The sequence below is a fragment of the Meriones unguiculatus genome, chromosome X, assembly GCF_030254825.1.
Source record: "Meriones unguiculatus strain TT.TT164.6M chromosome X, Bangor_MerUng_6.1, whole genome shotgun sequence".
In the NCBI taxonomy this organism is placed as follows: Eukaryota; Metazoa; Chordata; class Mammalia; order Rodentia; family Muridae; genus Meriones; species Meriones unguiculatus.
In genome coordinates, this window is record NC_083369.1 from 119,528,119 (window position 1) to 119,599,708 (window position 71,590).

The 71,590-nt window shown below is 41.4% G+C and overlaps 3 protein-coding genes and 1 pseudogene across 3 annotated transcripts; 3 read left to right on the forward strand and 1 right to left on the reverse strand.

Annotated features, from left to right (window-relative positions):
- The first annotated feature begins 7,067 nt into the window (after positions 1-7,067).
- On the forward strand, positions 7,068-8,696 carry LOC110543909 (mRNA decay activator protein ZFP36L3). Its single transcript, XM_021630090.1, has one exon. The coding sequence runs from the start codon at positions 7,122-7,124 to the stop codon at positions 8,694-8,696; it is 1,575 nt and encodes a 524-aa protein (XP_021485765.1). The 5' UTR covers positions 7,068-7,121.
- A 22,980-nt stretch (positions 8,697-31,676) lies between these two features.
- On the forward strand, positions 31,677-42,206 carry LOC110543105 (synaptonemal complex protein 3-like). The gene is made up of 8 exons (XM_060374724.1): positions 31,677-31,734; positions 34,978-35,041; positions 35,847-35,881; positions 38,306-38,423; positions 39,192-39,291; positions 39,734-39,832; positions 41,946-42,050; positions 42,171-42,206. The coding sequence occupies exons 1-8, from the start codon at positions 31,677-31,679 to the stop codon at positions 42,204-42,206; spliced, it is 615 nt and encodes a 204-aa protein (XP_060230707.1).
- Positions 42,207-46,663: 4,457 nt separating this feature from the next.
- LOC110543106 (cancer/testis antigen 55-like) lies at positions 46,664-58,236 on the reverse strand. Its single transcript, XM_060375037.1, has 5 exons — positions 58,146-58,236; positions 56,538-56,716; positions 50,820-50,961; positions 47,573-47,685; positions 46,664-46,855 (listed from the first exon to the last, which is right to left on the reverse strand). The coding sequence occupies exons 1-5, from the start codon at positions 58,234-58,236 to the stop codon at positions 46,664-46,666; spliced, it is 717 nt and encodes a 238-aa protein (XP_060231020.1).
- Positions 47,941-48,765, forward strand: LOC110544340 (large ribosomal subunit protein P1-like; annotated as a pseudogene).
- Positions 58,237-71,590: the final 13,354 nt, after the last annotated feature.

The window sequence follows — 71,590 nt, forward strand, 5'->3', positions numbered from 1 at the left end:
AAGGCTAGCCTGTGCAACATGGCAAATATTTTATCACTAAAAAAATGTCCTACCATATGGCTGATAAGATAATTGCATTGCATGTCACTGTAGAAATATAAATTAAGTAAATTTTATCAGAATACTTGCTAAAAATGTTAAATTAGTTGAAAACTATTCTTTTTTTTTAAAGTTTTATATGGAATTATTTTTTGCTCACTTAAAAATTTTAGGATTGGAGCTAGATTAAGGGATTGATTGCTGGCCTAGCATTCATGGTGCACAACAATAACAACAAAATTTAAAGTGAATTTTTATAGTGTGCTTTCCTTTTATATTTGTAGAATAATTTTCAAGCATAATAAAAAGCTTTTAAAAGCTCTGAAACTGGTCAGAACCAGGCACTGGAAGCAATTAGACAATTACATGAAAAGTTCATAAAGGTATGTTGCACCTGGTACATAATATGTTCTTATAAAACTATGTATGTTTTAAGAATCATAAAGGTTTAACTACTTACCACTTTGAATTATTTCTCACTGAAGTGACTGACATATCTGCAGACTCCTAACGGTTTTGTAAGAATTATTCAAGACATTAAATAATAAATTGGGAATTTAGTCTCAAAAGTACTTCATAGTTTATTCACTCTTTAGTTATTCTGTTTAACTAAACATAGCAAGTTTATACATCATTTCTGTAGAATCTTTCATCTTTATATCCTTGGGATTTGTTTAGTAAGAAGGGTTTTTCTGTTTTAGAGTTTGATGAACTTGAAGAACAACTATGGTGCGCTCACTAATATAGAAGTTGAAATGAGAAAAAAAAGCATCTGCATTTAAAAGAAAACTCATATACTCTTCAACTTACAAAACTTCAGGCTAATGAAAACCTGTCTATATTTCACTTGCTGATACATGTGCTAACTTTTTTCTCTCCTTCCATGAGATAGCAGCAGGGAGTGATTGCAAATGTTTGAAAGGCTCTTGATATTCTAATGAGTCTGAGAAGCAACTGGAACCTGAGTAATGTGATGTAATTACAATGTTAGCTAGGAAGTTACATCTTGAGAATAGAAATAGTTTAAATTTTAACATCTTTAACCATTTTCTTGTTTAAGTGCAAGACCCTCTTCATATTAACTTTCAAATAAAACCTAAATAACTATGTGAGTAGTAAATACTCCTTTGCTCCGAACCTCCCCATACTATCATAGTAATTTTTTTTCTTTCTAACACTTTTAATTATTTTTATCAATAAAAATGACTTAAATTTATACTTTGGCATCAGTGTTTTATGATTTCCCAAGGATGTGAGATACAAGTATAGAAAGTTACATTGGTTTGATTTCATTTGATTTTGAGATAGGCACTTACTATGTTGTGTGTTGTCCAGGCGGGTCTACAATGTCTATGCTCAAAGTTTTCTCAGAAGTTCATGTAGGTACTATTATAAACATACCTGTTTTACATTGCTCTTAAGAAAAAAGTCCCACAAAAATCTGTCGTATAAATACTGTATCACTTAACACAGCCTGCTCTGAGAAATGAAAGTATTTCCTGTTAATTTTAGACAAAGATCAGATGCAAGGAGAGAAGGACCTCCCCTATCAGTGGACTGGGGGAGGGGCATGGCTAGAGAAGAGGGAGGGAGGGCAGAATTGGGAGGGGCAGAGGGAGGGGCTACAAGTGGGCTACAAAGTGAATAAACTAATTAATAAGAAATAAATTTAAAAAATCATTAAAAGAAAGTATGTTTGTATCTTAGAACAAATTAAACTAACATTTTTCCCCCTGTGGATTTATAAAACTCATTAAAAGAAAGTATGTTTGTATCTTGAAACAAATTGAACACATTTGGTGCAACTGAAAAATTTTATAAATATTAGTTTTGAGACACAGATTTTGTATACTTTTAAAAAGGCATCAAAATGTCATTTTATTGAGCTTGGCCTTTAGGTAAATGGCAGCTACCCTTACTTAATGATTAAGAAACCTTCACATATGTCTTCAAACATAAATGACTAAAAGTGTCTTTTATTTTGATGTTGAGCAAATACATAGAAATTTGATTTTTTAGGTTTGTTTCTAAGCTGTTATTTTTATCCTTCATTATTTAAATATTCATAATTATACATAGAAAGGAATTAAATATTTGTTTTACCAAATATTGAGTATTTAGATATTTTTGGAAATGAATCACATTTACTGTTTTTCTAAAATTAACTGGAGTGAATTAGTAATTCAGAGTAAGACATCAAGGGTCTTCCTTTAACTGCTGCCTATCTTATTATTTTTAGATAGCGTTTCTCACTGAACTTGGAGCTAGCCATTTCAGCCAACACTGGCATGTGTCCATCCCCACCCATCCAAGGCTAGGGTTATAGACAAGTGCTAGCATACATAGCATTTACTATGAGTGATATGTATCTTAGGTCCTCCTGCTTTTGCAGCAAGCACTTTACCGAGTGAGCCCCCATCCAATTATTTTTCATGAACTTTAAAAATCTTGTCAATTCTTATAAAAAGAATATACTACTTTATGCCACGAACCACAAACTTACTTTTCTTCTTGCAATAATGTATGTCTTTCATTGCCCTTTGACACACATACATCCACAACCTTGCTTTTATGGCTATATCATTGTTCATTTAATGTATTTGCCAGAATTTCTTTGGATAAACCCTCAGCTGATACAAATTTAAGTTTTATAAACTTGACTCTTAATTATACCACGCAGGTCAAAGTTCTAGGATGGTCAGTACGGGATTGAGAAAATGTCAAATCAGACTAACAAGAAATAACTTTTAGAGAAAGAATGTGGACATAGACTTGGAATTTTCTTGAACAAAGAAAAAGCAAATCATAACTATGTACAGAACAAAATAAATATATATAGTAAATGTATAACAATAATAAAGAAGTTAATAAGTATCTCTGATTGTTTCTGTTATTCTAGAAAACTGGCGAATATAAGAGGGAAATGGCACCCTTTTGTTGTTACGTAGCTATTTCCTCAGAGCTGAACATTACTTCCTATAGGGAAGATGGGGGAGCCTACAACTCAGAACTAAATCAAACAAGTTTTAGGAAGCTCTGAAAGCTGTAAGGTTTGCTGGGGCCCTCCCAAAGGTTGGAAAAGATGTAAACACTTGCCGGGGTGAAGAGGTTATCTGTTAGGGGGTGCTGCCTGCACATTGAGAAGGGAGCACCTGGGGACACAGCTTTTGTGAGTTTGTGAGTCACCACTCCTGCTGGGGTGGGATTCTCTGTGTTGCACCTGCATTTTGAGCCACCCATGTTCCTGGAAAGGACCCCAAGAAACTCATTGGTTCACAGGGGTAGACTTGGGTAGAAGTATTTCTGTCACTGGTGCCCTATCTGGAGTAAACAGGCAGCTATAAAGTTAGGGATACTGAAATTAACAAGGTTCCCTTAGTTACTGTCCTTACTGAGGGTACATCTCATAACCACCTGGCAAAAAAGTACAAAAGGAGGCTGCTGCATCACAGTGTCAACAAGGTAACTGTTAATATTGTTAATGTCAGTATTCCTAACTTAAGATACCCCTGACTGAAAACTGGCTGGCAGATTCGAACAGGGCACAAACACAGGGACTGTGTTATTCAATAGAGTTTCTGTCATGCATAAAGCCACACCCAGGCCTCCCATTCTTTTTATGAAGAAATAAAATATCCCACTCCCCATCCCTACCATAACAAAAAATCTTCTTTTGGTCCTGATATCCTAGAGTCTAAGAAAATTCTCTTTTGGCCATGTATATGAATAAACTAACATGGGAGATCAGTGGCCTTGAGAGACTAAAGAACTGGATTTCCACAAGCCTTATTATGAGACAGGGTACTCTAGTCCTGATTCTGAGGTTTGACTCCTTAAAATTTCAATTATTGGAGGTAACAGCACTCCAATAATTAATCCCAGCCCTCAGGAGGCAGAGGCTTCTATGAGTTTAAAGCCAAAAACTGGTCTACACAGTGAGTTCCAGGCCAGCCAGAGCTACGTAATGAGACCCTGTCTCCAAATAAATAAATAAACATAATAAAACTTCAGTTATTGGGAAAATTTGTCTTACCTAGTAGGAGTGTGATTTAATTTAATAGTTATGTTGGAAGCCTGGCCTGCCTGAGCCAAAGATTCTATAATGCAGTTGGCTAGAAAATCCAGTGGTGGGATCCCCAGGCTAACTTTGAACCAAATGTTCACCCCTTGTCATATTTCTCTTATCTCTGACAGGCTTGAAACAATGCCAGTATAGATATCAAATGGCAGGCCTTTGGTGTACTGTACTGGGTATGTGGGGGGACAGATTAGATATTGATTAAGATTGTGTGTACAGCTTTCTTCCTACTCCTATTTACCAGAAGGGGCCACTTGGAAATCTAAGTAGTGGTATTTTCTAAAGGGTGTGCCCTACAAACTGACAACTGGAAAGATAAAGAATGCCTCTCTGAGTGTAAAATCCATTATTATGGTCCAGCTACCTGGGCAGAGAATGGATCCCAAGGGTACCATACTCCCATGTATATGTTAAACTGTATTATCAAGGTACAGGCTGTTGTTGAATTTATTACTAATGAAACTGCAAAAGTCCTTAGTATACTGTTTTGTAACACTTTCCTCAGAGGATTGAAACTTTCCACCTTGCAGGAAGCTCCTTAAGCAGGAAGGTAAACAACTCAAAAGAGGTTCAGGAAGCTCCTTAAGCAGGAAGGCAAACAACACAAAAGAGGTTCATGAAGTTCCCCAAACTGACCACATTCACTTAGGCTCCTCCCTGCCAGAGTAAAGAATAAAAGCTGAGAGTCCCTTTCAGATGAAAGGAAGCTGAGCTGCAAAGACCCTCAGAGGAGACCAAACCAGCTGCCTGCAAGAAGCAGAAAACTGGAGCTGGAGCAGCTTTTTGCCTGGATGACCAACTGAGGCGCCTGGAAAGGACACTCTCCAACCTGCTGAGCTGCCTGCAGGCTGTGCAGTGTGCTCCAGGTTCCCAGCTTTGTGAGCTGTCACCCATGCTGGGGTGGACTTTGGTGATGCAGCTGTCTTTGAGTCATTTCTGCTCCTGTAAGTAACCCCTCACCCATATTCCTGTAAGTAATCTTAATAAAACTCATTGGATCACCCAGTTGGACTTTGGTGGCATCTGTACTGTAGTCTGTCTTGGGTTCTCTATCTGGGGTGAGTAGAGATGTGTTTTGGACTTTGGTGGTATCTCCACTTTGGTATGTCTTAGGCTCCCTGTGTGGGGTTTGTATATATGTGTCTGTTTTGTCTCCCCCAGGGAAAAGTTTTGTCAGAAAACACAAAACGACACTATTTCAGTACTCAGTTTGCCCCAGGATTTTTTTTTTCTGGGAACAAATACATATGCTCTGTTTAAAAACTCAAACAACAGAGTCGGTTCTCTCCTACACCAAGTAATCAGTTTGGTGGCAAGTACTCAGTGAATCATTTAGTCAGCCCTAATTCTACCATGGTGAATGCATGTAGCTAAAAGTTGAGCTTCATTACTACAAACATCTTATTTCTATTCATTGGTTTACTGTGTGTGTGTCAGAAAACAACTTTGTGAAATTCTTCTTTTCTCCCGTGTGAGTTCAGGGCTTGAGCTCCAGTTATCAGTCAGAGAAACAAAGAGATTTTACTTGTTGAGCCTTCTTGCCCACCCTAATTTGACCATTTTTAATGCATGCAACAGAAAACAGGCTAAAAATTCAAATTACACGTATTTATTTATTTACTGTTTGTGGGTATTCTCATGCCATAGTGCATGTGTCTGGAGATCAGAGAACAACTTGCAGAAATTGATTTTCTCCTTCTACCGTTTACATGCTGGGGATCAAACCTAAGTCTTTAGGCTCGACAGCGAGTACCTATACATGCTGAGCCATCTTGGTAGCCCTCATTCTACCAATTTGAATGCATGCAACGGAAAATGGCTTTAAATTTATTTATTTGTTTGTTTTACTTACTTACTGGGCCGGGGGGGGGGGGGGGGTTGGCGGTCGGCACATGCGCTGCTTGCCACTGAACTGGCCTGGCAATCAAATGAGAATTTATGAGATTTGGTTCTGTCCTACCACATGGGGTTAGGGGCTCCAGCTCAGGCCATTAGGTGGCAAGTGCCATTTATCCACTCTGACATCTCACTAGCCCTAATTCCACCAGTTGAAAAATCTAACCCCCAAATGGTTTAATTAATTTATTTATTCTGTGTGTGTTTGTATGTGACCACAAGGGCACATTGATGTCACTGTGGAGGTCAGAAGACAACTTGGAGAAATCAGTTCTCAATTTCCACTGTGGAGTTCTGGACTCAAATTTAGGTTGTCAAGTTTACTGGTAACTAACCCCCTTTACCCACTGAAACATGTTGATGACTATAATTCCACCTTGAATCCACACGACGAAAATGTCTTTAAATTTTTTTAATTACATTTGTGTGTTAGGCTGTGTGGAGTTGGATTATGTACATATGCCATGGCACACACATGAAAGTCAAAACAACTGAAGGAGATCGGTTCTCTTTTCACCGAGTGGGTTCCAGGCTACAATTTGGTGGCAAGTCTGTACCGGCTGAACTGTTGGGGGATAGAGATGAGGAGGGGAGGGGGAATGGGAGGACCAGCAAGGCAGACACAGAATGACTCTTTACTACAAGATGGGAATTGTGGGGTTATATGGAGTCTAGTTAATTCTCTTTCACTGTGTTGCTCAAATATTAGAAGAATAAATCCAAAATCTTTAGGCTGAGAAATTAGAACAGAGCAATCCCACAGCAGGAGGTCCTGGAAAAAGGTTTTTGCTGACTTTTCCATTCCAGCAGTTCACATGCCCGCAAGTGACCGTGTATCATTGAACACAGGGTGCAAACCAGGCACAAAGGATCTTTTGCTACTCCTCTTCACTGTCCACTTGGTGGTGTGCTTGCACATCTTAGGTCTGCTTCACCTTGCTTCCTTCTCTCCCCTCCCCCCCCCTGCCGGGACTAGAACAAACTTTTGGCCCCTCCCTGCTCCTCCTACTTGCTCTTTTCACCTCGTGTTTCTAGCTCACTGGTTCTGCCTCGAGGGTTTCTCCAGTCTTCCTTGCTTGTAGGACTGAATGTTACAGGACCCAGAAATATGTTCACACTTTTATGGACCTTCTACAATAGAGGCCTCCTATATAAGACGGAGACCTCTCTGGCCAACCACAACTTGAGCGTACAGCTCGACACTAACAGGACATCTCCGTCCAACTTCGCGTCTGGCTTTGTCCCATCACCGGTATCCAGCAACCTCCAAATGGGTGACTACCAGGATCCTAGCGCCTCCAGGTCCACCGAGGGCGGCTGGTCCAGTTTCGCGAGAGAAGCGAACAGCTGCAGTAATGGCCAGTTGGGAGAGACCAGCGCGGCCTCCGATGGAGCTTCCCGGGACCCCTCAGGGGCCAAGGCGGTGCAGCAGTTCCAACCGGAGAGTGGCGAGCTTAGCCTGCAGCAGCGGCCTCAGCAGCCTCAGCAACAAACTCAGCAACAGAAAGCGAGTAGCTCCAGCTCCCAGAGCAATTCTGATCGCTACAAGACGGAGTTGTGTCGGCCCTTTGAGGAAAGCGGCATTTGCAGGTACGGCCACAAGTGTCAGTTCGCTCATGGCTCCAGCGAGCTGCGTACCCTGTCGAGGCACCCGAAATACAAGACGGAGCCTTGCCGCACCTTCCATAGTGTTGGCTTATGTCCGTATGGCACTCGCTGCCACTTCATCCACAACCAGCCTGAGCAGCAACCTGTGCCTTCAGAGAATACCTCTGGTGAGCCGAGCTCCTTCAATAGCTCCAATGAGCCGCACTTGGGCTTTAACCCGGAGCCGCAGCCCAGGATGCAGAGCACCAGCAATTCGGGCGTCCCGTTGGGCCACAGCCATGCTCCGCAGACGCCTCTGCTGCTCACACACCAAGTGTTGAGCTCAGGCAGGATGCTGCCCGCATCGTACCCTGTGGCCCCGCCAGCCCAGGTGGTCCCAGCAGGTCCGGCAGCCCCGGCAGCCCCGGCAGCCCCGGCAGTCCCGGCAGCCCCGGGCCCGATATATTGCCCATCTGTTAACCCTATTCTCTACAACACCGGTAGAGTCCCGTCTGTTACCTGCCACAACAATGCCGTCACTTTCGGGCAAGAGATGGGTGGCTTCTTCGCTCCTGTGGCAATGCAGAACCACAACTTCGCCAATGCCACCGCCTACTATAACAGCCAGCAGCTGGGCCTGGCGGCTTCTGGGCAATTTCCAATGCCCCTTGCCACGCCTCAGCCTGCAGCCACCATCTTAGCCCAGGCTGGTGTTGGCCCCGCGGCTGCCGCCGCCTTTGTTCCAGGGACTGTCGCTGCCGCCCTAATGGGTTCTGGCACTGCAGCCTCCGCTACAGCTGGCCCTGCAGCAACCACTGCTGTCGGCAACTCCTTGGCCAACATCATCCGCACCACTGCAGAGGGTCCTGCCACTGCTGCGCAGAGTCCCGAACCAAACTTCAGCCTCCAACTGCCAGGAGCCCAGTCTGAGTCGCCAGAGTTCGATGTAGTCACCAGCACCCTGGATTCCCTGTTTGGCACCGACAACTTTGACGACTTTGTGAGCCGCTCCTCAAGCTCCAGCAGCCTCAATAACTCTGGAACTCCCAGCCGTCGTCTGCCCATCTTCAGCCGTCTTTCTGACTCCGACAAATGAGGCAAAAAAGTAATAATGGTGAGGGAGGCAGTGCTGGGGTGTTGGGGGGAAATCCCTTTCTGTCTCTCCCCTTTTGAGAGCACTGGGGTGGGAGAGTGACAAAGACACAGGCAAAGGGCCTGTCTGAAAGCTTGGCCAGAACTCTATGTTGGGAGAGACCCCATCCCTCTTTTGGCTTTCTTGTTTGGGTTATTATTTTCATTTTTATACTGGGGAGTTTAATTCTCGTTGAAAACAAAAGGCAGGGAACTTTTTTGTGTGTGAAGCAATGTGTGTGTGGTTGTGAAGATAAACCAAACAAAAACCTTACACTGTTTTGTTTTGTTTTTTAGGTCTCAGAAAAGCCCTATGAAACATGATGAAGAAAATGAGCCTAGTAGCATTTTTTTCTTGAAAACCTTAGTGACATCTCAGATGTGGAAGTGAATAACATTTGTCTGAGATCAGGGTCAGCAAAGTATCTGGCCACCTCCTGGTTATATTGTTAGAATTCAATATTTTGCCAAGAATATGCCTTTATAGTAACCCTCAGCTCCTCCATACTGTGCTTATTTCTGTATATTTTTGAAAAGAGTAATATTAGGGGTGAGAGAAGCTTGCCTTCCAAAGTTTGATACTGATTTCATTGCTAGCACTTATAACCATTTCATCAGCTTTCTGGAAAACTTGGGAAGAGATTAGCTTAAACTGTTGGAGAATAACTGCTTGAGTTTTAAGTTCTGAGTTTATTTGCACAGCTGTGCCACAAGTCAATATAAAGAAAACCATTTGTTTATGATCTTATGAAGAGTATATGCTGAGAGTTCTGTTCGTGCTGTGACCATTTAGCTGATGAAAAGCAATACATGCATTCATATGTCATATTATGATTGCCATTATTAACTGGCAAAATGTGAAGATTATGCTCTTTTCATAGTTTTGTATATCTTTGTAGCTTTGCTTGGGAATTTTACTGTAGAGGAACAAAAAAAAAGGTTTATTAAATAGTCTTCTTTCATGATTTCATATATGTGTGTAATGGCTCTGGTTATTCTCACCCTATCCTCCCTTATCTTCCTCTCAATATGGGCAATACTAAAAGGAGGGTGTCCCCATTGGAGTTAGTGCAGACACCAAATTCCTCCATTACAAGTACCCCTACACACAGGTCCCCTTCCCATGTTTATGTCTTTTGTTTTGTTTTGTGATACAGTGAATTTAACCAGGGCTAGCTCCGTGGATACACATTTGATGATACTGACTCTCTTTCCTTTAGACTCTTTTTACTAGATAATAGTACAACTCAAATGAGTAGGACCTTACGTATCCACCTCCCATCCATTAACTTAAGATATTGTACCTTTTCATTAATTTCCTTCGATGTTTATATAAATTCCAAAGCAACACAATTTTTTTTGAAAATTTTTTATTTGTGGGGTGAGACCACAAAGACTATTTGTGGGAATAAGTTCTTTTCTTCTACATCTTGGGGCTTGGACACTGAACTCTGGTCATCAAGCTTGCCAGCAAGTACCCACTGTTAAATGAAGACAAATAACCATTTCTGCTCCATAAGGTTCTGTGACTACTGAATGGGACATTTGTGTCATCTCTTTCTTTGTAGAGCAGGCTGGCCTTGAACTCACAGAGATCTGCCTGCCTCTTCCTCCTTGAGTGCTGGGATTACAGGTGTGCACCACCACTGTCATCTGCTTCTTACAGCTGGACTTTTGATAATTTGTGGGTTCTTCTTTTTCCCCACCCTTTCTCTACTCTCCACCCCCGGTTTCACCCTTACCATTAGGTAGGAGAGAAATAAGAATAGAGGGGAGAGAGAGAGAGAGAGAGAGAGAGAGAGAGAGAGAGAACGAACTCTGAATCTAATTTCTTCTTTGACTACTAACAAGTAACAACCAACTCTCCGCCTCCACCCCAATACCAACAACTGCCTACGCCTTATGTGTGCTTTAGCATTTATGTACCTTCTGAAAATTCCTAGAATTCCAAATGTCATAAATCTCAGAAACTGCAGCTGGCAAAACCATGCCTCTTCTATAGCACAAGGCAAATCATAGTCACTTCCTGCAGGCAGATCGAAGCAGTCCCACGTCTCCACATCTGGGATTAAAAGGAAAACATTGTTATAATATTTCTGTGTTCTTAAACCAAAATTCTTCAATTCTAACTACAGTTTCAGCTGTGGGTGACTTGTCCAAATAAGAATTCAAAGGTTAAACCCTATCTTGATAAAAACCAAAGATAATAATAATAATAATAATAATAATAATAATGCTGCAAAATTTGTGAGCTGAAGAGATTGCTCAGCAGTTAAGAATACTGGCTGCTTTCCCCTAGGACCCTAATTAGATCTCAGGACTCACACAGTGGCTCCCAGAGACCTGTAAATCAAGAAGATTAGATGCCCTCTCCTGCCCTTTCCTAGCACCAGGCACATATGAGATATACATGTAGACATACATGCAGACAAAACAACCATACATATTAAATAATTTTAAGTGCTAATGTTATGGTCATTACTGCTCAGGAATCATCATTGTCATCATAATTACTGTTATTATTAGTGTGGAGGGGACAGTGTCTCACTTTATAATTTTGACTGACTTGAAACTTACTATGTGAACCAGGCTGGCCTCAAACTCACAAATACCATCTCTTATTTTATATTTTGGGTTTTTTGTTGTTTTGTTGTTGTTTGTTTGAGACAGGGCCTCACTCTGTAGCTGTAACTGCTCTGGGACTCACTAAACAAATAGATCAGGCTGTCCTTGAACTCACAAAGAGCTGCCTGCCTCTGCCTCTAGAATGTTGGGATAAAGGGATGTACCACAGCACCTGGCCTGTCTGCTTACTGGCATTTGCTACCCCCAACTCCACCCCATCCAGTTCAGTCAATACATCTGTTTAACAACCCCCCTCCCCCAACACACAATACTTACACCAGTGTTTCTCAACCTGTGGGTCTCATATCAAATATCCTGAAATACTTATATTTGGTTTTCTGAGAAAGGGTTTCTCTGTGTAGCCTTGGCTGTCCTGGACTCACTTTGTAGACCAGACTGGCCTCGAACTCACAGTGATCCACCTGCCTCTGCCTCCCTGAATGCTGGGACTGTAGGAAAGTGCATATCAGATATTTACAATAAGATTCATAACAATAGCAAAACTACAGTTACAAAGTAGCAGCCAAATAATTTTGTGGATGGAGGTGACCACAACATGAGGAACTCTATTAAGTGTTCACAGCATTAGGAAGGTTAAGAATCACTGCTATATACCTTCCTTATTGTGCACAGCAAATGCATAGCCATGGCTCTAGATTCATCAGCATCCCATCAGATAGCACTAAAAGTTATATGGAAAATAAAAATTTCCTTTATTCTGTATAAACACAATGGCTGGTAAGAGCCTTTATGTGAACTCTCCTTGAGTGGAGGACAAGGAGAATGGCTTCCAAAGGAGTAGTTTGCAACTGTATTTCATTAGAGTCTGTCCTCCACCAAAAGGAAGGAAACAGTTGAAGCAGAAGGCTCAGTGTGATGTTGGCACCACAGGCACTGGCACTGTTGATTATTATGAGGTCTCTTTTTGCAGACTCTCAGTTTCTATTTTATCCATCATTCAGTTACTATTCATTGTATTCCTTGGCTCCCATAGCCTTGTAGCCATATCATAATGCAAAATCCAACTTCAAAAGTCCACATAGTTTATTACAGTCTCAATACTGTTTAAAAGTTCAAATTCTCTTCTGAGACTCTTCTGAGATAGGTAGAGATGGGAATCTCTAACTGTAACCCCCTGTAAAATCAAAATAAAAAAAATTCACACACTTCCAATGGCACAGAATACACATTACCATTCTAGAAAGGAAGAAAGGGAGCATACTGAGTAAATACTGGACCAAAGTAAGTCCTAAAAACCAGCTGGGCAAATGCCAAACTCTGGATCTCCATATCTGATGTCAAAGCACTGTTCCGATCTCTAACTGTAAGCTTTGTTAAGTGTAACACACTTCTCTGTCTTGGGCTGTTTCCACTTCCTGTTAGCAGCTTTCTTCAGCAGGTATCCCATGGCTCTGGCATCTTCAACATCCTGGGGGTCTCCAAGGCAATCCCGGTTTCACCTTCACCTTATCTGCAAAGGCCTCTCTGGGCCTCCATCCACAGACACCCTTAACACATGCCTGGTCTCACTGTCTTTCTTTACCCCGAGGGAGATTCCACAACCCCTTTCTTCTGTCCTTGACTGTAAAACCAGAACTACAGGCTGCCAAACTCTGCTGATTGCTGTGGCTGGAACATGGCCCCCTTGTTCAACTGTGTTTGCATCAGCTTTCTGCTGTTGGTGTTTTCTTTCACTGTTGAAGCTTTTCTTTAATTCCTTTTCAGGTTACCACTCCCTTTATTCCATTTGGATCAGGCTTTTCTTTCTATTTTTTATCTCCTTGAATACTGCACCTTTTGTCTTCCATGATACATTTCCTTTTCTTCTCAAACTGTATATTGTTTTTTCATTTTTCTTTGCTAGGGTTGCTCCTTTTCGTTATAGATCTTCATAAGAGTGAACATTAACAATCATATGACAGAGTCAATACTAGAATTTCTTAAAATCTTCTCTGCCATTGCCATTAATTAAAAACTCTTAAATTCAGTCTCAGGCACATTTTTAAGACAAAGGCAGAAAGCAGCCACATTCTTTGCAAAAATATCACAAGAATGGTCTCTAGGCTGCTTACCAATATAATACTTTTCCTCTTTGAAACTTCTTGAGCTAGGCCCTTATAGCTCAAATCAGCCTCAGAACTGTTTTCTATGCCCCTAAAAGGATGGTCCATTAAGTTGTTTAAAGTGTCAAATCATTTTTTCTAGTCCAAAGTCCCAAAGTCTTCCATATTCCTTTATATTCAAGTCTATCGCAACAATACTCTGCCACCTGGTACCAACTTTTGTTTTTGTTACTGTTCTGTTGCTGTGAAGAGACACCATGGCCAAGGCAACTCTTATCAAAGGAAGCATTTAATTTGGGCTGGCTTACAGTTTCAGAGATTTAGTCCATTGTCATCACAATGGGCACATGGCAGTACTCAGGCAGCCATGCTGCTAGAGAAGTAGCTGAGAGTTGTACATCCTGATCCACAAACAACATGGAGAGAGAACTGGTTCTGGCAAGGGCTTCTGAAACCCTAAAGCCCATCCCCAGTGACACACCTCCTCCACCAAGCCTATACCTACTCTAACAAGGCGACATCTTCTAATTCTCAAATAATGTCACTCCATGAAGACTAAGCATTCAAATATATGAGCCTATAGGGGCCATTCGTTCTCAAACCAACACAGCTTCTAGAGCATTCTTTTAGGCTCTAGGAATACAATGATGAAAAAAATGAATTCATTGATCATATATGCAGAACTAGAATTGGGGAGTAGGGAGTGAAATATTCTTACATGGCAATCAACTTTTCTCAAAGTGTGACTTTGTAGCCAGCAGAAGCAACAATACCTGAGACAGCTTAGAAAACGATGTGGAATTTGCCAGAAAATGAAAATCACTTGTTGATTTCCAGGCCCAGTTCAGTGCTGTTCCCTAGTCTCAATAGTGTCATATTCAGTTAAATAAATAAATTCTTTCATTAATTTCAAAATTTTGAAAACAAAAACTTTATTTATTTATTTATTTATTCTGTGCATGTGTGTATATAAGCATGCCATGGCATCAATGTGGAAGCCAGAAGACAACTTGTGGGAATCAGTTCTTCCCTTCCATTATGCAGGCCCCATGGATCACTCAGATGGTCATTGTTGGCCGCCAACAACTTTACCTCTTGAATCATTTCATTAGTCCCCATTTTTCTATCTACCTACCTATCTATCTATCTATCTATCTATCTAAATATTTATCTATTTTGGTTTTTCGAGACAGGGTTTCTCTGTGTAGCATTGGCTGTCCTGGGCCCGTTTTGTAGACCAGGCTGGCCTTGAACTTACAGATATCTGCCTGTCTCTGCCTCCCTGAGTGCTGGGATTACAGACGTGTGCCACTGAGCCTGGCTTCATTTTTCTCTTTGATGCCAGAATCAAAGATAATTTGGGAGTTAGAACAACTCAATAGTAAGACAGGAGAGAGGGCCTCTGGGTCAGAAACCATAGATTCCATAATATGCCAGGGACACATAGACTTGTAGAGATCAGGGCACAGCTGTTCATGCCCTTACCCTCTCCTATTGAATGACTACTACACTGAAATCTGCCCCAATTCTTTCTACTGAGACCTGCAAGATCCCTACTTACAGTATGACTTCACATCTTTTACCAGGAAGACCAGAGACAACAGAGTGCTCACCCCCAAGCTGCTAAAAATTCATCAGAGCCTAGTTGCTGGCTGGTTATATGCACTGCCTTTAGCATATCATTCCCCTGGGACTAAGCAACCAATTATCTATAAAAGCTGCTTTTATAGGCTTTCAGTGTTCATCACTGGCTACAAATATCTGTGTCATTCCTCTCCATGGTGATACTCTTCACCAGCCCGATAATTGCGAGCCACTAAGGTGGAGGTAGGTATAGAGGACCCTAAAGAGACAGGCCTCTGCTTGTGCATGCCAACATTCTTATACTAGTCTCATTCACAGTCTCTCGGGTCAACTATTAGCTCAAGTATCTGTCTAAGGGACTTAGCCTTGGGCTCCACAGGAAGTAGGAAGTAGGAGGTATGGTCAGTAGTGGCATTTGGTAGCATGAGGAGAAAACATCTTTGGGGAAGTTCTCTAGGCTCCCTGCCTGTACCACCTGTCCTGCTTGGCCCAAGATCATGTGGCATCTGACTCAGCACCCTCCAGGTTCTTCTTTCTGTCCGGGGATGCTTGTCATGCACATCCAGCTGGCCAAATGACCATCACAGAAACTGGGTCTGCCTATCGTCATCTCTTTTCTATTGGGTTAGGGAAGAAAATTGAGGAGAAAAGAATGTGGCTGGGGTGTGTCTTTTGCCAAGACTTTTCAACATTATCCTCCCCCCGCCACCATCCCTACTTCAAACATAGCCATTTTGGCTATTCTGGCTAGTGAGCTTGCTCTGTGGATCTCTGTCTCGCCTCCAGAGTCCTGAAATTACAGATGGGGCCACCAAGCCCACATGACTTTTACATGGGGACTTAGGATTGGAACTCTAGTCTTTACATTTACTCATCAATTGCTGTGTTGTCTTCCCAGATGTTAGAATGGGGAAAAAAAGTAATCTTCAATAATTTTAAATGCCTATGCTAGTGCCACAAAATGAAATTAGCTGATAATTCATTCTGCCATTGGTTACAAAGTGCCTTATATATTTTTTTTCATTAAAATAATGTTAAGAATGCTGAAGAAAGCAAAGAGCATTCTGAGGCATGACACAAGGCACATTCATTTAATCCCTCTGGAGATGGAGAGCAACAATGTGTTTATCTGTTCTATGGGTGGTTTTCTTGACTGCTAATGTTAAGAGAAACATTAATACAAATAACAGAAAAATACCAGGTGCTGAAGCTTTTGGATACTGGTGGGGTAAAAAGAGAGACCCTGAAAATGAAGTAGAAAGAAGAAATAACTAATTGGAACAGGATACAGAATACATAGTACCATGTTAGTGGAAGATATGTATATGTGTGGGCAAAAACAGTGCAATATGCTAAGAATCCTTTCAAGTACAGAGCACTATAAAAGCTACATGCTATGCTTAAAAGAAACAAGAATGAAAAGATCTTCTAGACACAGGGAAACAAACCTTCAGATTCTTACCATATTGTGGAGAAGGCAGACAGCAAGACTATACAAAACACAGGTATAGAGTGTAAGAAGCATAACTATTCTTCTGGTGATGGGAAACACTGGAGAACAAATAAATACTCAGTAACCACATTTGTCTGATTAAATGGTAATGTTAGCCTTCATTTTCCAATTAAAGCTGCTGGTACTCTGGTTTTCATTGACATTCAGTCTTTTCTGCTAGCTTCCTTTATCTCTATACTGGGAAGAATGGCCTCTAGTTTAAGGAACAAGCCAGATATGGACATGTTTCATGGACTATGACTACCTTTTTCTGACTCATTCTTCCTTAGCTACGCAACTGGCTTGTTTCCACACTTTACTCACATCTCTGCTAAAAATCCCACCCCGTCAGTCAGTAAAGCCATCTCCAAATGTCTTTCTGATTTCCCTGTGTGAAACTTTGACAGCTGGGCCAGGCTTCGCCAGCTTTGTAAGTGACTTGACGGGCTGACAAAGTTTGCAAAAGAGGGTCTGCAAATTGATCTGTCATCTCCACTTTTTCTTTCTTTCTTTCTTTTTTTTTTTTTTTTTTTTTTGGTTTTGCGAGGCAGTGTTTCTCTGCATAGCCTTGGCCATACTATACTAGACTCGCTTTGTAGACCAAGCTGGTCTTGAACTCCCTCTGCCTCCATGACTGTTGGAATGACAAGCCTGTAACACGAAGCCCAGCTTCATCTCTACTTCTTTAAATATATGTGTGTGTCTTCTCACATGCCTAAGTCGGTAAAGCACTCAAAGTTTAACATTAGCTCTGCCATGTAATGGAACCTTTTCACAGAGAGTAGATGGGATAACAAAGCAAGTTCCAGGGTCGCCATCCCATAACAATGAGTGGGGCTTTGAAGACCACCTAAGAGGAATACGCAGAAGCTCATTCAAAGTGGATGGAAATTGGTTTGGTAAATTAGAAGGTAATGGAATACTGAAAGAAAAAAAGAAAAAGATAGAAAGGTTCAACACAGGATGGAAATTTCCCATCATTTTTATAAGCTATTTTGTCAAAAAAAAAAAAAAGTGATATTGGGTAGAGCAGTATGAATAGGCCAAAGTACCTTAGTTAGCTCTATATGACTCCTTTTACAGTTCTCATTCTCAACAGCAATCCTCCAAAGGTGGTATTAATTCACTCCCAGTACATTCTTTTGCAGTGGAGAACTGTGCACACTGTACACTTGGAGGTGACTGCCCACTCCTAAACCAAACCTAGCCCTTTCCACATGCACTACTCTACGCCTGTATTCAACTTCTGCTCATTTCTTCCAGTGATTTTAGGGTTACCATGCATTAAAGTTCACTTGGTCCCAGTATTCGCAAAACCCCAGGTGTTTCTTCACATTAGCAAAGCACCAAAATATTGCCAATTCATTGTGCCACTGGTTGCTACATATGACTACCTTCACTTTTTCCCATCTCAGGATATTTCTTCAGTCTTTAATAGGGGGATGCAGTGAGGACCACATATATATCACTGTCATGCATTCATTCTTTTACCCCTTTGTTGAGCTGCCACTGGGTGCCTCAAAGGCTTCCAACCCTCCCAAGCACATTTGGTTTTTCATCAATATTCCCCTAGGAATTCTAGCTCAATATAAATCTTGCCACATTTTCTTTTCAGTAACCTGTACAATAGGTCCTGTCTTCTACTTTTCTTTTTTGTTTACCTCTACCTGTATGCTTCATCATGTTATGAAACCAATTCAAATGCCAATCTGTCGTTCAGATCCACAATGGCCTCTTATACGTTGTAAAGATCATGTTTAATCATCAATATCACACATTCACACCCTATCTTAGTTAGTTTGTATTGCTGAGATGAAACACCATGACCAAAGGCAACTTGAGGAGAAAAGGATTTATTTTGCTTTATTTACTTATACTTTCACATCTTAGCTTATCATTAAAAGCAGTAAGGGCAGGAACTCACATAGAACAGGAACCTGGAGGCAGGATCTGATGCACAGGCCCGGGAAGGGTCCTGTTTACTGGTTTGTTCCCCATGGCTTGCTCACCCTGCTTTCTTTTTTATTCTTTACTTACATTATATCCCAACTGCACTTTCTCCTACCTTCACTCCTCCCAGTCGCCTCCCTCCTCCCCTCTCCCCTAGATACATTCCTTCTCTGTTTCTCAGAGAGAGAGAGACAGACAGACAGAGCAGATTTACCAGGCAAAACAAATTGCAGTAAGACTTAGCACTAACCCTCATATTGTCAGCCTGATTTTTTATAGAACCCAGGACCACCAGCCCAGGAATAGTACCACACACAATGGGCTGGGCCCTCCCCAATCAATCACTAAGTAAGAAAATGGCCTACAGGCTTGCCAGCAGCCAGATTTTCTCAATCCAGGTTCCCTCTTCTCAGATGACTTTAGCTTCTGTCAAATTGACATAAAACTGTCCAGTACACCCCCTCTGCCTAAGGCTCAGGGATAATCATGGAAGAGATGGTAAAGAGATTGTGGGGCCAGAGGTCAGGGAGGAGTAGGGAAAAACAGCATCTTCTGGACATGACAAAACAAACTGCAGCCATGAATTCAAAAGTCATGGTTTCCTGGACAAGACCCATATAAAAATGAAGCCAGTCAACATTCCATTAGGGATTGCAAAGAGGCTTATGAGCCCCTGCCCCTAGTTGAGGAGCTATTGACAGTTAATAGCTGGTAGAGGAGGGAGAAACACATTTCTTTTAAGAATGTGGTTCCTAGTAGGTAAAGCATGGTCCAGTGGATGTCTCTACACTTATGTTTATATGGGCAGCACAAATTAAACTATGTTTTTCACATTAGGAGGATTATTTTTTAAAAAGAAGAAGCAGACATGAAGTTGTGAAAGGTTAAGAGGGAAGAATATCATCAAAATACAATGGGGGCATTTATGAAATTTTCAAAAAGTTAATAACACATTATACTAAAAATAGATTACAACCCATGATGGGACAGGGAAAAATCACTAAATGTCCACGCCGGTGTTAAGTCCCTTGCTGAATCAATATTTCTTACCTATTTGAAGAGCAGTCCTTTATGGCCTATAAAACTGGGCAGAAGAATCACTTCTTTCATGTCAAGTTTACTCAGTCAGGCTTGCCTTTCCTTTGTCTTACAATTCCTGATATTAGCAGGAAGCTCAGCTAGTGATAACCAAGTGTCACTAATAGGTTGTATAAGGCAGGGGCTTCTTTCTTTCATATTGCCTCAGGTTATAGAGACTTTGTCTTGGGGAGAATTTAGTGACATTACTCAATTTCTCTATTTCCACATCCCTCAGATTGATTCCATCCAACCTTAAGTCCCATGACTCTAAAGTGACAGATTGCAACAGGTCCTTCTATTGTTTGTTAAAATATCTTCCCTAAAGAGAACAGTTTCAGAGGCAGAGAACACTAAGCTGGACATTTACCAGGTTTGCATGCTGAACCATCAATTCTTACTTTCTGAACTGTAAAGGGTAGACCTAAGGGATGTCTTCTGTCACTTCTACTTCATTGTCCCCTCCTTTACTGTCTAATTCTTCTCATGAGTTACACGTTTAGATCTCCAGAAGTGCTCTTTAGCACAGATCCATTTGGCTCCATCATTCCTTTAAGTCCAACAGATGTCCTCTGAGAGACTCCACCAAACAAGGAATCGAAACAGATGCTGAGACTTACAGCCAAACTTTGGGCAGAGTTCAGGGAGTTTTATGAAGGAAGGGAGGATAGAAGGACCCAGAGGGGACAGGAGCCCCATAAGGTGACCAAAAGAGGTAAAAAAAAAAAATCTTGGCCCAGAAGGTCCTGCATGATGCATCAACCAAAGACCATGAACGGAGAGGACCAAAATCCCTTGATCATATGTAGCAGATTGGCAGCTCAGTCTCCATGTGGTTTTCCTAGTAAAGGGAGAAGAGATAGTCTCTGACATGAACTGAGTTTCAGACCACAGAGGAAGAGGATGCAGGCAGTCCTGATGAGACTTGATAGGCCAGGGTCAGATAGAAGAGGAGGAGGTCCTCCTCTATTAGTGGACTATTAGTGGCCATAGGGAGAAGAGGGAGGGAGGGTGAGGCTGAGAGGAGATGAGGGAGGAGGCTACAGCTGGGATACAAAGTAAATGAACTGTAAAATAAAATAAAATAAAATAAAATAAAATAAAATAAAATAAAATAAAATAAAATAAAATAAATGGCAAGCTGATACCTTCATATCATCTCCCCACATCACTTTTCCTGACAAATCAGAATAATGAGAAGGATACTTCCTCCCTTACGTACAGCTTCTTTCTGGGCAAAGAATGCTGTTTTATGGGATAGTGATAGGTTCTGAATGGAAGGTATCATATATCGTATAATAAAATTTCGAAAGTATGTGGATATCATAAAAGCAAAGAATTTATTCTGGGCAGGCTAAAGAGAACAGACATTTGGATAGAATGTACTGTTCTATTGTTACATTAACATAGTCTTTAGTGGCCAGAATTGGTAATAGACACTGGGTGGGTATTTATTTCTTTTCCAGCCCACTGAACTCGATCCAAAGGATACGGAAGGCTAAGTAGTGTACTATGACTTGGGCAATGCTGACTGCTTGCAAATCTCCTCCTAGTAAAGCATAAGGAAGGTGCTGGCTACAGAAGTCCCTCAGCCTGTGCTGGAGCTGGTGAAAAGCATGGTACTGAGCCACACTACGCAATTCAGCACTGTTAGCAGTCCGATGAACTTCTGATTCCCAACCTCCCCTTTCTGCACCTGGTGAGAGAAACTGCTCTGGACCTCAAAACAGAACTGAACTTCCAGAGCACGGCTGTTGTTTTGCTAGAGGCAAATCATGCCTATCTGGTACATCTTTGGAAGTTACCAAGCTGTGCCGAACATTTAACAATTATTCCAAAAAACATTTAGTTTCGATGTTATGTATGTAGTAAATGTCTCAAAGAACCCACTATGGAAAGTTTCATTCTTACATTTTCCCCCTTGGACTGTAGTTCTGAATGATAGATATTTTCCTCCATGGAATCAAAAGATACATAAGTATATGATTAGCTAGGCGAAAAACAGGAGAGAGAAATCAGTAGCAGCAGTTCACCCATTTTCATGTTTGTGGGGATTGCTGAGTGTATAAGTCAGACGGATACAGTGAAAGCTTCAGCTGTTCAATTGTCTAACTATTATAAGTAAGCTGGTAGGCTGGAGAAATGGCTCAGCAGTTTAAAAGCACTATCTGTTCTTCGAATATTCATATCATGGCTCACAACCATCTATAGCCCCCGGCCCAGGGGATCCAAAGCTGTAATATGACCACTACAGCCAGCAAGCATTCACTTGATACACACATGCACATGCAGACAAAACACCTGTATGCATAAAATGAACAAACCTAAAACAATAAATAAGTAAACCTGTAAAAATTTTCTGGGAAGTACCAGTGTTTGGATTTAAAAAAAATACATTTTATTGATGGCAAGTAAATAGTGCTTATGGTACAGTAGATCCCATTCATTCACTATATTTTTCTGAGTTGCCCTATGTACAAATACATATTTCTAATGTTGTCTGCCTTTGGTGCTGTTCCTATAAGTTTGTTATTAAAGCACATTAAGGATTGGAGAAATGGGTCAGCAGTTCAGAGCACTTATTGTTCTTGCAGTGGTACCTGGCACATACATGGTAGCTCACTATTATTCACAACTAGAGTTCTAGGGAAACCAATACTGTAGTCTGACTTCTGTGGCCACCAAGCACACAGACACACGTGCAGGCCAAATGTCCACACATATAAAACTAAATAAATAAATCTTTATGAAAATAAAATGCATTGATTAAACTTACATTTTTTAAAAAGGTTAGACAACCATGGACAGGAATGTAGTGGGAATATGGAGTCAGGCTACTGGATATCACACTATAAGACTCAGCTTGCTTTTATGAAATGTGGGAGCTGTTCCACAGGCTTCTGGTGGAGAATCATGAAATCAAGATTTACCCCAGGTACACTGAAAGACTGAGGCTAGTCAGGGTTACATAAAACACACTATTTCAAAAACCAACAATATAAACAAGATTATCTGTAAGGTTATTTCCAAATATACCAAAAAATCAGGGAATAAGGATTATAAAATAAAGTATAACAACTCATGAGATTAAAAAAAGAAAACTATGGAAAAAATCAGTGCCAATCTAATACCCTTTAATTCATTTCCTGAAGTCAGCAAATTTTTCAGCATACAAGCTGGCTTCAAATAGGACATACTATAGCAAGATGTATTCTGTGCCTCATGAGAAACAAAACCAGCAAACTAATTTCACTTATCTCAGCTGTTCTCACAGATAACTTCTGCGAAAAAAAGTGGTCTGCTCCAGGAATTCAAGGTTGGCTGAACACGTAAAAAACACTGGAATTCTTCCTATCAGCAATATTAGTAATTTAATAATACTATAGCTCTGTGATAGTGAGTAAACTGCAAGGTTTGGGACCGGGGATAGGATTCAACTGGGACACTGGGAAATATTACTGGGAAATAAAGAGTTTATTCTAAAGGTTCCTAACAATATGGAAAGACAGACAACAGTATGATGGGGATGCTGAGGAGGGTTCATGGCCCTACCACATGGCAGATGCTCTGAAGAGAGAAAATCAGGGCACATTTGGCAGACATGAAAGTCTCTTCTACATTTTAGACCAGGGGGATGATTCATTGTTCAAGTTTGTCGTCAGGCTCTCTGACTCCCACGAAGGAAGCAAGGAAGAGGTAGGCAGGAGGATATGTAGCCACCACAATCACCTTTAATGTAAACTTATTTCTCCAGGTAAGAGATCTTGTCATCTAAATGTCTGTTACCCAGGAACTCAAAGATTATGTCTCATTAGGGTACCAGTCTGTGTCTACAAAAGGGGAAGGCCATGTTAGGTGTTGTGGTCTGAGCAGTAGCTGGATTCTGACATCACATTTTTTTTGGTAACATTTTATTCTCTGATCACTATGTACTTTTAAATCACCGAGTGACTTCATACTAATTCTTATGTATAGGGTTATTTATGATAGTTCAATCAAAACAATATAAAAACTATAATGATCAATCAAACTTTTAATCTGTTTGGAATTATTTCATTTTCTTCCTTCTCTCATAGTCTCTTGTGTTCTTCCTTCCTAGCTTGGACCTGACACTAATTATTCCACAAAGCAGGTATCAAGAAGGGGTATCTTGCCTTGGGTAAGGTAGTGCCTCAAGAATGCACCAGTGACATTCTCAACCAATCCATGAAGTAGGCTTCAAAGTGTATGCCCCTGAGGGACTCAAAGCAATCTTGAAGTTTGCCATGAAAGAGATAAGGATGATAGGCATGTGCTTTGATACTGTGCTCATGAAAGCCAGTTGAGACAAGGAAGTAAAAATATTCCACAAAACTGAACGAAGATGTAGTTTATTGTGTTGTATATGTACTCTTGCTTCTTATATATTAATCACCACTTTCAAAAACAGAAGGTTCATATGAATGAAAATAAGCCTCTGATTGCCAAAGTTTTAAATCCAAACCTGATGATGAAATAAAAGTGTACAAATTAAAGAAAAGCACTCTTAGCTGGGCACAGTGACACATACCTGTGATCTCAGCACTTGAGAGGCAAAGGCAGGTGGATCTCTATGAGTCTGAGGCCAGCCTGGTCTACAGAGTGAGTCCAGGACAGCCAGTACTATAAAAAAGAAGTATAAAATTAAAACACTACAAATCATTTCTTGAAGTTTCAAAGTTGTCTTGAATTGAGAGTCCAACAAATAAAATATCCCTTATTTATCATTAGTATATTTTATCTAAACAAATTAACATGTTTCCCTAAGTTAGTTTATAAAATTAACACAATCTCCAATAACAATGCATTTTTCCTAGAGAGAGACAACGTGAGACTAAACACCACATTCTGAAAATGTACAAGTAGGTTAACACTTGTACTGGAAACAAACAAAACTGCAACTGCACTGCCATTCACTAAAACATACCCAGAATCTACTTGAAAATCTGACCATAAAAATACAATGCATTATGAAGTCTTTTTGTGTATTAAGTGTATATGAATGTGTGTGTATGTGGAGTCCAGAACTCAAACCAAGTGTTGTTTTCTGTCCACATGTTCTTTGAGAAAGGATCACTCACAGGCCTTAGGTTACCAAAATAAAGTAGCCTGGTTGCCTAGAGACTGAAAGAATCTGCCAGTCTCCCCCTGTAATCACCTAAGTGCTGTGATTAAAAGCACAGGCATTCCGGGCACGGTGGTGCATGCTGTAATCCTGGGGAAGCAGAGGCAGGTGGTTCTCTTTGAGTTTGAGGCCAGCCTAGTCTACAAAGGGAGCCCAAAACAGATAAGGCTACACAAAGAAACCTTGTCTTAAAAAAAACAAAACAAAACACAACAGACATTGCATGACATATTTACCTGGATTCTCAGGATGTAATTTGAGTCTTCATGCTCATGTGGCAGTTAGTTTACTGACTGAGCCATCTCCATCCTCAACCCTATAAAGAAACAACTTAAATCAATGTACAAAGATAGACTTGATAGGAATGTTATGTTATTAAATGAGATCTGCTCCTTACAACAAAGGAAATGTCTGCCTTTCAGTGTTCACATTCTTCTATTTTCAGAAAATGAGACAATTAAGCAAGAAAATAAGATGTGTACTGAAGCAAAAAAAGTTGAATTGTCTAAGGCAGAAAATTTTTCTTTTGCAATAAGATAATGATATTAAGTCAGTCTCCAAAGGACAAATATCACTTGTTTCCAAACATCTGTGGATCCTAAAGATCATGAATGCATAAAATCATGTGTGTACACACAAGAATGTAGAACGGAAACTGGAGACAGTAAAGGGATCTAATGGGAGGGAACAAGGTTCAGCAGAACAGATGGGTGAAGGGAAATAAGCTCAAAGTATATAACATATGTCTAGAAAAATGGTCGTGTGTAATTTGGTATAATAAAATTAAAGTGAAGTGAAATAAAATAAAGACCTTCATTTCAATAATAAAATTAAAGATCCAAAGGGGAAAAATTCCCAAAGATATATAAGAAAGGTAAAACAAAGGAGAAAAATAGGGAGCAAGATTCACAATTAAAATATCAAAAAACGTCAATAAAGAAAATCTTGAGGAAAGAAAAAGGAACAAGCAATGTTCAGAACCTTAAATCCAAACTGAACAAAGAGCAAAATAAGAGAAAATGTCCTTCTAGACGCAGTAACATATATGGAAACAACATGAAGAAATAACAGTACTTTGCATTCAAAAACTTAAGACTGTGATCAGCACAGATTTACCACCAGAAAGACAATTTGATTTAACATTATTAAAATACAGAAATTTTATTCAGCATACTAACAAACTGAAGGCTTATGGTCAATCAAATACATATAGAATATAAATACCATTTAGTAAGTTGTAATATATTAATAAAAATACAACAAAACAAAGAACAAGCAAAGTCTCTTCGCAAGTTAAAAGCAGGAGGTAAACATTCAAAAGGAGAAACTATCAAAAACCTACCTACAAAAAGCATTATCATTAACTGAAACCACAGAAGCATGTTCTTAACAAAGGGTTTAAAACAAGAGTAAATAACATTGACAGTCTAGTGGTTCATACTAAAGCAACTAGTCTATACACTGAGAAAAGAGGGAAAGGATAAAGAGTTGGAAAGTGTGAAAGAAAAATGTTGTAAATATTATTTACAAATAATATTATTATTAAAAACCTACATTTCCTAAAGTAATTTACAGATTAAAGGAAATCCTCATCTTAATGACAATGACATTCTACAAAGAACGAGAAAAATATTGCCTAAACAATATCTCAAAAAACATATGTAAGAACTGCCAAAGAAAATTTCCAAGGCATACTAAAGATACACTAAACAAAATAGCACATGATAAGCCTGACTCCGTGGTGCATGCCTGTAATCCCAGCACGCGGGGAGGCAGAGGCAGGCAGATCTCTGTGAGTTTGAGGCCAGCTTGGTATACAAAGCAATTCCAGGACAGCAAAGTCTCAGGTGGTATAAAAGAAGCTGATGATATCGCAAACTTACCTAGAGAGATGGCTGAGTAGTTAGAGCACTTGTTGCTCTTGCAGAGGACAGGGATTTAACTCTCAGCACCCATGTACTGGCCCACAGTCATCTGTAATTCCAGTCCCTGTGGATTTGACCTCCGTGATCATTAGGCCCATGTGTTATGCATATACACAGAGGTAGGCAAAATACACATATGCATAAAATAGAAAATAAATTTAATACAAAATTTTAAAGAAGAATCACAAACACCAATGGGAAAGAATGGACAAATACTAAAGGAAAGCGTAATGGCCTCCAAATTAACTTGTGCTCAGTGACAAAAGTGCTAGCCTAGCATGCCCAAGAGCCCTTCAAGAAAACAGAAATAATACCTATTAATCAGTAAGAAGCAAAATAGCAACCAAATTTAAGATACACAAATATCTTAAGCAAGTATTTTGAGGAAATAGTATTTTGAGAAAAGCTATGGCCACCATAAGTTTTTAGGAACCAAAAGTGTGCATGATTAGAAAAGTATAAAAGAGTTGGAGAAATATCATTTCCCCATACATTTAAATGGCAAAATTAAGAAATATGACAATACCAAGAGATCATGACTACACATAACAGTATTCTGGTTCCTTACATTATGTTTATTATAAATTTTAATGAAGTTATCTTTATGTCAAAATACATTTAAAACATTTTAGCACATACAATGTTATTGGAAGCCCACCAGAAATGCCCACTCAGGCAGTTTTGGCCAATTGAAAGTCTTTGTTCCAGCTGGCTTGAACTACACAAGGTATTTGGGATCCAAATGTATCCTTGAGTGTTTAGGGCAAGGGTTTTTTTTTTTTTAAAGAAAAAAAGAAGCACATCCTGGTATCTTCATGAGCAGCTTTGGGTGAGAGTGGGAGTTTGCAGAAGTAAGTTGTTTAACAGGAGCTAGGATAAGCTGTTGGCTGAATTGGGAGATTTGCTCAAGAAGGCGGTTTAACAGAAGCAAAGGTAAGCTGTTAGTTGGGGCATCGTGACCTCTGGTTCCTAGAATAGAGTTGGGAAAGTTTTCTCGGGATTCTCCATCAAAGAAATCAAAGTCTGGTCATCTCCTCTGGGCTCCTTGTACCATGCTGGAGACCACAGAAACATTTACCAAGACTGTATCCCTACCCTTAAGGGTCTGGAGTTTCCCAGGAGTATGGGGACTATATAGCATGAGCTGGCAGGAGAGAACTAGGGGGTGTGCATCCAGGGTCTCAGGAAAATCCTGTCTGACCAAAAGCTACCACATGCTCTGGCATGGCTACCCATGTCAACACCCAAAAGAAGGAAAGGTAAATCATCTCTTCTGAACACCTCGGAGGTAAGTCTGGTCTGTAGGAGGTGCGTAAATTATTTTGACCTGGCCAGGTTGCCCAGAGAAACCCCAAACCTGCACCTCTTCTCTCAGCCTTGCTGATGGAAATTGACCTTCCTCACCCCTCATGCTCCGGAGTGTTCACTTTGGTCTTTAGTGGCTTGAATTCTGCTCCTGGTCCCAAGGTCATGGTCCTGTTGTCTGAATAGAGGTAGGGAGAGGCCTGGCCTCTCATCTGAGACACACCACTCCCACCCCCACCCCTGGCCAACTAAGCAGAGTACAAGAAGTGAGACCCCTGAGCTGCTGTAAGCAGAAGTTGAGCCAGGGAAAGGGGATAGTATTTCTCCCAGTTGTACCAAGGTGAAAAGTGGAAGTCCGATTCCTTCCCTGTCCATGGTTTAAGTCTCCTTCTCTACCAGTGAGTTATACAATTGGAAGAACCAAAATGTATCCATTTCAGAGAAGGCACAGTCACTTATCAAAGGTCAAAGTGCCTACTGCCAGGTCTGAGTACATGAGTTTGATCCCAGGGACCAACTGATGGACAGAAAGCACTGACTCCCCCAAGTTGTCCTCTCACCTACCCACAACTGCTGTATACCCCACCCAGAAATAAGTGTAAATACTTACTCCTTGTGCTTTGTTTTCAAAACAGTGTTTCTCTATGTAGCTCTGGCTGTTTTGGAATTCACTCTGTAGAACAGGCTGGCCTCAAAGTCACAGTGATCCGCTTGCTTCTGCCTCCCTGGTGCCGGGATTAAAGGCATGGGCCACCACTGCCTGGGTTTTTTTTTCCTTTATATTATTTTAAATTATGTGTGATGGGAGGGTATACACACATGAATGCAAGTGCCCACAGAGGCCCGAGGTGTCGTGTTCCCCATGAAGCTGGGGTTACAAGGAGTTGTAAGCTGCCTGATGTGGGTGCTGGGAATGGAACTCAGGTCCCCAGGAAGAGCAGTGAGTGGTCTTAACCACTAAGCCATCTCTCCAGCCTCAAATGTGAATTTTAAACCTTATTCTAGTGTTCTGGTTAGTGGCCCACATCCATTCACCCCAACTGGTTGACCACGCCTCCCCCTGTACAACTCCTGGGACCCAGCCCCTCCCCTTTGGATGCGGCCTTATCCAGTCTCCCTGCCCATGCAGCCCCGCCTCCTGATACAAAGCCCCGCCTCTCAAGGTGCCGCCCACCACAGGGTGCCCCGCCCCAGACCCGAGTTTCTGCCGCCCTGGAAAAGGCGCCTAGCAACCCGCACAGGACAGTGCACAGCTTTCAGCCAATCAGCGCGGCTCCCGCCCGAGACGGCCTCCTCGAGGTCGGCTACCTCACCCTCTCCTCACAGTGGGGAGAGGAGCAGCCGGCGGAGGAAGCAGACCGAAGGTGTGAAGGCGGCTGTGTCTTGGGGCGGTAAACTCGGTTCAGCCAAGGGGAGGAAGGCGAGGAGGGGAGCTTCGGGGTGAGGCAGAGGAGTGTGAGGACGGGAGGAGGATTCCCCTCGAGAGAGGCCCGGTCTGGGGGCTATTTTATCTGTGAGGCCAATCCCGGTGGTGTTCCCTGAGGCCTCCGACAGGAAAGTGGAGGTGGTGGGTCTCGGGGAGGCCTCCGATGGGAAAGTGGAGGGGGTGGGACTCGGGGAGGCCGCTGACGGGGGTGAACCTTACCCGAGGCCTCCGACAGTAAAGTGGAGGTGGTGGGACTCGGTGGGAAAGTGGAGGGGGTGGGTCTCGGCGGGAAAGTGGAGGGGGTGGGACTCGGGGAGGCCGCTGACGGGGGTGAACCTTACCCGAGGCCTCCGACGGTAAAGTGGAGGGGGGTGAACCTTACCCGAGGCCTCCGACGGTAAAGTGGAGGCGGTGAGCCTCGGGGAGGCCGCTGACGGGGGTGAGCCTTACCTGAGGCCTCCGACGGTAAAGTGGAGGTGGTGGGACTCGGTGGGAAAGTGGAGGGGGTGGGTCTCGGCGGGAAAGTGGAGGGGGTGGGACTCGGGGAGGCCGCTGACGGGGGTGAACCTTACCCGAGGCAGCTGACGGGAAAGTGGAGGGGGTGGGTCTCAGCGGGAAAGTGGAGGGGGTGGGTCTCGGCGGGAAAGTGGAGGGGGTGGGACTCAGGGAGGCCGCTGACTGGGGTGAACCTTACCCGAGACTGCTGATGGGAAAGTGGAGGCGGTGAGCCTCGGGGAGGCCGCTGACAGGAAAATGGCGGCGGTAGTGAGCCTCGGGGAGTCCTCTGACAGGAAAATGGAGGTGGTGGGTCTCAGTGAGGCTGCTGATGGGAAAGTGGAGGTGGTGAGCCTCGGGGAGGCCACTGACAGGAAAATGGACTGGGTGGGTTTCTGGGAGGCTGCTGATGGGAAAGTGGAGGTGTGGATGAGCCTCAGTGTGAGGGCGCTGACATGTCGGAAAATGGAGGTGGCGAGTCTTGGTGAGGGCGCTGAAGGGAAAGTGGAGGCGGTGAGCCTCAGGGAGGCCCTTGACGGGAATATGGAAGTGGTGGGCCTCCGTGAGGCCTCTGCTGGGAAAGTGGAGGGGGTGAGCCTCTGTGAGGCTGCTGACAGGAAAATGGCAGAAGGGGTGAAACTTCCCAGAGGCTACTGACAGGAAAGTAGAGGTGTGGGTGAACCTGGCCGAGGCCGCTGACAGGAAAATGATGGTGGCGAAAGTAGCTGAGTACTGGGTCTTGAACAGGCAGACCCCTGGCTGGAAGGAAAGAAATCCTAGAGGAGTGGGAACCCTGGGAGGACTATGCTGCCATTACAGAGATGGCCACTGGGAATGGATGGAGTTGGAGGCCAGAGGCTAGGAGCAAAGAGAAGCTGGTGGCAAGGATAAAGATGTAGGGCCCAGTGGTGGTGGCAGTGTCAGCTGCAGAGCATGCTTTTTAACCGCAGCACACAGGAGGCAGAAGCAGGTGGATCTCTGTGCGTTTGAGGCCAGCTTGGTCTACAAAGTGAGTCCAGGACAGCCAAGACTACACAGAGAAACTCTGTCTCAGGGAAAAACAAAAAGACCTAGGGAGGAGCTGGAGACAGGTTGACTTTTCTTGGGGCTAAGGGTGAGAAGGAGCCAGGGAAATGGTTACTATCAGGGAGTAAATAGGTGGTGAGGGAGCCATGGATGAGCTGGGGAAGGGCTTAGGATTCAGGAGCTTGGGGATTAGGTTAGGAGGAGGAGCTGAAGAGGGGCTGGGAGAGAGGAGGAACTTGGGACATGATAGGAGAAAGCTATGGGTGAATGGGGATGGAGGTTATGAGAAGTTGAGAGGTTATGGGTGATGAGGAGCTAGAGAGTGGGGAAGGGCAAGGAGCAAGGTGGAAATGGATGCTGAGGAGTTCGGGAGGGGTATGGAGGATCTGGGGAAGGCAGAGGAGAGGCTGAGAACGAATTGGAGTTTGGAAGAAGCCAGGTGTGAGCAGGTGCTCTGGGGGTGGTGGTCTAAGAGTAATGCAGAGGAGGAGCTGGGGAGGGATTAGGAATAATGGAGATTTCAGGAGGGTGAGGAGGCTTTGGGAAAGAATAGGAGATAGCTATAGAGAGGTGGGTGTTTGTTAGATGTTAGGAAATCCTGGGGAAGAGATAGAGGAGAAGAGGAGCTGGGGAAGGTTCTAGGGGTGAGGAGGCTCTGGGTAGGGGCAAGGAAGATATGGAGGTGAGGAGCTGGGAAGAGTTAACAGAGAGGAGGAACTGTGGAGCAGCTAGAAAGGAGAGACTGGAGAAGGACTAGAGATTAAATGGGGGTTTGAGGAGAATGTGGGGAGTGTCCTTAGAAATGAGGAGGAGCTGGGAGGAATTAGAGATGAGATGGGGGTGAGGATCTCTGGAGCCACTAGAAGCAAGGAGGAACTGGGAGGGGCTAGAGGTGAGGAACTAAAGGGATACTAGGAGTGAGGAAAAGCTGGGAAGGGTTAGGAGTGATGAAGACCTGAGAGGGTGAGAGGAGTAGCTAGAGAGGGTTCAGGAGGGGCTGTGGGTGAGTTGAAGATAAACAGACTAGAAGGAACGAAGACCTACGGGTGAGGAGGATCTGGGGAGAGGTTGGAAGTAAGGATGAGCTGGAGAAGGTTTCATCAGTAAGACTTGAGCAGAAATTAATGAGTGAGAAGTAGCTGGAAAGGGATCAGGAGGATGTGAGCTAACTGAAGTTGAGAACAGGAGAGAAACAGCGAACAATTAGGGTTATGGAGAAGCTGGTCAGAGGTTTTGGGTAAAGAGGAGCTGGGGAAGGGTAAGAAGCAAGGAGGAACTGGGGATGAGGAGCTGGGCAGGGGCTAGAGATAAGGAAGACCTGGAGAAGTGTGAGGGGTAAGGAAGAAATGGGGGCTATAATTTTGGGGAGGAGTAAGGAAGATCTAGGGATGAAGAGCTGGGAAGTTGTAAGAAAAAAGAAGGTAAGTGGTAGCTGGGAATGGGTTGGGTAGGAGAAGTTGGGAGAGCATGAGGTGAAGAATAACTGGGGAGGGGCTGGAAGTAAGGGTGCAGCTATTGGTAAGGATGAGCTAGGTGGTTAGGAGGAGATGGGGAGAAGGGTAGGAACAAGGATGAGCTATGATGTGAGGATGATATGGGGAAGGGCTGTGAGTGAGAAGATGCTGAGGAGGTGTGGGTAACAAGGAGGGAATTGAGTAAGAAGGGGCTTGGAGAGTTGAAGCTAAGTAGGGGTTAGGGGTCAGGATCTGGGCAGGTCTTGGAGTTTAGAAGGTGCTGGGTAGTAGTTTCCAAGGAGGAGGACATGTATAGGGGATAGAATGAGGATGAGCTTTGGACAGTCTGGGGATGTTTGAGGGCAGCAAGAACTGGGGAGAACTTTAAAGCAGGGAGGAGCTAGGGGATGAGGAGGTAAGGGTTCTAAAACAGCTTGGGGGAAGAAAATCTGAGAATGAGATGTAGTAAGGAGGAACTGGGGAGCAGATAGAAGCAAGGTGGAACTGAAGGTGAAGAGGAGCCAGGGAGAGGTTACTGGAGTGGAGTAAGGGGTGAGGAGGAACTGGGGAGGGTATTAGGTGAGGTGGAACTGGAGGTAGGGTTGGAGTAAGGAAGAACTAGGGGATCAGAGCTGGAAGAGATTGGGAGAACAGAGTTGCTGGGGAGTGTATGGGCTAAGAAGAACCTGGAGGACAATGACAGGCTATATTGAGTAGGGAGTGTAAGTCCTTAGAAGTGTTGTAGAGGATTTGGGGAACTAAAAGGCATGTAGGGTTCAGTGCCTGGAAGGAGCTATGGATGAAATAGGGAGTGTGGAGCCCCAGAGCTACTGGGGCTAAGATGAGTTGGGGGCCTAAGGGTGCTGGCAAGGGGCCCAGGGAAGTTGGTTCTGGGAGCTCTGGTAGAGTTTGGGACCATGGAGGAGCTGAGGAGCAAGTAGAGTCCAAAATTTGGGTGGGGGGAGACAAGAAGGAACCAGAAGAGGACAGAGAGTAGAGAGTGAGTGGGGAGGCCAAGAAAGAATGGGAGAAACAACTATTACTGTATAACAAAGATGGATTCAAACTGGTGATTCTCTGGTTTAAACTTCCTGCATACTGGGATCAGAGGCATATACCACCTTATTGTGCTTTTTCTGTGTTTTGTGTTTGTAAGAGAAGATATTTTGTGGGATATTACTTTGTAGCCCAGGCTGGCCTAGTTTGGATTGGCTTTAAACTTGCAATCTTCTGCCCTTTCAACTTCAGCATCTTAGATACCAAGACCTTTCTTCCCTATAGAGGTGATGTTGTGCTTGAATGGAACCTAGGTCTTCTTACAGGCCAGGCATGAACTCTACTTGTGAGCTACATCTCCAGTGCTTGAAAAGTTTAGTTTCTAAGATTTTGTTAGGATCAGGTTTTTGTTATTCTCATGATCTATTTTCCTAGCCATAAATATTTAACTTTGCAAATGACATACAAACTTACACGTTTGTTCAAGTTTATCAAGAACTAGCAAAAAAAGATAAGAAAATTTGGGTCATTGAGTAGATAGGGGCAAACATTTGCAAACCAGGTTAAACAACCATTGGATTAACATCTTTTTACATTGACAATTGGGAAATTATTCACCTTTGATCCACTAAAGAAAGAAATTAACCTCATTCTAATAAAAAAATCTTAATTTTATATGATAATTTTCTAAGTTTACTTAAATGATGCCTTTGGAGTCAGATGGTCTGAGAGATTTGTTTTTCTTACTGTGCTTTAAAACAGGAAACATACAATCATGTTTCCCCATGGAAGAAATGTTTCTGAAGAATCTGAAGGGGCAACAATAGAGCAAGAAGAGCACATGATAATTTATCACTCTGATAATGATCAAGATTCCAGTGCTTCACAGACGGGTGATATTCTAGGTATAAAACGTCAAAGGTTGGGGGCTAGCAATCTGGCTCAGGGCAAAAGCGTGTTTTCCAGGCAAGCCAGAGAGGACCTGGGTTTGATCTCCAGAATCCATGCATTGGAAAGAAAGAATTTATTCAAAAAAGCTGTCCTATGACCTCTACACTGATGTGTGTTGTAGACATGTAATAATAATGTAAATTTTTTTTAAAGATTACAAATGTTGAGTGTTGATGTGTTATACTTCCTTTGTTTTGAACCTAATGCACTTAATTTATTCCATGGACTTTGTTCTTATCTGATCTTCATATCCCTGTGTCTAAGTTCTAAAAATCCATGTAGTGTATCTTGCCTTTTAAGTTCTAACATGTTAATAAGTAGTATATAACTTGCTATATAAATCATATCCTAGAAAGATCTGAAAATTTGTTTCTATGAATGGTCAGGGATTCTGATTTAACTTCTTGTAAACTTTAAAAATTTTTTGTATTCATTTAACTAATATAAAACCTTAAGTTGTCAAGTTTCTGAAAGAACTTCAAATATACTATTTCTTAGCAATTTCTTTTTTTTCTTTTTTCCATTTTTTATGTTTTTCGAGACAATGGTTTTTCTCTGTAACAACCCTGAATGTCCTGGGTTTGTAGACCAGGCTGGCCTTGAACTCAAAAAGGTCTGCCTGCCTCTGCCTCCATGTGCTGGGATTAAAAACATGTGCCACCACACTAGGCTTTACTTCAGTTATTAAAATGACATACTTAATGTTAAAATTGTTTTTTTTTTCTTGTCAACAGAACTGAGTTCACCAACTGAGTCACGTGGGATGCAAAGTCCAATAGAACTGTTTATGGATGCGGGGTAATATAGTAAAAATAATTTTAATTATTTTTAAATAATTAAATTTTGTTGTTTATAAATAATGTAGTCAAGAAATGTTTGCTTTATTTATGCAGCAAGTAGCATATATAAAAAATTTGACATTTGCTTTCTTCCAAACTATTATACCTGAGGAATCCTTAATTAAACAGTGTTTGTCATAGTGTTAGATATCTAACGGGTTTTGGCGCATGCTTGGGAAATGCTCTGTTACTGAACTACAATGTCAGCTTTAATTTCTTTTCTTTTTTTTAATGTTTATGAGTGGTTTATTATTTACTTTTACGTTGTTTAAATTTTAAAGAAAATGGACATCAATGTTCAGAATCTCCATAAAGGCTACAATACTGTAAATAGAGTAGAACCTTGAGAACAATGAAATTTACAACACTGGCAACTTATACTCACAAAGATAGACCAATTTGAAGTTGTCTTAAAATGCAGTGCTATTATATCAAAAGCCAAATATCCCCTTTCAATTAGTGAGGAATCCCTATAAAACAGAAACACAAACACACATGCATGTGTGTATGTGTGTATATATATATATGTGTGTTTGTATGTATATATGTGTGTGTGTATATATATATATATATACATATGTATGTGTGTGTATGTATATATGTTTGTATGTGTACAAACACATATATATGGTATATGTTCACATATATAAGATGTGCATTTTTATAATGGAGTAATAAAGCATTCAATCATAGATAGGGTATATGGACATATATATCTGTATATGAATATGTTTAATTTCTTTTTAAATGTGGTTTCTTGATAGGGAAAAAGTAGAGACTATTCTTGGAAAAATTGGAGGTATGTTTTTGGAGATAATTATATTTTAACAAAATTGTTTAAAATATACATTAATTTGCGTAGAATATATTAACCAATGTACTGTATGTCTGCTCTTTGATACCTTGTTCTCATAAGATTTTTTTATAAACACTTATAATTTAACATCATAGATATTTTTCCTTATACTTTTTCATAATGCTGTTAGGGATGTAACTTCAATAAAATTTCAAAAGAAAATAGATAGGAAAAGTCTTTACACTTTTTGAACAGATTAAGTGATATACTCTTTCTATATATTGGTTTCTTCTTTTATTTTCTATATCAGTTTTTTTAACTTAATTTATTTCCTTAAGTTTACATTGTCTTTCATGAGGTTAAGGCAGAATAAAACTGAAGCTTATAATATACCTACTTATTATTCTTTCTATTAAATTATAATCAAAGATGAAATCTTTGATAATCAGCAAGAAATTTAAAATCTGAGCCAAAAAAATCCTTTTTTGTTTTTGTTTTTATTCAAGACAGGGTTTCTCTGTGTGACCTTGACTGTCCTGGAACTCACCTGTAGACCAGGCTGGCCCAGAACCTACATCCATCCTCCTGCCTCTTTTTCCCTGAATGCTGGGATTAAAGGCTTTTGCAACAACATTCCATCCTTTTGCTTTAACACCAATATTAAGGATCAGTTATATAAGCTTTCTTAGGGAGAATATTCACTGTAGTTTGTTTTGAGAAAGTCGAAACAAAACAACTATAGGGCTGGCAATAACACTATAGATTACCTGACTTAACTTCACAGTTGTTAAGATTAGAGGGACAGAGAAACTCAACCAATTTTTTTTCTCAATTTATTTACTTTACATCCCAAGGGTGGGCCCTACTTCCTTTCTTTCCCCCTTCCCATCTTCTTTTCCCCTCCCTGAAAAGTGGAACCCCTTCCCCCCAGTATCAACCCTCCCCAGCATATCAAGTCACATCAAGACTAAGGATATCCTCATCTCCAGAGGCCAGGCAAGGTAGCCCTGCCAGGGGGAAGTGATCCAAAAGCAGGCAATATAGTCCATGTTAGAAAGAGCCCCCTGTCCCCTCCAGGCAACCCACTTGAAGACCAAGCTGCCCATTGTGCAGGGGGCCTAGGCCCAGACCATGTATGCTCCTTAGTTGATGTCTCAGGCTATGTAAGCCCCCATGGCTCTGGGTTAGTTGTCTCTGTTGGTTTCTTGTGTCCCTCCAGATCCTTCCATCTTTCCCCCAACACATCCATAGGACCCCTGGAGCTCTGCCCCATTTTTGGCTTCAAGTTGCAGCATCTGTCTTTATCAGCTGGCTGGCCTCCCAGATGACAGTCAAGTTAGGATGCTGTCTGCATTCAGAGCAGAGCATTATTAATAGTGTCAAGGGGCCGACTCTCTAAAGTGGGGTGGGTCTCAGGTTGGGACAATCATTGGTTGGACAGTCCCTCAATCTTTGTTTCCTCGTTATCCCTGCACATCTTGTAGGCAGGGTAATTTTTGGTTCACAGGTTTTGTTGGTGGGTTTTTCTTTCCCTCCTTCCACTAGTCCTGCCTGGGGGGGAGGTGGTTGCTTCAATCTTTGTGTCCCCCCCCCACCTGTTAGGAATGTCAGCTAGAGTCACACTTATGTCCTCCCAGGAGCCTTCCCTGTCACAGGCCTTCAGCCTGACAAAAATATATACCCCCTCAGTTTCCCTTCTTGTTCCCAGACTTCTCACCACCACCCCCTCCCTGTTCTCCCCACATCTGATCCCTTGTTCCACTCCCCATTCCTTCTACTCAGTTCCCTCTCTTCATCCACTGGGGACAGTATTCTTAAACATACTTAATAGGAGGAGGAGAAATGGCTCAGTGGTTTAAGTGCACTCATTGATCTTTCAGAGGAATCAAAGTTTGATTCCCAGCATGCCAGTGGTGGCTCACAGCTATCTATGTCTAGTACATGGAGATGCAATGCCTTCTTTGGGACTCAGTGAGACCCAGGCTCATAGTGCATAGTCCTAAATGCAGGCAACCCTCACACATACAAAAATAGTTAATATTAGGCCCCTTTAATGATAATTCATATAATCAATTTTTTTAAAGATGTGCTTTGTTTAGTGGTGTCAAACTACGTGTTTTATAATCTGTTGTTTCATAAATGTGTTATAGCTCTTGGAAATGTTTTGGATTTCAAAGATTTAAATATGGAATTTTGCTGACTGAACACACCTAGTCAGAAAATTCAAAATACTGGATGTCAATGTATGAAAATTATGTGGTATCATGTTGACAATATTTTAAAATGTAGCTTTAAATGTTTTTTTGCTATTAAGTGAATATTACTCAAATTTATGAGCATTACTCAAATTCATAATGAGTTGAGTATGTGGGAACAAAGTAATTTCCTTCAACATTGAATTCTAATGAATGCTAATTTTTCATACAGCTAATGTTAACACTGCTCTTAGTGCTAAGAGACACAGAATGGAAACAGCTGCCCAAGAGGCCATTGAGGGAATTGACCAGAAAATGAAACAAGTTTGGTATTCACAGGAAGATGCATTGTAAGTGGTATTTTCTTAAAAGAACTGTTTTTTTATCAATTTTAATATATATTGGTGGAAATCACTTAACGAAAATGTTATCATCTTCCATTTATTTGAGTTTCTAGTGAAAATGGTTGACTTGACTGTTCTCTAGGCAGGTGCTTCTATGACCTCTGCTTTAATAGAGATGCTTCATAGAAGCCAGTGGAGATTATGGGTTTTTGCTTTGAGTAAAAATTGAAGTATATTACTCCTCAAGTTTTACTATTTTATATTCACTCTTCAAATTATTTGGAAATAGTTTAGTTGAGTAGAATTTAATAATTGTTAGTTAACAATGGTTGATAGTGTAGAGAAAGGTCAATTTGAATATGTTAAACACTTAGCTCTTGCTTTATACTAAACTGTGTCTATGCCAAAAAGGGAAATGCAGAACTTAGTGAAACACTTGTGCTTGTAATTCTTTGAATATTTTTGTGAGAATCTACATTTGGCAGAAAAAATGAAAAATAAACTATTTGGAGAAAATAATATTTTGAAAATTGATAGGTTTGGCAAAACTTCTCTAGTTTTTAAAAGCTGCTGCATGAGACGGGACTTTGATGTTAGGAAAAAGTACTTCTGAAATCAGTATAAATCTAATTTTACTTCTGAGATTTTTATCAAAATATTTAAATTGCTATTATTTCCTTTTTATAGTATGATAGTATGTCAATTTAATTTTGTCTTGAATGTTGTTTTCATAATAGTATAAGAAATAACACCATTCATTATTGTGTTTTACAGGGTGAAGCTTAATGAAGACTCTGCTCAGTCATTCATAAAACTGTTTGAGCAGTGGAATTTGGATTTTCAGAAAATTCGAGAACAACATGATAAGCTAATTGTTGGTCTAACAATTATAATTAATCTTTTATAAGTAAATCTCAAGTAAGAATAGAGAACCTATGTGTGAAAGATGGGAAAAACAAACCCAGATTTATTTAAAGATTGACATTTCCAAGAATAGTTGATGTCTTAAAAATTATATCCACCTTGTATGGCTTGTAATTTTAGGAAGTTGTGAAGCCAAGGAAAGAGGATCATAGCGCATGAGTGGTAAAAGAATAACATAAATTTAGATATAATGGTTGCTAAAGAAAAGTACTAAAGGCAGTCATTTTAAAATGTATTTCCTGAATTAAAATGGGATTTTTTTTTTCTAAATTGAAATTTTTGGGGATTAAGCGGTAGCTCAGAGCAACAGTGTTTGCTTTGCATATTTGAGGCCCAAAACACCACCAATTTTTACCAAATTGTTAATACCATTTTTCCTTTTGTATTTGTAGGATGATTTTAAAAAACAAGAAAACATTTTTCAAGAATCCAGATTTATTCATATGCAGAGTCTGAGAACAATTAAAAATGTCCATGAACAGTTCTTAATGGTATGCTGTACATAACAATATGTTTTTTAAAATAGAGTGTACATTTTTCCTTTCAAGACTTAAGATATTTTTCATTTTGAATTAATTGCTTCTAATTGATGTGGTAATTAGATCTGTAGCATTCTAATATTTTCGTGATAGTTATTAAAGACAGAAGATGGTAAGTTGTGAACTTTCCATAGATATATACTTCACCTGTATTATTGCTGTACTCCAAGTTTACTCATTGTTCTTTATTGAACTGGAAAGAAAACGTCTACATGTCATGTTTAAGGTCTTTTGTCTTTGTAATCCCAGTATATATTAAATAGGAAAGGTTCGAAATAGATACTTTTTAAAGATTTAGGGCAAAGGATTCCCTGGAACTGGAGTTACAGAAAGTCTTGAGCTGCCTTGTGGATGCTAAGAATCAAATCCAGGTCCTCCAGGCAGTGCTGCTGACTGCTGAGTCATTTCTCCAGCCAGGAAGGACCCAAATTTAACCCTTTTTTTGAATTGGTATTCAGCTTTTAGAATCATTGCAATGACTAAAAATAACATTATGTATCAAATTATAACCATCAGTATTAACCCAGAACTTAATAGTTAAAGATTTGTTTCTTGAGAATTAAGTATATGCTAGTAAGTTGAGATATAAACAATAACTTTAAAATAAACAGTTTAAAGAACTTTAACTTCTACACAAGTTGTTTTATGTGATTACAAATACATCTCTTGCCAGTTTGCTCTGATGTTGCCTGTAAACAGTCAGTTAATTGGTACCAAGAAAGGTATCTTCTAGGTAATATCACCAGACATTACTCTTAAGTGAGGAACTTTAGTATAATTTTTAATGTCTCCATAGCATGTTTTCACATTAATTTATTACTAGAATTTTACAATTTTTATCTCAATAGTGCTTCATTATTTCTTTAACTCCTATTGCTGAGACCCTACTTCATGCTATTTAATATATATCTATAACTTCCCATTTTACATTCAGGAGAACGTCCATGACATGAATCTCTTTTGTTACATTTATTCTAATTGTCCATTTATACTCCCCTCTGCATAATCATTTTCTCTGCCCCTGCTGTCTGGCTATACTCTTCCCCTAAAATATTGTTAATTCCTTTTTACTCATTGAAATTGGTTCCTTTGTCAAGTAAACTGTAAGCATTTCCCACTTTTGACTCTATATTTATAGGAAGCTACATTATCATCCCCAATATAATTTTTTGTTATTTGGTTTAAATATTTATTTTGTCTGGAAAAAAAAAAGAGCAATTATGTATTATCCTCGTTTACTTTCTCCATAGCACTTAACATGGTACTTATCACTTGGTTGATGATTTAGCTCACTGGAAAATGATTAGAAAAGATTTAAAATAACCTTTTAAATGGATAGCAAATGCATACAATATGAATGCTGAGGAGACTGAGAGAAATGGACAGCTTGGAGGGTATCCTGTCTAATATAGTGAGATGCTGCCTTACCTAACAAATATAAAATTTTAATTTTGCTATTCTTTACTTGAAAAATGATCTCATAGTAAAGATTATTTTTACTTTAGTAAATTCATTTCATATTGACTTTTTTGTTTGTTTTTGACACAGGGTTTCTCTGTGTAACAGCCCTGGCTGTCCTGGAACTCTCTGTAGTGCAGGCTGTCCTTGAACTCTCAGAGATCTGTCTTAAACTTACTAGAAATATTCACAATTGTTATGTTTGCTGAGAAGACCCTGTTTTTGTTTTTATATTTCTCATTCTCTTTTCCTTAAGAGAAAATATCTGTTTTGCACAGACTAGCCCTTAAGCTCTAACTCCTAGTTTTGCTTGCAAACTTTGTGATACTCTGATACTCTCCCCTTTTCCCTCTCCTGGTCCCAACTTGACCTTAATCTTTACTAAACTATTTCTTCAGCAAAATGTACCATTGTATCTGCTATAATTATTTTTGACTGATGTTTTGCACCGACAGTAGCAATTTGGGTCCTCTTGTATTAGAATGTTTTTTACTTGAAATAATGTGTGTTACTTAACTATTTAAATTTCTTTTGAGTTTTATTTTACAACTTAGAACTTGAGGTGGAAACTAATTCCGTAAGACTAAGCTAGCCTTTTGTGTTTTAGGATTTGGATAAACTGGAGGAGAAGAACGATGAACTGCTTGCTGGTGCACAAAATGAAATTAAAGAGGAAATGAATAAGCTGCAAAAAAAAATTATGAGAGAATCTGTAAGTTGTATTTCAAATTGGAAAGATGAATTAATGAGAGCACTGCAGTATTTTATTTTCTATGTATTAATGACATGAACTAAAACATAAACCTGTTTACAGTCTCTGTTCCTTGAACAGGAGCAGGAACAAATGGCAAACGTTCAGAGTCCGTGATGTTTTATGGGAAGAATATTTGAAGAAGGAACTTAACCTAAGTTCAGATGCCAGCTAGGAGACACAGTTTAAGACAAGTTCTTCTTTAAATGATAAGGCCTTTAAGCAATTAGTTTGTTTACCTTGTCCTACTTTATTTCAAATAAAACCCAGTTATGCTAGTATCAAATATTCTTGTACGACAAAGATTTACCTCTTTTGTTATTTTTTATGAATTTTCCTTTATTCCATTGTTAATATTTTTATCAATAAAATTATTTAAATTTGGATATTGTCTGTAGTGTACTTATCAGTTGCAAAGATATAAAGTCAAGTATAGAAAGTTACTTTGGTTTTATTTCATTTCTATTCCTGGCAAGGTCTTACCTTGTTGCCATGATGGTTTCTTAACAGTGAACTAAAAATAAACTTAAGCTCAGGTAAATCTTCAAACTGCAGCCTCCAAAGTTGTCTGAGACTACAGGCGGCCACCACTATGCCTAGTTTACATTGTTGTTTAAATAAAAACCCTCCAATCCATTTTTTATACTTACTAAACTGTATAGCTCGTTCTAAGAAAATATGTTAAAGAGCTTGACTTCATGCCTTGGAATAAAACATTTAAGACATTAATCAAGCTGACAATTTATATATACTAGGTTTTATTTTGGTTTTGATTTTTGAGACTAAGTTGTGCTATGCTGCAGTGCCTGGCCTGGAACTTGTTGTGTAGACCAGGCTGGCCTCAAACTCCTAAATTCAACTGCCTCTGCTTCCCAAGTGCTTGTATTAAAGGCATGTACCAGCATGCCTTGCCTACATACTGATTTAGGACATTCATGAATTTAATTTCCACAGGGGTTGGTCTGTAGTTAAATGGCACATGTTCTTAGTAACTGTTAAGAGTAACATGAGGGCAGGGCACAGCAGCATATGCCTTTACTTTCAGCAGTATGGAGGCAGTCATGTGTGTTTGAGACCAGTTTGGTCTACCTAAGCAATTTCCAGGACAGCTAGAATTGGGAGTACAGAGTGAAAACCCTGTCTCAGAAATGTAAAAAAGAAAGTATGAGAATAGAAACTTTTTATCATTTAAGAATATCATACCTGTCTCCAAAGATAAATTTCCAGCTGATGGGAACAGATACAGACACTCACAGGCAAACATTAGAAGAAGCTTGGGAAATTCTGGGAAGAAGGGATTGTAGGAGCCAGAGAGGTCAAGAACACCACAAGAAAACAGCCCACAGAACCAAACTAACCTGGGCTCATAGGTGCTCACAGAGATTGAACTGTCAACCAGAGTGCTGTGTGGGACTGACCTAGGCCCTCTGTACATATGTTACAGTTGTGTAGCTTGTTCTTCATGTAGAGCCCCTCACAGTGGCAGCAGGCACTGTCTCTGTTGCCTGCCTTTGGAACCCTTGCCCATACTAGGTTGCCTTGTCTGACATTAATAGGAGAGGAGGTGCCTAGTCTTACTACAACTTATGTCCATGGAGGCCTCCCCTTTTCTGAAGAGAAAGAGAGGAATGGAATGGGGAGGGAGAAGAGGGAAGAGAGAAACTGAGAGGAGGAGGGAGGGGAAACTGCAGACCAGATGTAAAATGAAAAACAAAATAAATTTATTAGACTAACACTTCGAACACTTGAATATTAATGTTAGCAAATATTTGGAAGCTGTGTTTTTACATTTATTATCAAACAGAACTAATTTACTAACTTGCCTTTTTAAACTGTACATTTGAGCTGGGAGGTAGTGGCATACACAAATAATGTCAGTACTGGGGAGGCAGAAGGAGGCAGATCTATGAGTTTAAGGCCAGCGTGGTCTACAGAGCAAGTTCTAGGACAACCAGGCCTATACAGAGAAACCCTGTTTCCCCCTCCAAAAATAAATAAATAAATAAACCATTTTACAGAGAAAGTTTAAAAATATGTAATATAATAAATGTGAAACTTTAAACATATATTTGAAATTAGTCAGTTAAACTCATTTTTGGTTGATACTGTTTTCCATGAAGTATTCAGAACAATAAAAAAAAACTCATTACAGGGAAAGCAGCAATTCTTTATCATATTTAAATTCTATCTTTCTCTTATATAACCCACCCTCATCTTATAGTCAGTGTTCGCCATCCAAAAAAAAAAAAAGACGTGTATAAGTTGGGTTTTTTTTTTCTTTCTAAATTTGTATAACTTACAGAGGAAGAAACTAGTCGTCCACCATTACTCTGTGTGTGTGTGTGTGTGTGTGTGTTCGTGTCTGTGTGTGTGTGAGTGTGATGCTGGTATCCTTCCAATGTCTTGTCTTCCTCTTGTTACTGGAGAAAATATCTTGACATAAAGGTTAGGTTCCTCTCAGCTCTTAAAGAACTGAGAAGACACATGGTAGTCATACACAAATTTCCAGCCTGTTACAGAGGAACAAACCTCATTCCACCAGAGATGTACAGTATGATTTTTTCCACATAAAACTTTAAAAGTATTGTTATTCTTTCTACACTGTATTTTGATCATATTCATCACCTATTCCTCTCAGATCCACTCCTACCCCTATACTCCCACACAACTTCATAACCTATCTTTTAAAATAACCAATGCGTTCTAATTTGGGCTGTCCATACACTGTATGTAGGGTCATTCCTTGAACATATTTGACCTACCAGGAGCCACATCACTTTTCTGTGATTTCCACAAGGTATAGGGTGTTGGGTTTCAGACCTAGGACAAGCAGCTGAGGTGCATATTTAGCATACCAAAGTGGACATGGCCTCTCAAGTTCTCCCAGCATCCCTTGGTCCCCATTTGCTGCAGGGTGTGTCTTATATACCCTCACTCTCTATCCTGAACTTTTCAGCCCAGTGGAAGGGGCTTCCCCTCCCCCTTCAATATATAATCCAGACATTTTTGTGCCCTCCCTCTCTCTTCTCTCACTCTCCTCTCCTTCTACATCTATCTTCTTTTTCCTCTTTCTCTCTCTGCAAGAGCTTTTTACTCTCTCTTCCTCCCCCAGCATAGTGGCCAAGAATTGCTTCCAATAAACCTGCATTGATATACTTTAACTTGTCTTGCATTAGCTTATATCACCTCAAGAAGGTTTACCATATTGCTTAAGAATGATGACAATCACAGAGACTTGGAGCTTTCAGAGCTCCTACTTGCCCTTTCTCTCCTATGTCATGACTCCTGGGGTAAGGAACGTAAGAGACAGTGACATGGGCCAAGTTCTATTAAAACAAGGACATGTGTGCTTTTGGTTTCACTCCAATGCCTAGGATCACTGCCTGATGGATAACACAGTGAGTTCAAAGCCAGCCTAGTCTACAAAGTGAGTCTAGGACAGCCAAGGCTACACAGAGAAAAACCTGTCTTGAAAAAGCAAAAACAAACCAGCCAAAACAAAACAAAATAAAATAGAATTTACTTAAGATTGAACTATTTCAGTCCTATGGTCTGAATTATAAAGTGAGGTAACCCACAGGGCCATGGGGAGTACCTACAAGAAATGTAAGGCAAATTCATAATCAAACTTACTCAGGCCAGTGGTAGATGGTAAAATGTTGACTCTCAACAGTGTTAGAGCTCACCACAACTTTCCAGAGACACATTGATATGGGCTTCACAATCGGGCAGTCACATGTGTACATGCTGTGAAGAAAAATTTAGGAATCTCATGGCGTAAACCAGTGTGATCTTAGGTCTTAGGAACAGTCTCCAGCTTGAGTAAATAATGTCCTCTTCCTTCAGGTATTTTGGATTCCTGTGTAGATAGTCAGCTCCTGGCTCACAAAGGGGTCATGGAAGCTGATACACACCCCAGGCAGCAATGGTTTTTGTTTACAAAAAACAATACCAGCAAGTAAAGAGCTAATGGCATACACAAGAATGTCATTTATAGACTGAACAGCAAATTAATCACAGATAAACAGGACTGCTGTTTAGACAACACCTTTATTGAAGTTATTAATATGCAGTGTGCCTCAGGCACTGCCAAGAGGCTATTGGATTAACAAAAATCCTATAAGTATGAATTTGGTATTGTAACATGAGAGGATGGGTTCAACTAGGAAGATATTAAATTGATATACAAATTGAGTAGGTGATGGGAAATGGACTCAAGGCATCTGTGACTTTAAATTACACACATTTACATACTGGCCTCCCTCTGTGTATTGCTCAAGGGACAAACAAGGCTCCTAGCACACAACCCATTTCTGACCTTGGAGAAAAGGGAATTTAAGTTAATGTGAAGCATTGCTTCTTTGCTACAGACAAAAGGCAGTTTGAGGATATCTTTGAACAGACCAGGCACCTTCTTAAAAGTGAGTCCATTTTTCCAACAAAAACAGCAATGTATCTCTAAGAAAAACAATATTTAACATATATTTTGGCTTAGTAACTCAAACTATTATATTAAAGCAGCCCTTGACTACCCATAGAAGTAACACTGAAGAAGGAATACAAAGACTTGGTTCCTACAATGCTTGTACCGGGGTCATTGCAACTGCTCTCCAGAAATAGTTGGGCTGAATGCTCTGCACAGCAACAACATTGACAATATCATCTTGTTGAGGCACATATCCAGAAGGAAGCTTAAGAGAATCCAAGGTGAAAAAGATGGTGTCTTCTAACACCCCAGTTCTTCCATCTACTCTGGTAATACAGACCTGTGATGAAAAACTGCAGCAATGAGTAGAGAAAATCTTACTGCACTTCTTCTCCCTGGCTCTAACCAGAAGATTCCTCCACTCCACTGCAGAGTCCCGTCCTCCTTTATATATTAGCAACATCTAGGGCTGTGGAAACATACCCCTGCCCAGATCCAACCTCACACGGGGATTAGCACCAGGACTTTGCTGCTCTCAGCAAATTTTGTTCTAAATACTACCCAAAATGGCTGTTAACTTCTAGTTAAGGCCAGCTGCTTAGAAAGAAACAAGTGAGAAAGGAATGTGATGTTGAAAACATACTGAGCTTCCTTGATTGCATTAGAAGCACATTCCTTTTTCCTATGGTGCAAAATGAACACAAACCAACTTGTTTTCTGTTTTCATTACTCATATCATACCCACATATTCCTGAGGAGTTTAAATGACACTCCACTCATTTTTCTTAACGTTTCCAAGAAACTTGGTCATTTTTGCTTTTGTTGTTCTAAGGACATTCTAAAGCCTCCCAGATAACCTATATAAAGTTCAGTTTTCATCACATGTACTACATTGTTCTCATAATTTCCTTTCAGAATTACAGTGTTTTGAATAAGAAAACAAGCTTATTATGCATTTAAGTTTCCTAAGGCTTGTAGTATAATCTTGAGCAGCAAAAATTATCACTGAATTAAAGATAAGCAGAAACAAAGGACAAATGCAGCACACACAAACTACCTTATTTACATGACAGTGTTTCATGGGCTTCATCAAGATGGCTCTTCTGCTCTGTGTGTCTTCCTGCTCAGAAAACTCAATGTCTACCAGGTCACCATTAGAAGGTTCAAAATCTGTAACAGTCATGACAGAAAATCAAATTAGAAGAGCCTTTATCTGGGTGGAATATGACACTTTACCATTTACCGTGATATCATCCCTGATACAGTTTCTACTACACACAGAATACATTTTGAACATTCAAAACCCTAGGGATGGAGAGATGGCGCAGATTTTATTGCTGTTGCAAGGGACTCAGGTTCACTTCCCAGTACCCACAGCCACCTCTCGCTTATCTTTGCATTCCTCTGGTCTCTGCAGGCACCCGCATGCTCGTGGCATACACTCAGATAAATGCACACATGCACACAGGTAAAAACAGACAAAGTTTTGTAAATGGTGAGGGCTGGAGAGCAGGTTCTTCAGTTAAAGGTCCTTGCTGTTCTTGAACAGCATATGGGTTCAGTGTTCAGCAGCCACATGGAGGCTATAGCTCCGTGTACTTCCAGCTCTAGGGCCTCTGGAGGCAGCAGGTTTGCAAAAGTGCCATATATATACATGCAGGCAAAACTCTCTAACTCTCTCTTTCTCTCTCTCTCTCTCTCTCTCTCTCTCTCTCTCTCTCTCTCTCACACACACACACACACACACAAAAGAAAAAAAAACATATAAGAGCTTTTCCTCTGCTGCCGCCAAGGTGCTCTGTTCTTCCGAGGGAGCTAAGGCCCAGTTGGGGTGAGTCCTTCACTTCATCTGGCTACTAGCACCTCCTGCAATCCACAACATAGCCTCAGTCTCCAAGCTTGCCTGCATCTACTCCGCCTACAGTCAGGGAGGATAAGATCAATACCCTCATTAAAGCAGCCGGTGTCAACGTTGAACCATTCTGGCCTGGCTTGTTTGCAAAGGCCCTGGCCAATGTCAACATAGGGAGCCTCATCTACAATGTAGGGGCTGATGGGCCAGCTCCAGCAGCTGGAGCTGCACGGGCAGGAGGTCCTGCCCCAGCCACTACTGCTGCCCCAGCTGAAGAGAAGAAAGTGGAAGCGAAGAAGGAAGAATCTAAAGAGTCTGATGATGACATGGGCTTCAGTCTTTTTGACTAAACCTCTTGTTAATATGTCCAATAAAAAAGATGAACCTGTAAAAAAAAACTTTAAGACGATAACAGAAAAATATCTGGAAGTGAATGAGGCACTAAAATATCTGTCCAGTGAACAGGAAAAAAAAAAACCAACATATTCATTAGTCAGTATAGGGTAAATCATGATGATGTTTCTTCTTTTCCCTCTTTTAGTCTCTTATTAAAGAGATTATTGACGTTGTAGTTTAGTTAGCATGTACATGAACCTGGATTTGATTTCTAGCAACACACTGATAAGAAAAATAATAATGAAGAACTGTTTGCCATTTTCACTGAGTTTCAGAGTATCCTTTTAATGGCACTTATTCTGACAATTTTATATATAACTGGTTAGGACCTTTAAGACTGGCTTATAGTGCTAGCAAGCAGCAACACCTTTTTTAGCCACTGTCTTTCTTATCCCAGAAAAGCCTGCTACCATGACTAACTCTGTTTCACAGAGGTAAACCTCTGGAACTATACCTTTGGTCCTATCCTCTATTTATAGCTCAGGGACCTGACTCCATCATTTCTTCCTGTTCTCTTCAGTACCTTTAGTCTTATCCTTTGCACTACAAACATGTCCAAGTCCTTTCCTTCCTGTTGTTGCTGACTTCCTGTTGGCAGTGACAGGCTAAGAAGTTGTCTTTGGAACTTAGCGATCACAGGGACCCTTGCTATGAAAACTGAGAATTTCTGAGGAAAACATGTCATAAAGTCCCAGACACCACCAAACAGTCATCATTGGAGAGTTCCTGAGATAACAACCAATATCAAGGTCAAGTTTTTACATCCAAGAAAGTAAACTAGAAAGCAGCTTTGTGTTGCTGGGACAATGCTACTCTTTTTATCCAAGTAAAATGGCACCTGATTAAGCTATAGTTGGTACAACTTATTTTTACTGCCATTCATCTTTCAAAGTCCAGCCTGGTATTTAGAAAGCTGAGGCAAGGATATGGCATGAGTTTAACATTTTGAGACAAACCTAGGCACTATAGGAAGTCCCTGTCTCAAGGCACACATGCACACAGGGGCTGGGGGGGGGTTTAATAATAAAGATATCAAGTTTACATTTCATTAGGTATATATTTCATTAGATCTACATTACTTTATGCATCAAATTGTTATTTTTCTTTTTGTCTTGGTTCTCCAACTTGATCATTAATGGTACAGACACAAAGTGGCAGGGTATGAAGGTCAGCTTTCTCAAATTTTTTCTAGCATGATCGTGTTTACTTCTTTGTCCACTGTTTCTTGCATCAGTTCATTTTAATGGATTCACATGTTTGTCTCCCCCAATGATACAATGAGCTCTTTAGAAGCAACATGAACTCTTTATAAGCAAGATTTAATGAAGGCTTCTAAATTTTGTCCTCTGTCCCAATATCTAGAACTCTCTCTTAAACCAAATTAAGGACCAACAGTCTCTTTAAAAAAAACCACTTCATTGTTTTAAATATATATTTAATGTATAAATAAATTAATAAATTTTATTGCCATATTAATATATATTAAACCTATTTAAATATAGATATAAAACAATAAAAGATTATAACAGATAAATACAAATAGAATTCAACACTGAATGAGCATATACACGGAAATGCACAGGCCTATTTCCCTGCCTTATTTTAAAGATTTTGGAGTATTACAACATAGTACATTTTCATTCATGTAATGGTGTTAGAATAAAAATTTAATACCCATATAAATCAAAAGTTGCACAAGCATTAGTGTACCCAAACAAATGAAAATGTAACAGGTTACGGTGTGAGATGTTCGTGTCCCTTGTTTAACACTGTCTTCAAACCCCAATGGGCCACTTCAAATAGTGAAATGCTGCTGGAAAGAGCCAAGTAGAGGCTTAAGATTGTGGCTCAGTGATGGAGTCCTTGCCTAACAAGCACAGGGCCTGAGACTAATCCATCTAAAGATCCAAGTATCTTGCAGTAGTAACTGAAACACAAAAATCCTCTCATCAAATAAGCATGTTCCAAATTTGACCCCGAAGATGATGCCCAAGCCCTACTGATAATATTTCAAATGGGTGAAACCTAATTTTAAATTTAAAAATGTGAGTTGTACCTTTACAAACAATGTCTAGAGAGAAGGACAAATTGTGATCAGTGCAGTCAGAATCACCCATTACAGAGGTAAGACAACCAAGCAAAACTGTCTTGTGAGATTCTGATGGTTCATCACCATGGTCATCACAGAAAGCATCCACCTATGAAGCAAACAAAATAAATAAATGAAAATGTCATTGCAAACAAACCAAAGTAAAAAAAATCTGAAATTGACCCTAAAATCAATGTTCAAATAATAGTTCAAATAATGATCATAGACAAGTGACATAAATTGGCATGTGCTGTGAAATAATGCTTAAGCTCCTTATCGCTCTTACTATAGTTTTAGAGCAGGTTAAGAGAACTGAGAAGAAAATACAGAGTTGCCACACACTCCCCCTAGGACACCTTTAGCTTCTCCTATCTAGGATCTTGAATTGGTATGTGACATTGATTACAATTAATAAGCCAACATCAATACTCTTTATAAACTCCATAGTTTATATAAGGGCTCAGGCAATGTGCTATACAATGATAAATTTTAAAAATTTGTTCTCGGAGCATTATTTGCATGTCTTCCAGACTTAACACAGTTAGTGTTATATGCAAAATTTAAGATATAAAGCTTCTACTTATCAGTAATTAAAAATAAAAGGAGAATAAAAGAGAAAAATAGCTAATTCAGAGCTGGGCAGTATTGGAACTGGTGGTGGCCTTTAGTCCCCGGACTCGGGGAGGCAGGGGCAGGCAGATCTTTGTGATTTTGAGGCCAGCCTGGTCTACAGGACAGCCAAGGCTACACAGAGAAAACCAAAACCAAAAACCAAATCAAAACAAAACAAAAAAGTAAGCAAACCAAGATGGGTGATAGTGGCACATGACTTTAATCCCAGAACTTGGGAAGCAGACAGATCTCTGTGTTTTGAGGGCAGTCTGGTCTGCAGAGCAAGGCCCAGAACAGCAAGGCTATACAGAGAAACTCTGTCTTGAAAAACCAAAGGGGGGGGAGCTAATTCAAAGTAACTCACGGTGCATGGTAAAAGATTTGAAAAATGATTTCTGGAGTTAAGAAAGAAAGAAAGAGAGAGAGAGAGAGAGAGAGAGAGAGAGAGAGAGAGAGAGAGAGAAAGAAGGAAGGAAGGAAGGAAGGAAGGAAGGAAGAAAGAAAGAAAGAAAGAAAGAAAGAAAGAAAGAAAGAAAGAAAGAAAAGAAAGAAAATTTAGATGAAGGAAGAATGCTTTAAGAATACAGAAGAGGTTTTCAGGAAGGGATTTTGACCTGGGCTGTGAAAGAAGAGGTTGTTATCTGGTAAGTTAAGCTGGGATAAATGTTTGTCTATATGTGTGTTTGTATATCTACATGTGCTCATGTATGACAGTTATGGATCCAGAAAGGGGATCATAAGACAGAAGGATGAGATCTTAGCGCAAAGGCAAAAGACAGGATAATAGAACACATATGACATAAAAACAGAAAAGGGTATTATTGGAGGGGCAGAAGATAAGGGTCATTCGGGGGCACTAGTACTGCAGTGGGAAACAAGTTGGAGCAAAGTATAATGATATGTAAGCATGAAAATGGCATAATGCAACCATTATTTTGTATTCTACCTTTAAAACTAATTTTAAAAATCTTCTTAGAGTTTGTGCATGAGTGTTTAGGCTGCATGACTGTATGAGCATCATTGTTCCTAAAATTTCTTCCCATGGAGACAGGTGACCAACAACTACCCCTTCTCCTAAGGTCCCGAAGTTCACTCTTGGGAAGCAATGAGTTATTAGTTTCCTTACAGAGTACAGGTGAGAGATAATTAGGGGAGTGTGGGCACTCCATTCCCAGCCAACCGTACCTAGAAAGATTTACCCAGCAGGGATGAGGGTTTCTTGTAGCTGCACAGATGAAACCACCCATCCTCTAAATCAGTCTTGCCTGGCCAGCTGATAGAGAGCAGTTGGATATTTAGGTGGGAGTCAGGGTGGTGAGCAAGAAACAAGCCCAAGTGGGATGATATTTTGAAAGGAGGCACAGATGAATGCACCAAATAGAAGTTGCTTGGCCTGATATATGTGTGCCTGGTACCTTCAGAGACCAAAGCAGAGACCAGAAGAGGGTGTCAGTTTCGCAGGAACTGAAATTTCAGATGGTTGTGAGCAAATATGTGGACACTGGGAATTAAACCTGGGTCTTCTGCAAGAGCAACAAGTGTTCTTAACTGCTGAGCCATCTCTCCAGTCCCCAAACTAATTAGAAAGAAAGAATAATAATAATATCAGAAAAATGGATAAAAGAAGAACTTGGGTTTGGAGTTGGGGGAGAAAGTAAGGGAGACAGCAATGAAACATAAAAGAAGGGTATATAAATGCTAAGATTCCAGACCAGAGCATCCGGGGAGACAAAAGAAAATAAATGGAAAGGCCATATAACACCTTAAATATGTCAGTCTCATCTGATCATGGAAGGTAAGTAGGGTCATGCCTAGTTCACCCTGGGATGGAAGAAAATAACCAAGGTCTGTAGGCTCTAAAAATCACAGTTAAGTTAGAATTTATCTAAAGTTTTTTTTAAAGTATCAAATATTTTCATTTCTTAGAATTATAATCATTTTTATCTTATGCTTTGCTTTTCTCATTACAAAAATAACACAGTTCCATATATAAAATGTAGAAATGACATGGGAAAACAAGAAAAATACCCATCATTCAGAAATCTAGTCCCTATACAATAATCATTGGCCATGTTCTCATGAAGTGCTCTTACCCTGACTCCATTTTGTGTCTGCTCAAGCAATTTTTCATCCCTCATTCCCTGAACAGTCACATATACCTTGGCAACACATTAGAGCCAAACTACCTATTGAATGCCTAACCAAAACGAATACAATGAGGATCCCCTGACCTATTCCCGACAGTGATGTCATTGTGACTCTGTACCCCTGAGCTCTGTCACCAAGAGTTTGGTGTTTCAAGTACCTATTCTCCACTGTCAGCTAATAGAGCATTCCCATTTGACTTCATATGGGTTTTGGTCTGTGTCTTCCCTCGACTTGTTCCACATGATTTATCTATGGAGTCTTTTAAAGGAAAATGTAACATTACACATGTATAATAAATACATAACCAAATGAGAACAAACAAGTCAGTTTACTTTAACCTTTTAAAGGATAATGCCGCATCCCACGAAAAGAAAGTGCCGTAAATTCAGGGCTCCATTCCATACAGTTTGGTATAGAATTTATAAATCTAATATGCTACCTAGTTGCCTAATATACATGGAGGATCAGCTATCAGGCAGAATTGCATGCTCAAAAGTTTCCAGTGAGAGCTCCCACAGCTTCTGGCCCATGGTAGCAGCACGTGGTAGCCCTGGGCATCATTGTTCCCTACCCTAGCTTAAGTCCTACTCTCCCATCTGCTGTGGCTCTTGAAGCCTGCAGAGCCCCTGTGTGCCCTGGTAGGGACTGACTGAAGGGAAGAAGTAAGAGAAGCAGTCCTGTTAGGAGGCCACCAAGGAGGCCATGTGAGGCTGTCACAGTGAGCCATGGTCAGCAGTGTGGAATCACAAGGAAGCCTGTGTGACCTTTGTTAGCTTATAAACTTTGGCTGCCTTGCTCTTCTTACCAGGTCCTCTGAAGCAGGAATACCAGACCCAACTGTTGCCCTACTCCTTACTCATTCCTCCCCCTCTAACCCCCAGCCTCAGGCTTCACCCAGAGCTGAAGCTGCTGTCTCCTTCCTGGGGCAACAGTTTGTGCTGCAGACTGGTCAGAATGCACCCGGCTGGACTTGTCCTGCCTCTTGAAGATTTCCCTGGGGCATGAAATAAGCTGAAAAACAACTGAGGCGACTTGCACGAACTTGTACCTGAACTGACTTGTCCTTTGGGACATTCCCCCACCTCACTGCTTTATTCTATGATTTAGAGGGTCTGAGCAGTTCATCACCCCAATGCTGTTTATTTTTCAATTTTTGTAAATACTCCTTTTGTTTCCTAATTTATATGCATTTTATTTATTTATTCTTCTTTTATACAATACATACCAACTGAAGCCTCCTTCCACTCTTCCCAGTCTCCCTTGCCTCTGCCCCTTTGTACCTAGTCTTATTGTAAATAACTATTGTTTGTTTGGTTGTTTGTTTGAGACAGGCTTCTCTGTCTAGCCCTGGCTGTCTGGGGAAAACACACACACACACACACACACACACACACACACACGCTCTATTCCTAGGAAAAGGCAAGTAAGGGTGACTGAATTCATGTTGAAATGTGACTGCCTGGAAGGAGAAAGTATTGGGTAAAATTTGTATGTGTTGGCGGAGCAGTGGCTAGGAGATATTTATGACTGTTCTTGTAGAAGTCAGAGGCCCACACTGTGAGCTTCTTCAATTGTTCTCTATCTTATTTTTTGAGAGAGGCTCTCTCACCAAACCAGAATGCCATGACTGGCTAGACTGGCTGGCCAGCAAGCCCCAGGAACTCTCCTGTGTCTGCTATTCCAGAACTGGGATGAAAGGTCATGCTGCTGCTTTCAAGTGGGCGCTGGCCCCTAGTCTGCATGCTTTTGAAGTACAGCAAGCAACATCAGAGAGTAAGTCACTCCCCTGGTGCTCCTCTCGCTCTCATGAAAGTTGATGGTGCTTTAGGAGGGTTTTAAAGAATCCATGGCTTTTTCATCCTCCAGATGTAGGTACAGGCATAACATGTTGCAAATTTGTGCTGTTCCTGACTTAAGGGGTTTATTAATTAAGTTTGGTTTGGCTGGGATAAATGCATCTTCAGCTGTCATTACTAATGTAGTGGTTATTTATTCATTTCAGTTTTATCCATAAAGGAAGTACCAGGCTCCCATCTCTTTACCACTACTGAGTAGTTATGTGGATGATTCATTGTGCCCTCTGACCTCTCAGTGCTGTCTTCAAACTAACAGATGCCCAGACTGTATGAGGAAGCCTGGCTAGGTTTTCACTTTGTATGTGTGTGTGTGGTTTTTTTCAAAACTGGGTTTCTCTGTCTAGCCCAGGCTGTCCTGAAACCAGCTCTGTAGACCAGGATGGCCTTCAACTCACAGAGATCTGTCTACCTCTGTTTCCCACGTGGTGGGATTAAAAGCCTGGCTGGCTTTTCACTTCTTAGATGGCTAAAAATTTCAAATTTGACAATACTTCCACTCTTGGCAATCCTGTCAAATAGGGAGTCTCACATCCTGCTGCTGATGGTGTCGATTATAGTGTCACTATTTACATCAGTAATTACAGTTATAATAACAAATTAGTTTGCATATACAGATTAAAATGATAGTATCTGAACTGGGCTAGATGCAGTTAAAATGATAGTATCTGAACTGGGCTAGATGCAGATTCTGTAAATCTAAACAGCTTTTAAATTGAGGAAATCCATGGTAAGTAAATTATACTTCAATAAAGCTATTTTAAAAAATGAGTAACATATATATCTGTTTACATAGTAATTAACAACACAGATCCATTATTTGCCTAATAAAAGGTAGTTACAGGATAATATGAGCTCTAATAATTACTGTTAAAGACTGATGAAGGGATACAATGCAATTTCTACTTTTCTAAATAGATAATACCACATAGTAGAGCATATGTCCCATATCGTCCCCTAAGTTAAACTTCAGTTTCTATCTATTGCAACATGTCTGTTCAACACAGGCAAATAGAAGCCAAGGTGAAAGAACCCGGAAATAAAGAGAGTTCCCAAAATATACAACTCTTACTGTAGTTGTGTTCAATCTACGAGTTGTTTGATCTTCTTCCACAACTGCAGGAACTTTTTGTTCAATTTTCAGAGTTTCCTTGCCAGTGGAGACATCAGCACTGAAGAGGCTGTGCTCATTAATACAGCCATAGTCACAATAGGACCCAACTCCCTGCAGGTTTTCTAATGTGGTATCATCTAAGAAATAAATAAAAAAAATTACACAGATTATTCTCAAGTGCAAACACACACTACAAATAAGCCCTACCAGGGAAAACTGTGGTAAACAATCACCAAAGTCTAGAAATGGAGTGATTTTTATTTGACATAGGAATTAAGCTAGTAAGCAACGATTCATCCAGATCTATTTATTTATTTATTTGTTTGTTTATTATGGGGATGGTTTTTGTTTTTGTTTTTTTGAGACAGGGGTTTTCTGTGTAGCTTTGACTGTCCTGGATTCCCTTTGTAGAACAGGCTGGCCTTGAATACACAGATATCCATCCCACTGTCTCTGCCTCCCAAAAGCTGGGATTAAAAGTATGAGCCACTATGTCCGGCTCTCTAAATTTTTTAAAAGTTCCAAACAGCTACCTCCCCTCTGCCACCTCCACCCTTTCTCTCATTTCCTATCTCTGCCTTCTTTGTTTAAGCAATATTCTATTAGTTCTTTAGAATCTTCATACAAGCCAGGGGTTGTGGCACAAATTGGGTGTGGTGGCGCATGCCTGTAATCCCAGTAGTCAGGGAGCCACAATCAGGCAGATCTCAAAGAGAACCAATATTAATAATAAAAAGATTTTCATACAATATATTTTGATCAGACCTATCCCACTCGTTTAGTTCCTCCCAGATCAATCCCACCTCCCTGGACACGCAACTTAGTGGTATCTCTTAGTGGTTTTTCTATCTAGGCCGTAGAGTTCAGTTTCTGCTGTCTAATAAATACGTTTGGGTCTACTGCCTGCCTTAGAGGGTGGTCGACTTACAAGAGGTCACATCCTAGAGAAAACTGGTTCTCCCTGTTGTAGTTGCCATCAATTGCCAATAGCGCCTCACCCCTCACACACCCTGCTTTGCCCTTTACCATACTTTGTTCTTTTTATTTTAAAAAAATTTAAAAGAAAAATTGTGTGTGGGTGCATGTACGTGCATGTGCCTGAGTGTAACTATGTACGTCCACCATGTACCCTCTGAGAGCAGACTAGTTCTGAGCCTCAAGAACTAGAGTTATAGGCAGCTGTGTGTAGCAGTGTGTGGGCTGGGAACCAAACCTGGGTGATCTAAAAACAGTAAGTGCTCTTAACTGCTGAGTCGTCCCTGTAGTCCCCATTATTTTGCCTCTGAGGAAAATTTTGCACGCTTGAGCACGAAGTGGTACCAGGCGTCATTATTTTCTCTTTGACTTCGGTCATTTCTTTAGGAAGGAAAGTTCTAGAGTGAATCCATGCAAGACTATCCAGCTGGCAGCGTAGGGGGGCACTCGGCAAGGAACTGTGAGGATGCCGTATTGCAATAAGATGGTGCTACTCTGGCCAGGTAGATTTCTAAGTTTCTGGGACTCCAGACCCGAGATGGAACACACCTCTAAGAGAAGGTCTCTTTGGAGAAAGCATTAGTACAGTACCTCCCAAGAGCCTCTGCTGCTGTTCTCTCTGTTCCTTTGGCTCCGCCTTCCTCTGAAAGAAGCCACGAAGTCTCAAAATTAGCCGATGCATAGTTAGTTGTCTGAGCACGCTTGGGCACCAAGTGGTACTAGGAGTAAGGCTTCCTTCTATCTGGTTCTCTGTGTCCCAGGAGAACCCTAATCGCAGCAACTCTGCTCCCACTGGGGCAAGACTGCCACCTGTGGAGCTGAGCGGCAGTGCACCTGCTCAGCCAGCCAATAGGAGTGTAGTTTACTCCAAAATGCCATTGAGCACTCAGGGAGGCAGAGGCAGGCAGATCTCTGTGAGTTCCAGGACAACCTGGTCTACAAATTTAGTCCAGGACAATCAAGGCTACGCAGAGAAACCCTGTCTCAAAAAAACAAAACCAACAACAACAACAACAAAAACCCAAAAAACAAACAAACAAACAAACAAAAAGACATTGACTTATGAAAAGTCGAAAGGCCAAACTTTATATCTTGTCTAATCACAGCAGTGAAATCTAGTCCTCAGCCTGAAATAGTCTCCTCCTGTATACGTGTATGTTTGGGTTTTTTGTTTGTTTGTTTTCTTGCGTTGTTTTGTTTTGTTTTCATTGTTTGGTTGGAGTCTTGTTATTGTTGTTTTGGTTTTTGTTTTGCTGTGTTTTCGAGACAGGATTTCATTCCAACCTAGGCTGACTCAAACTCTCAGCAATCTTCCTGTCTCAGCCTCCTGAGTTCTATGGATTACAGGCATGAGGAAAAACATCCGATTGGGCCATTTCTACTACAGAAAAACACAGGAAACAATGCTGTTTGTTTACAGCAACAAATTGTGGCTTTAAAGTGTTAAAATAAGCCCTAGTTTGCTGACTAGAACTCCAGTAGCACTGGAAACAAAAGCATGAATGAGGAAATAGAATTACACTGGGAATGCATTTCAGGAGAGGAATGGATAAACAAAATTTGGGATGTGCTTCTCGGCACCAACACCCCCCCCTTTGTAGACCAAGCTGGCCTCAAAGTCAGAGATCTCTGCCTGCCTCTGTCTCCCTGAATGTTCAGATTACAAAAGTGAACCGCTGTGTCTGGCTTTAAAATGATTTCTTAAAATAAAATACTATGCCCCAAATAATTACTCATTGCAAATTTCTTTAGAAAGTGCCAGGCATGGTGACACATGCCTTTGATCCCAGCACTTGGGAGGCGAGACTGGCAGATATTAATAAGTTCAAAGCTAGCCTGGTCTACAGAGTGAGTTCCAGAACAGCCAGGGCTACACACAAAGAAACCCTCAATAGAAAAACCAAAAACAAACAAATAAGTAAATAAAAAAAAAAAAACAAAAAAAACAAAAATAGGGGCCAAGGGTTAGTTAGCTCAGTGGCAAACCACTTGCCTAGTGTGTGTTCAGTCCTCAACTCCAGAAGAAAAAGAAAATGCAGACCAAGTGAATGTCTCAAAAATATAGAATGTTCTTGTTTTGTTTTGTTTTTTGGTTTTTTTTTTTTTTGTTTTTTTTTTGTGTGTGTGTGTGTGTGTGTGTGTGTGAATTGAACGCTCTTTGTAAACCAGGCTGGCTTCGAATTCACAGTGATCCACATGCCTCTGCCTCCCTGAGTGCTGGTATTAAAATTCTGAGCCACCACACCTGAATCAAAATGCTCTTAAAACCTTTCATAGTCAACAACCCTCTGAAGCCAATCAGTGGTGCACAGTCCTTTAATCCCAGCACTCAGGAGGCAGTGACATCCCTGTGAATTCAAGGCAGGCTGATCACAGCATGAGTTCCAAGACAGCCAGAACTGTCACACAGAGAAATTCTGTCTGGATAAATCGAAGAAGAAAGAGAAGGAGGAGGAGGAGAAGAAGAAGGAGAAGAACAAAAGGAAGAAGAGGCAGAAAAGAAGAAGAAAAAGAAAAGAAAAAAGGAAGAGGAGAATGTTTTTATTAATTTATTATTTTTTTCATTTTTAAAATTTTTTATTTTTCACCAGTGGTACTCCAGAACAAGGTAAAATCTTATATCAACTTTTAACATTAAAAAATAGCTTTCTATTGAAAAAATTTTATTTTTTATATTAATTACAGTTTATTCACTTTGTATCCCAGCTGTAGCAGTCACTCCTATCCCCTCCCAATCCCACCCTCCCTCCCTCTTCTCCTATGTACTTCCCCCTATCACTGATGATAGGGGAGGGTCCTCCTCCCAATTCTATCTGACCCTAGTCTATCTTGTCTAATCAGGACTGGCTTCATTGTCTTCCTCTGTGGACTGGTAAGGCTGCTCCCTCCTCAGGTGGAGGTGATCAAAGAGCCAGCCCATGAGTTCATGTCAGAGAAGGTCCTTGTTCCTATTATTGGAGAACCCTCTTGGACACTGAGATGCCATGGGCTACTTCTATGCAAAAGTTCTAGGTTATCTCTATGCATGGTCCTTGTTTGGAGTATCAGTCTCAGAAAAGACCCCTGTGCCCAGATTTTTTGCTTCTGTTCCTCTCCTTGTGGAGCTCCTGTTCCGTCCAGGTCTTTCTATCTCCCCCTTCTTTCATAAGATTCCTTGCACTCTGCCCAAAGTTTGGCTATAATTCTCAGCAAATATTTTGATGCACTGCTGGGCAGAGACTTTCAGAGGGCCTCTGTGATAGACTCCTGTTCTGTTCCCTGTTTTCTCACTCTTCCGATGTCCATACCGTCTGCTTTTCTAAATGAGGATTGATCATCTTACCCCGGGTCCTCTTTCTTGACCAGCTTCCTTAGCTGTATAAATTTTAGTATGTTTATCCTATAATACATGTCTAATATCCACTTATAAGTGAGTATATTCCATGTGTGTCTTTCTGCTTCTGGAACACCTCAGTCAGGATGATCTTTTCTAGATCTCACCATTTGCCTGCAAATTTCATGATTTCTTTGTTTTTAATTGCTGAGTAGTATTTCATTGTGTAAATGTACCACAATCTCTGTATCCATTCCTCAACTGATGGACATCTGGGTTATTTCCAGCTTCTTGCTACTATAAATAAAGCTGCTACAAACATGGAGGAGAATTTTTATAATGAAGTGTTGCATCACATCTACTTAAATGTTCACAGATTTTTAAAAAGACAAGCAATAACATGGGTTGGCAATAAAGCAGTTACAGTGCTCACACATTGTGAGTGAGCTTGTTTAAATGGCAAGGCAGCTAAAGCAACCTCCCCTCTGGGCTGTTCCTCAGAAAGCTAAATGTAGAGTGACCACATGCCCCGGTGATTTTATTTACTAGATGTGTATCTAAGAGAATGAAAATGCATGTGCACATATTCATACATTTCAAGACGAACTGAACTTTGAACATTTTCTTCTACGTGAAAGATCTCAGTCAAAAATACCAAATACTAAATCAGGCCTTACGACATATTTTGTTATCCTAATACTTAGTAGGTGGAGGCAAGAAGGTTACTAATAAAAGATTGCAGATCTCCTCAGGCCAACTTGCAAAATATGAAGAGTACAAGGAGGGGAGACAGAGAGACAGATGTTTTCCTCCTCCTCCTCCTCCTCCTCCTCCTCCTCCTCCTCCTTTTTCTTCTCTCTCTCTATTTTTGAGAGGCTCTCACTCTGTAAGCTTGTTGTGGTAATCCTCCTTGATCAGCCTTCCAGTAGAAGAATAACACAAAGTCATCTACCAGGCCCAGTTTGAGTTCTATGTTTTAAAAACATGAATTTTGCACTATGAGACTGATACATTGTCTTAGACACTGTTCTGTTGCTGTGAAGAAACACCATGACCAAGGCAACTCTTAAAAAAGAAAGCATTTGACTGGGACCTGGTTTACAGTTTCAGAGGTTTAGTCCACTATCATCATGGCCGGGAGCATGGCAGCAGGCAGGCATGATACTGGAGAAGTAGCTTAGAGCTACATCCTGATCTTCAAGTAGAAATAGAGGAAGGGGACTGGGCTTAGTGTTGGACTCTGAAACTTCAAAGCTCACCCCCAGTAACACACTTCCTCTAACAAGACTGCACCTACTCCATCAAGCCCACCGCTCCTAATGATTCTAACTCTTTCCAAATAAGGCTGTTCCTTGGTGTCTAAGCATTCAAATATAGGAGCCAATGGGTGCCATACTTATTCAAACCACCACACGTCAATAAAGCTGTTATTTTGATCATAAACATCATAAATTTGGTATTTTCTGAAAGCAAATATCTAGATGGAAGAAAATAAAATCAGCAACCTTATGCACTACCTACGGGTAGAACAATGTCCCTTTGTAGATGCCTTCCTTAATGCATGATGAGAGCTAGCTAACAGGTGCTGAAGCATCACAGACAACTACATGGGGAGCTTTGTAGGGGTTCTGCTCGGGGTCCTCGTTTTTACACCAAGGATATAAAGATAAGCAAGGCATCAGGATATTTATTCATTTTTAATATTCTTTCTATCTATCTATCCATCTATCTATCTATCTATCTATCTATCTAACTATCTAATTGGCTTGTGTGCATGCACATATGTGTGTGTGTATATAGTAGAAGTAAGAGGATGACCTGACCTGCAGAGTTGATTTTCTCCTTCTATCATGATGGTCCTGGGGATTGAACTCAGGTTATCAGTAAGGGTACCAAAAAATTTACATTTGGGTTACAAATAAAGAACAGTCTCTTACTGAGAAAATTAATAAAAACACAAAATTCTTATAAAGGAATGTACTGTAGAGAATACTGCACAAGAGAGCAGGTCTTTATCATTGACCACTTGAAGATCAGGGGGAAAAAAAGTGTAACAGGACATAGTATACACTTTGCCTTGGCTGTCCTGGACTAGGCTGGCCTTGAACTCACAGAGATCCTCCTGCCTCTGCCTCCCTGAGTGCTGGAATTACAAGAATGTGCCTGGCTTCTTTATTTTTATTTTTTAGACAGAGTCTGTGTAGACAACCTTGGCCTGGAATTTATAGAGGCTGCTCTTGAGTACAGAGACGCCCTGTTGTATAATTTTAAAAATGGAGTGGGGTTTTAATAGCATATTCTTTTATGATTTAATCACTAGTGTATTAAGAAAAGGGTTATAAAACATATGCTTTAAATTCCAACACTAGAGAGTCAGTGACAGGTAATCTCAGTGAGTTAGAAGCCAGCCTGGTCTACAAAGCTAGACCAGGACAGCCAGGTCTACACAGAAATACCCTGTGTCAAAATATCAGGAAAAGAAACAGAAAGAAGGAAAGAAAGAAAGAAAGAAAGAAAGAAAGAAAGAAAGAAAGGAAGGAAGGAAGGAAGGAAGGAAGGAAGGAAGGAAGGAAGGAAGGAAGGAAGGAAGAGAAAGAAAAGGTTTTTAATAATAAAAATGCTTTAGAAGTACAAACTAGTGTTTGTACGGTCTGATAAAGAGAAAATAAGATAGGAACAATGAGGAAACTGAGTCATACACTGGTTTAGGCGATTGCTTTAAATGTTAGCTCATTTGGTTTATTTGATTTGGTTGACTCTTGGAAGATTGACTATAAGGTATTATTTCACAAAATAAAGTATGACATTTTATCATCACCAGTTGTCACTGGTTTTCATTACTGTTATTATTATTATTATTATTATTATTATTATATCTTCAAGAAGCAAAAAACATTTTTCACATTTAGCCATGAGTCTTTTTCCACTAGATGAACCTAGCTAAAGCAAGTGTCCCTTGCTGTCCCTGGCTGCAGCTCTGGATTAAGCTAGCTTTCCCTTGAACCTGAAACTTGAGGGTAAACTGAATTTTTACTAAACATCAACTTCTAAGTTGTTGTGCTTCTTTGATTTTAACAGATTTTGTTTAGGAGAGGACAGTAAAACTGGAGGACAGGTGGATTAAAAAAATGTATGGGATACACTGCGACTGAGGATTTAGGGCTGTTTTGTTTGAAGTGTTACATGTTTGAAAATATTTGATGTTTCATTCTACTTGTGGTGGGAATTTTTAATGGCTATCAGCTTTTTATTAAAACCAATCAGAAGGTGTTACAGAACAATGTTTAAAAAATATTGGGACAGGAGATTCTTTGTAAAAATAAACAATGACAATGGCATGTAATCAGATCTGAACAGGCACAGAAATCACCATTTGACAAGGATAATTTTTACACAGTGCACAAGTGCACAAAAACATCACTCTACCTTTTAGTCCAAAAGGGATGTTCAAAAAAATGTATGTATTGCAATTGCATTGTGCTTCTCCTTACATAGTGACCAGCAGTTATTTCCATTTTCTTGTACTGACTGAATAGTATTCTAGGGTGTATGCGAATCACATTTTGTTTATCCATTCATAACTTGTTAAAAAATTTTTTCTAATTCTTGGCCAATTGTTTCCTGTGCTGTGCTAAGAAAATATTTTAAATTACTAAATTAATTTCAAAGTGAAATTACACCACTTAAATTTAAAAGAATGCTGGGTATGATGGTGTCTGCCTTTTATCCAAGCACGCAGGGGCCAGAAAAGCAGGTGTAATTTTTTTTTTTTTTTTTTTTTTAGTTTTAGACCTGCGTAGTCTGTATAGAGAATTACAAGCCAGCCAGGACTACATAGTGAGACCCTGTCTCCAGAACAAAATTAAAATGAGTACTGATAGGCTTTGAGTAAGACACACTAATATATTCTTGATCAATTCTTCTGTATCATCTCTTCATGTTTTCTCTATGTTTCAGGTTTCCCCTTAAAAAGCAAAACAAAACCATCGACCATGTAAGCAGGACTATTGTACATGTATATGTAAATGTTCTGGTCCCTGAACACGCTTGTATGGGAAGTCATAGAGCAATTAAAATGTGATAGTAAACAGGCATGTTGAGAGGACCTAAATACTCCCTGTAAAACTTAAAAGCATGAGGGTGTCTGCTTTTAAACTTATACTCAAGCAGAAGGGTTCACTATTGCATGCAATATGTAGGGCTTTCACGGTGTTTGGTTTAGTTTAGTTTACAAAACATGTAACTAGGTGAAAAAAATAAGGGCATTTAAGTACACTAGAGTATTAGGAGTCAAAAACAAGGACCAAATGCAAATTCAACCTGGTGTTTAGCAACCAGGATAAACAGATTAAAAGAAGCATTCTTAGAGACCCAGGGACTATCTTGTAACTGGCCAACAAGGAAATACACAGCACCAATAAATATACTAGAAAAAAGCTGTATATGGGTTTGGTAGCACTCCATGGTAGTTGCAATTCAATGTCAATTCAAGAAAGATGCCACATTCCTGAGGAGACTGTGGAAGAAGGATGAAGATCTATGTGCGTAGACCAGGGCTTCTAGATATGGTTTCCATACAGTGTCAGCAAAGTGGTCAACATCTGCCAACCCTCAATTACCCTAGGGGGTTCACAAGAGCAAACCCTGGCACTAGCACCTTGCAAACGGCCTGGTCCTCAGGCATAGGCACTGAGCAGCTGTGAAGGCAGGTGAGGATGCATTGTGTGCTTCTGGATCACACTGGTCAAGTGAGAGGGCCCAGGCTCAGAGGAGACCTACTAGGAGAAACCTGGGGCCCTAAAACAACAGCTCCAGGCCACAGTCCCCTCAGAGTCCAAGGGGGTCAGTGTGCGTGGGGGGGTTCTTTACAGGACCTTCAAGGCTGAGCCCTTAAATCAACAGGTCCAGGGCCTCAGAGTGCAAGAGTGGGGGTGGGGTGGGAGAAAGGGTGAGGGTGGCGGTGGGGGTGGGGTGGGACAGAGACCCTTAGGCTACTTAACAGGCTTGTCTGTTTTGCAAGCTCTCAGATGGGGTCTAACTCTCACTCCTCCCAAAGCCCGAGGCAAGGGGCGGAGCTAAGTGGATGCCGGTCTGGCTCCAGGATCCACACAGGGCGGGAGGAGGAGGGAGTGGGAGGTGGGGAGGAGGGAAATCAATTGTGGCAGGGGTGTTGGGGGTGGAGCACTGGAGACCCTGAAGCCTGAGGGCACAGCTGCAGGAAGCTAGGGGTAGCACTCCGCAGCGCACTGATCTGGCTCTGCAGCAGGTGATCAGGCCAGCCAGACCCCTGGCTGTGACTGTGGTCTGTTAGCTGCTGTAGCTGTGGAGCTCTTGTCTGGGCTGGCAGCGCCACTGGCGCATTGGGCGACGACACACAGCTCCTAGAGCGCCTTCTGCCAGGGGCTCACCCATGCTGCCCACCTTCTTCTACCTGGCCTGGCGGCTGCGCACGAACTTCCCCTACTTCTACATGGTGGCTTCCGTGATGTTCAGTGTCCGCCTGCAGGTGCGGATCGAGTGAGCAGACCCGCCACCTCAGCGGACCCTCTGGCGGAAAGGGCCATCCTCGCCATCGGTGCCAGGGGTCTGCAGTAAGGATGGTGATGGCAGGGAAGCGCGGTGCCTCGAGACTGCGGAGGGGGAGAGGGGAGGGGCGGAGGCGGCATGGCCCGGGTTCCTCCATTTTAGGTCTCTTGCACAGAGTCCAAGGAACCACATCCCATACTCCAAAACCCTTCACAGCCCAGTCCTTTTCCTCAGCATCTGGACAATCACCAGAGTCTGGCAAACCTGTTGCCTCCCATTGGCCGAAAGAGGGAGAGCCTAAAAGAAGGGGTGTTACCACAGCACTTGATTTTCCAGGCCCTGTGCCTGAAGGTAGGCTGCAAAAGGTTGGGATGGGAGCTGCCTGGTGTGGCCTCTAAATACCCATACGACTGGTTTGTGGGAATTGGGATTATGGCCAGGGACACCTGCTGCCTAGCCAAAGCTGGGAAACTGAAAAATGGGCAAGGCTCCCCCAAGTTCCCAGTGCTTCTGTGATAGGGTTTTGGGCAGCCATGGCATCTTGGAGGGTCAGCTCATCATCAACACACAGACACGCAGCCCCTCCGCCCACCTTCCAGGCTTCCAGTCCCTTTTCTGCAGAGGTCTCCTGAGATGTCACCTGAACCTTGACTGGGTGAGGATTGGGGCAGTGAGCTCCCAGGAAGGCCCTAGACAAGTAAAGAATTGTCCATTGTTCTCTAACTGCGTGAGGTGGGCAGATAAAATGGGCAGTTCCTTTCTGAACCAATCCCCAGGCCTGTCCCCTTATTGACTGGGAGCCCTAAGGTTACTCTCTGCAGCAGCTGTGCACAGACCTTCTCCAAACTGCCTCCAGGGCTGTGGGGATGGGACAGGAGACTGGCCTCTGCCTGTTTCTCCTTCTTCTGCCCTAACCCGGTCTGAGGGCATTCCTGAGGCTGTGCATCTGCAGACAGGGAAGAACAAGAAGTATTTGGTTCCAACCATCTCTTCTCCTCACAGGCTGCTTTCCACCCTCCCTGTCTGCCCAGGTTCCTGCAGCACCTGTGATGACCTTCCCTAGATCCAGGAGTCCATCTGCTGGCCTGACTGCTGTGTGCCATGCATCTGAAGAAGTGGGAAGGACTCCAGGAGCAGGCAGCTACTCTCACAATAGGGTAGAGAAGGGGAGTGCACAGGAGGCCAACTGTGAATTCTCCCCCTTTCTTTTTCAGGCCTTGGTCTTCTAGGTAGTGGCTCACTCCTTCTCTGACCATTTCAAGTCAGATCCCCACCCAGAGGTTCCACTGTTCCTGTAGCAGCCTGGGAAAAGGCTGAGTGAAGAGCTGCCTAGAAGAGGAAGGGCCTTTCTGGTGGAGTGGCCCAGGTCTCCTGTTCCCTGCATAGAAAAGATGCCAGTGTACCTTGGCCACTGATATCTCCTAACACCACCATGAGAGAGATGTGTTCTCCAACCTAATGAACTCAATGGGGCTCAAGGAAGGGCCTGGGATTTGCCTTTGTTTCACAAAGAGTGGGGAGCTCAGCCTGCCCTGGACCTGCATTCTCCCACCTCTCTGCACTTTCTTCTTGACCTAGCAGGACATTAGGGTTGGGAGGGAGTAGAAAGTTGCCAAAGGTCCTAGGGAGAAAGAAGAGACCATGGGATAGGGGAGCAGGGCATCTGTACTTCCTTGCAGTGGTCTAGAAGACAGGTGAATAGCTGAGTTCATGAACAGAGAGGAAGGTTCAAGAACTCCCTGAAATGTCTAGTCCTCCCCATAGAACCAAACCTCTCTAACTCTCTAGTGCTTTACCAAGGGCTCCTGAGCAGTTGTGTGGTAGTGGGCAGCAGTGATGATGGCATTGTTGATTATAAGGTCACAATGTCACTGGGAGGCTGAGGAGAAGTAGGCCGAGACTCGTGGTATGGCCCTGTTTCTCTGTTTCCAGACTTAATATGGGAAATCTCATCCAGATAAGCTGAGGACAGCCTGTCCAGGAGGCCAAGTGTAGCCTAGAAATTGTGGTCTGTAAGTGCCCAAGAATTACCCAAGGGGATTCTTTTACTACTTATTCCAAACTCCCCCAGTTCTCTGGCACTGGTATCTCAAGGTCCATGCATTCCATTCTTATTAGAGAAACTTTCAGCATGCCAGCCAGCTCCAGGTACAGAGTGGCCCAACTGCCTACTTGGAGTCGGGGACCCAGATGAAGATCTCAGTCTGTCTCACCCAACAGGCACAAGCTGAAAGGTGGCTGCCACATGTTCTCTGCTGCTTGCAGTAGGGCAGGACCAATGGCTAACTTCTCCCAGGTTTCACTAGTAGTCCATGTATATATGTTTGTGTGCACCTGTGTGTAAATGTGTATGATGAGGATGGAGCTGTTGGAAGGGAAAAGAAAGAGCTCCTGGGACTCTTGTGCTTTCCAAGGATCACAAACTACTGGGAGAAATGAGTCTGAAGTCTGAAGCCCCCTTCCTCTTGGACCTCCCGCTACAGGGAAGCCTCTTCCTGCTCATTTTCAGGCATAGACTATGGTGTAAGGTCAAAGGCACTGACATTGGGCTGGACTCTGGGTTCAGTGTTGTCAGCCAGGAGGGAAGCAGAACTAGGACTCTACTTTGTGTTCCTCTCCCATGATGGCTCTGAGTAGTCTGTGAGCTTCTGTTTTCCCTGTCCCCTTGACTGCTTTTGTTCCTCTGCCCTTGCTTTGAGATGGGGTGGTGAAGCACTAGATTTGCAGTCTGTATTGCAGGCAGCAGAGCTTCAGTCAATTCAGAGACTTGACCTGGCTGACCTTATGTTACCATGTGTGATGAACTTTGCATGGAAAACATTGTCTGCTAAGAGGTGCTGTTTCTGATGTTGTCACATGTCACATGTCGCCCAAAGTTTAAAGAAAATCTGTGAGTTCTGTACATCAAACACTGCTTGACTGCCTCCTGTTTCTTCTGGGTGCCATATTGTACAATGGGTGAGGAAGTGGGTAGACATAGGACAGTAAGTTCCAAGCCAAGAGGGCCATTCATAGATGAACAGGGAAACTCTCCTTCTTCAGAACCCCCTTCCAGATCACCTTTGAAAGGACCACCATCCTCTGCTTCCCCCTCCCTAGCCCCCACACACTAAATTGGCTATAGTTGGACAGATCCAGAATGTTCCAGTTGGTCTCATCCATGCTCTTCAGAGAAAGAGTCTGAATCAAAAGCTTCTCTTTCCTTCTAGGTTCTGGAGTGAAGGTGTATAATTCAAGCAGAACCTCAAGATTAAAGGAAAATTAAACAGCCCTCTGAAGGCACACTCTACAGTCCAGAGACCTCTCTGCAGTAGTAAGTGGTAAAGTCCTCATGGCCTTTTGGCAGGCAGCTGGGTAGGAACTCCTGGGAAGATGAACACCCCACCCCTCCAGGTGCTGGACCTGAAAGATGCCTGCTTTCCTGTCATGGTTCTGATCTCTCAGAGCTCCATGCTGAGACGTTACCTAAGAAGCCAGGAACTATATGGCTGAGGTGAGGTGGGGTTAACCAGTGGACTGGAGGAGGTCAGAGAGCAGGACTGTAATGAGACTCCCCTGCAAAGGATGGAGGGCAGTGAAAGAGACAATAGGAAGCAAAAGACAGGGAAGGAAAGGAGAAAGAAAGCTTGGGAGAAGGACAGGAAAACAGTGAGGAGGACACAAAGTTCAAACACATTCTAGGAGACTGGACAAAGTCAGGAAGATTTTCAGGTTGGGTAGAAGCTGGAGGAATAAGGTAGGAGGTTCAGGGGTACTGTAGAACATGTCAGGAGGGTGAGGGATTGTACTGAGAAGGAGCACAGCAAATCTGGCTAGAGGAGGGGTCAGGGTTTGTGAGGGCAGCCTATTGATGAGGAAGATAAAGTGTCATACAAGTCTGGGTTAGGGTATGAATAAGAGGGTGGAGGAAGGAGGAAAGAAGACTGAAACTGAGGAGTAGGCTGAAAAGACAGCAAGAAACTTGGAAGGGGCTGGGGAGCCTTGGGGGAGGGGGAGGACATCAAAAGGCTGGTGGGGAACAAAGGGTATAGAGGATACATGGATGAGAAGAAGAGAGCACAGGAAGGATTGACAGGCAAGAGGAGACTTCGAGGGGTTGCGGGGGAGTAAAGCCTAAGGCTTGTGAGGACAGTACATAGGTGGAAGGGAAGGACAAAAGGTGAGTGAAGAAGCAGAAGGTTGAGGGGAAGTTACTATGCTATGAAAGTGTTAAGTCTACTGAGGAGAGCATGAGCCGAGGGAGAGAGCTTGTGGAAAGACAGAAGACTGAAGCCCTCTACTAGAGGCTAGGGGGTAGCAGGGCTAAGATTGGAGTCTGGGGAAAGGCTAGAGTATGGGAAGGAACATAAAGGAGAGCAGAAGATTGGAGAGGGGTGGGGACAGAGTAGAAATGTGGCCTGTGGCCAGAGATTCAGTAAAGTATAAGGGGCTGGGGAAACCAGGAGATTGAGGATGAGAACAGTAGGTTCAGGAGGAAGGCAGAAATGAAATAGATGGCTAAAGGAAGATGGAAGGTTAAGTGAAGACAGATAGATGGCTTGTGAAGGGCAGAAAGCTGGGGAGCAAGACAGGTGGCAATGGAGGAAGGTAGCATGATTCACATCCAGTCAAGAACAAGAGGCTGGAGAAGAGGCTTCAGGGGAGACAGAAATTATAAGACAAGGACAACAAGGAGGGGGTAAGAAGGGTAGAACACTAAAGGAGCTCAGACGGTTCTCTTGTAGGATAGGAAGCTGGGGAGAAAGTCCAGATGTTCAAGAAATGGTAGGAAAGTCAGGAGCTAGGCACTAAGTGGGGGGAATAAAAGGATGAGGAGGCTGAGAAGAGAGCAGGAGTTGAGGGGAAGAGGACTCCTGGACGATGGGGATCAGTGGAATGGCAGGAAGCTCAGGAGGCAGGAGGAGGAGGCTAGACAACACCCAGGTATAGGAAATGAGTTAAAGGCTGGAAGGAGGCTCAGGAGAGTGTAGGAGGTTTTAGAAAGGCCTAGGATGTGGGGAGGATGTTAGAAAGGATGGGGTGGGTGTTTGAAAAAAGTATGGTTAGAAGAGCCGAGACTCAGGCAGGGAGGAATAGGCTGTTTATGGCCATTATTGGAGAGGTGGGACAGGGATGGGGTAGTGGGCAGGCAGGTCAGTTAAAGAGAGGATAAAGTAGGCAGATGGCTCAAGAGTAAGGCAGTAGGCTAGGAGGGCAG

What these genes read in the sequence shown, in the direction of transcription:
- LOC110543909 (XM_021630090.1), top strand. Translation starts at nt 7,122, where the DNA reads ATGTTCACACTTTTATGGACCTTCTACAATAGAGGCCTCCTATATAAG.
- LOC110543105 (XM_060374724.1), top strand. Translation starts at nt 31,677, where the DNA reads ATGGGGGTGAGGATCTCTGGAGCCACTAGAAGCAAGGAGGAACTGGGA. An exon ending in GAACTGTTTATGGATGCGGG is followed by an intron (nt 35,042 to 35,846) that starts GTAATATAGTAA and finishes GTTTCTTGATAG; the next exon opens with GGAAAAAGTAGAGACTATTC. An exon ending in TATTCACAGGAAGATGCATT is followed by an intron (nt 38,424 to 39,191) that starts GTAAGTGGTATT and finishes TGTGTTTTACAG; the next exon opens with GGTGAAGCTTAATGAAGACT.
- LOC110543106 (XM_060375037.1), bottom strand. Translation starts at nt 58,236, where the DNA reads ATGCATCGGCTAATTTTGAGACTTCGTGGCTTCTTTCAGAGGAAGGCG. An exon ending in GCAGCAGAGGCTCTTGGGAG is followed by an intron (nt 56,717 to 58,145) that starts GTACTGTACTAA and finishes TTTATTTCTTAG; the next exon opens with ATGATACCACATTAGAAAAC. An exon ending in GTAGATTGAACACAACTACA is followed by an intron (nt 50,962 to 56,537) that starts GTAAGAGTTGTA and finishes TTTGCTTCATAG; the next exon opens with GTGGATGCTTTCTGTGATGA.